Below are 72089 nucleotides of genomic sequence, written 5' to 3' on the forward strand. Positions count from 1 at the left end.
CATATGTGTCGGCCCTGTGATGACCTGGTGACTTGTCCAGGGTGTACCCCACCTCTCGCCCATAGTCAGCTGGGATAGGCTCCAGCTTGCCCGCGACCCTGTGCAGGATAAGCGGTTATGAATAATGGATAGAAACCAAACTAACCAATTATCAGATGAATCGTGATGTTATGAAAGTTTTCAAGCACAAAAGTGGAAAACAGTGCAATGGTTGGAAGCTGTTGATTCATTTTCTACAACAGCTGCTCCTCCATTGTTCCAGCTGTTACCCAAATTGCAGGTTAATATCCACGCATGTGTTCTAATACATTACCATTTCTATAGTAATAGCTCAGTTAGAGAGACATATTGGGTGGATATGAAATTATAGTAATTCAGTAAGCAGATAAAAAAGCTGGAGACATTTGACATTGGTGAAATGACAAGCATCTCATCTCATCTCATCATCTCTAGCCGCTTTATCCTGTTCTACAGGGTCGCAGGCAAGCTGGAGCCTATCCCAGCTGACTACGGGCAAAAGGCGGGGTACACCCTGGACAAGTCGCCAGGTCATCACAGGGCTGACACAGATAACCATTCACACTCACGGTCAATTTAGAGTCACCAGTTAACCTAACCTGCATGTCTTTGGACTGTGGGGGAAACCGGAGCACCCGGAGGAAACCCACGCGGACACCATGCAAACTCCGCACAGAAAGGCCCTCGCCGGCCACAGGGCTCGAACCCGGACCGTCTTGCTGTGAGGCTACTGCGCTAACCACTACACCACCGTGCCGCCCATGACAAGCACTATTATTATTATTATTATTATACTAATAAATTCACAGTCTCAGTGTAATTGACTGGTCTATTCATACTGCTGCATGTCCATCGGGTCCCCATGACTTCAGATCGACAACACCTTTTGCAAGATATTTGTGGTTTCAAGCAATGCAGATTTCTGAAAGACCCATACGCTGTACTTGATCTTCAATTGGTCCAAGAAATACGGAAGTTTGTGAGGGATTGACCCCAGTGCTCCTATTACTATTGGAATTACTGTTGTTTTCTTGTTCCACATCCTTTCAATTTCATTTTAATGCTATTCTTTTCTCCTGCCTGGTCTATTTCCTCCTCCTGCCATCTTTCTCTTTCCGCTGTACTATCTTTTGTCTTCTATACACATTGCATCGCTGTGATTTGGAGTCAGTAACTGGATGACGACTGGGTGTTGCCTGCTCCTCACAATAGCCCCTGCCGAGTAAGACACTAGTGCCTGGGGCACCAGTCCCCATTTGCCGTTACTTATATCATTATTATGTTGGATACTCATAGAAGTAGTTGTTGTAACCCTAACTTGGGTGGCTAAGGGGTTGCTAGCACTTGCCAAAGGTACTACCCCAGACTCTCTGGTGGACGGGAGCGTCCTCATTCCCGTGATAGGCTGAGACTCCAAGCTTGTCCTACTCTAGTGCCCATATAATAATAATAATAATCTCATCTCATTATCTCTAGCCGCTTTATCCTGTTCTACAGGGTCGCAGGCAAGCTGGAGCCTATCCCAGCTGACTACGGGCGAAAGGTGGGGTACACCCTGGACAAGTCGCCAGGTCATCACAGGGCAATAATAATAATAATAATAATAATAATAATAATAATTATTATTATTATTATTATTAACTTCAAGTGAGAGGAAAAAAGCAAGGTTGGTGAAGGAACAACTATTTAAAGCACCGAAAACATTAATGATAACACAAACTAACTTGTTTCATGGATGTTCCACAACATTAATGTAGCTGTTAATAGACTAAAAACTGTGTTGCTTTATTATTCCCCACCCAAACAAAGTTTGGCAGGGGATATAGAAACGGGTTCCTTCCATTCATCCGTCTGTCTGTCTGTCTGTCTGGTCACGTTTTCGTTTCCGGGCCATATCTTTAAAACTATTGAAGATATCTTCATGAAACTTTGTATACATATCAAGCAACATGTGAACTAGTGCCTTTTGCTATTTTGGATTTTTGAAAAAGTATTTTTAATATTTTTACATTAAAAAAAATAGATTTTGACTTAGTTTCTAAGAGCAATGTTCGTTTCTGGAGCATATATCCAAAATTATTCATGATACGGATTTGAAACTTGGTATACATGTTAACAAGGTGATGTAGATGTACCTTTTCATACTAAGAAATTTGAGAAATTTAAATGTTTCATGTTTCCATGGAAACAATTTCAGACTTAGTCTCTCAGATTAGTCTTAGGGGTAGGCTTTGTTTCCGGAGCAGAACTTTAAAACTATGAGTGGTATGGTTTTGAAAGTTGATATGTGTGCTGATTAAGTAATGTATATGTGCCTTTTGATACTCAGAAATATGAGAAATTTTAATTTTTATCTGACCTGGACCAAAGGTCTGGTGGGTTTATGCCATGGGCTGCTGAGGTCAGTGTAAAGAGATAGGGTTGGTTTCCTGCAGCAGAACTTGAAAAATGTGAGAAATAATATATTGAAACTTGGTATATAGTTGGTATATAGGGTGGGGGGATATAGATGACTCTGTCTTCTTGTATTGTTTATGTTGTGTTTCACCAGTCTAATTTGCTTGCGAGTTTGCAAGCTATTTATTGTGTTATAGAAGGCTTCAGTGTAGTGTTGTTCATAAAAGTCACTTTTTAGCTCTTTTCTTTTTTCATGATTATTCTAACAGTACTCCTTGATGGGCATTGAGATTTTAGGACTTAGATGTAATATAAAAAAAAAAGAAAAAAAGAAAAAAAAGCCTGAATGCTATGAATCCATCCTTACTGAGGGCGGCTTCATCATCCAAGATGCTATGGTACACCACCACACATGTCTGTTGAGCATCAGGCTCTGTATCTCAGCAACACTGTCAAGTTCTGTGTCCCTGCAAAGCATGTCAAGGAATGTAGGTTGGGGACGCCTACATCCTTGCTCTCCATGCTTTGGGTCCCAGAACAGCAGCTTGTCATGCCGTCTTATGTGGCCTACGAGCTTCATCCTCCTCTTTTGGATTTTGGTGGTAGCTCTGGGTAGGTTTCCATAGACTATTTTGTTGTTGTCAAACCAGCTGATGTTGAGCACCATTCGTAGCATGTTTGTATAACCACCATTAATGCGCTTAGCAAGGGCTTTAGGTATGATCCATGTTTCCGACCCATTCCGTCTCATGAATCCATCTTGAAAGATTTATACAATATTGCTAATAGTCAAACTTCCTATGAATGACATGAACTTCCTATGAACTTCCAGAACCTCATTTTCCACACACTTTTCAAAGAAGACACTAGGACAGTCATCTTTTATGTAATTAAAGAGCCTCTTTATATGGAATAATGATGTTTATTAGCTATGCACGGTGCAAACATTTGGTCCGTTGTTGCAGTATATATGAATAAATGATAAACAAGCCTTTCCCTAATGAGGCATAAATCCCATAAATGATGTTGATTTTGCTCTGAGGGTGTTCATGCGTCTATTTTTGGATGTTTCGTAGCGGCTTGTTTTGCATCCTCTTGCTTTTGGCGTCATGCTGGCTTGCTTTTCCTCTGGAGGTGGTGGCCGTCTGTTCAAGGGTCAAGTGAGGGCCCCAAACATATACACACACACATGGAAAATAATCCCTTGTGACATTCCGTCACACACTCCAACAGGTGATGTGCCAGACCTGAAAGCAATGGCAGAATAGACAGCGATTGATGGGCAACACACACACACGCATGCATGCACACACAAAGCCTCTCAAAAGTGCCTGTCTTTCCAGCTGACTGGTTAGTAATTCAGCTGCCAAATGAAGTACTGCTTGACAACATTTCCCTTCTGACAAAAGTGTGTTTTCCATTTTTCATTACCTGTTCCAAAAGGTCATAGGGCATTTTCCATTTTACAAAGTGCCAGCCCTGCATTCCCTTAGTAACAACACACATGTACACACATCTACAGATGCTCTCGAGCATGCTAGATCCCTGGCGTCAGAGCCTGCAATTGTCTCAAGTTCCTCTAATCACCCTCTTTTAAGATCCGGTTCTCTATTTAGAAAACATGTCAGTTCCATAAGTTACTCCCCCCCTCCCCTGCTCAGTGCCCTCTTGAAGGAGCAGGAAGCTGATTAAGCCTTGACAAACACAACCTAGCAGAATCCGAGGTGATCCTATAGATGAAGCTGCAAACCAGCCTCGCTTTATTACCATGCATCTGGAATGAATGGACATCTAAACTGCTTACAGCAACCCGGGGCTGTGTTGGTTTTCAGAGTGAAGGATGTGCATCTGTTCCTGAGCTTGCTGGGAGGAAAGGGAGAGAGCTGACAGGATAAAGTTTCAGCATGACAGACATTCCAGGTTGCTTTCATTCTAGAGGAAGACACTTCTCATCAAAAAGACTTCCGTCTCTGTTCCTTGACCCTGAAGGAGCAGGCCAGGGACCAGCTACCTTGGGTTTTCACAGGAAGAGTGTGGGTCAAGCAAGATAACCCTCATTGTTCATCATCTTACTAAAAAAGGAGAAGATGATTCACCTGATGTTTCACTTTCCTTCAGATGACTTTGTCATCATTCTGTTTATCACTTTCTTCATTTACTAAGCACAGACAGCACAGAAATGAAATTCAGAACTATATTTGGTATCCAGTGGAACTGACTATGTATTATGGTATGGTATGATATTTTATGATGTGATATACCAGAGATATTATAAGAGAAGAGACACCCCACATGGTATGGTATAGTATAATATAGCATAGCATACCATAGTATCATCTCATCTCCTCTAGCCGCTTTATCCTGTTCTACAGGGTCACAGGCAAGCTGGAGCCTATCCCAGCTGACTATGGGCAAAAGGTGGGGTACACCCTGGACAAGTCACCACAGGGCTGACACACAGACAAGCATTCACACTCACGGTCAATTTAGAGTCACCAGTTAACCTAACCTGCATGTCTTTGGGGGAAACCAGAGCACCCAGACAACATGCAAACTCCACACAGAAAGGCCCTTGCCAGCCACAGGGCTCGAACCCGGACCTTCTTGCTGTGAGGCGACAGCGCTAACCACTACACCACCGTGCCGCCCATAGTATAGTATAATATAGTTAAATACTTTATAGGCAAGTCTTGTCACTCGGCAGCTATCTTAGTAATGCACTCAGGCAGTTATTTCAGGCTAACAAGACCAAATGCCTCTCTAAATGAATGGGGAGAGAACCATAACTACACATTAAATGGTCACCAGGACATAAAAACTGCATATATAGAATTACTAGTTGAATCTGATAAAAAACACTTTAAAAGTTTGATGACTTTGCTCCAAAATAAAGTTCAATAAGCTTTTTTCCCCCAACAGGTTATACTTCTACTACGTATGCACAAGGTTGCTATGAGGTCGCTATACTTCTATTATGCATACACTAGTGAGTTGTTGGGTGGCACGGTGGTGTGGTGGTTAGCACTGTTGCCTCACAGCAAGAAGGTCCTGGGGAGAGGAGAGTCCGGTCGATAGTTGAACCTCGGATTCAGGAGGAACAATGCGGTTTTCGTCCTGGTCGTGGAACACTGGACCAGCTCTTTACTCTTGCAAGGGTACTGGAGGGTGCATGGGAGTTTGCCCAACCAGTCTACATGTGTTTTGTGGACCTGGAGAAGGCTTATGACCATGTTTCTCATGGTGCCCTGTGGGGGGTGCTTCGGGAGTATGGGGTTCAGGGCCCACTATTGCAGGCCATTCAGACCCTGTATGACCGGAGCAGGAGATTGGTTCACATTGCCAGCAGTAAGTCAGACTCATTCCAGATGCATGTGGGACACCGCCAGGGCTGCCCTTTGTCACCGGTTGTGTTCATAACTTTTATGGACAAAATTTCTAGGCACAGCCAAGGGGCAGAGGGTGTCCGGTTTGGTGGCATCAAGATCACGTCTCTGCTTTTTGCGGATGATGTTGTCCTGTTGGTTTCATCGATCTATGACTTACAGCATGCGCTGGGATGGTTTGCAGCCAAGTGCGAAGCGGCTGGGATGAGGATCAGCACCTCCAAATCTGTGGCCATGGCGTTCAGCTGGAAATGGGTGGAGTGCCTATTTCGGGTCAGGGTGGAGTTGCTACCTAAAGTGGAGGAGTTTTGTTCATGAGTGAGGGGAAGGGGGAGCGGGAGTTGGACAGACAGATTGGAGCACCGTCAGCAGTGATGCGGACGCTAAACCAGTCTGTTGTGGTAAAGAGAGAGCTGAGCCAAAAGGCAAAGCTCTCAATTTACTGGTCCATCTATATTCCCACTCTCACCTATGGTCATGAGCTGTGGGTAGTGATTGAAAAAATGAGATTGCAGATACAAACGATAGAAATGAGTTTTCTCCGCAGGGTGGCTGGGCTCTCCCTTAGAGACAGGGTGAGAAGTTTGGTCATTTGGGAGAGACTCAGAGCAGAACCGCTGCCCCTCCACATTGAAAGGAGTCAGTTGAGGTGGTTTGGGCACCTTGTTAGGATGCCCCCTGGATGCCTACCAAGGGAGGTTCTCTGGGCATGCCCCACTGGGAGGAGACCCTGGGGCAGACCCAGGACATGCTGGAGAGGTTACATCTCTCGGCTGGCCTGGGAACACCTCGATATTCTCCCAGAAGAGCTGGTGGAGGTGGCTGGGGAGAGGGAAGTCTGGGTTGTTCTGTTTAGGCTGCTACCTCCATGACCAGGATCCGGATAAGCAGTAGAAAATGGATGTATGTATGGATGGATGACTGAAGCGAGCAATACTATAGCAGAAACAATAAAAAAAAAAACTAGATACAGATCAAAGACAAATTATTTGGCTGAAGACAGCTCATCAAGAAAGGAAAGGAGTTTTCAGTCTTTCATAGATTTAAAAAAAATCATTTACATAGTGATGTGAAGTAACTACAAAGCTTGTTAAAATATGTAAAGAATTTCCATGACTTATTCATAACTAAGCATTAAAAGATAACTTTTGTTGCCATTCAGTCATATTAAATGTTTCAGAATCCTTCACAGATTTTACTCGAATATCCCCTGGTATAGTCTGGATTACACAAACATTCTGAAGAAATAGGACATTCTGGACAAAAGTCTAAAATTAGCTGTGTAAGCAAAGTGCTTCTGAGGCTGTAGGAGGTGAAACCTGTTGAATATTGATATTCAATATTTCCAGTTACCATTAATACAGCAGTGAAAGTAAATGCCAAACACAAAAGTACTATTAATAAAAGAATAAAGTTTTATTCCATTCGCTGAAACCTTGCCAATAGGCCAGTGGCTCAGAAGTGGAGTGACGCATATTCTTGGCATCTATGATCTACTACAGTTATTACATTCATTACATTACAGGCATTTAGCAGACACTCTTATCCTGAGTGACGTACAACATACCCAGAGCAGCAGTTAGGGGTTAGGTGCTTTGCTTGAGGGCACTTCAGCCTTTCCTTCTGGTCCAGGGAATTGAACCAACAACTTTTTGGTCCCAAAGCTGCTTCTCTAGCCATTAGGCAGTGGCCAAAGCGAAGAGCTGCATTTCTTTTCTTTTTGCGTACAAGTTGTTGTGTTACTATCATCATAAAATTAATTGCACTTTTACTGTATTTCCTTCCAGGAAATCCAAGCCATACCTTGTAACCATTAGTTGAGAAATACACATGTAATTGTATCGCAGTAGTAAGTTTTCTCATTAGTGTGAGGTAAGGTTTACATACATTTATTTTACTGTCGTATTTTATTGTAGACATTCCCCAAGTCATATGCATGTTTCTAATTCATTCCTATGTGTCATTCATTCTGACGATACACACATGCACAAAATTTCCCCTTTTCACTTTCTATTCCAACACTGTGGTCTGTGTGGGGTCTATGATCAGCCTGAAGCAGACCGCCATCTTTGGCTTTGGCCCTTTCTCCACAGAGACATGCTCCATTTACAACCTCCACTTAATTACACTCTACACTGCTGAGCTACGTTTCACTTCACCACTGCAACCGCCATCAATAAAGAGGACACGCGGTGCACCGGTAGTCAGACATATTCGTTTTTCTCTTTCACAAATCAACGCAGACTCCACAGTCAGAGAAGGGCACATTTTAGGACCTGAATATTGGCATTTGGATTGGCACATTTGGATTGGGGCTCTCGTTCTGTTTCTGTGGTTCTGAGATGCTGTGGCATTTCTGAGCAATTAAGCAAAACCATGCGCAGGTACTGTAAAAGACCAGCGCTGGAGGAGGCCAGGTCGTTCTGCATAACGTGATGCATTAAGGAGCATGTACAAATTAAGTGAGCTGAGTGAGGGATAAAATAACAAAGATCTGCAGAAAACGCCAGGGGAGATCAGGGTTTGATAAACGATCATGTGAAAAATGTGCTGATGTGAATAAGTGAATGTTGACCGTTCGCTTTGGAAAACTCGATTGATGTCAGCAGCTGGTCCCCAGGGGCTGAAGCAGGGATGCAAAATTTATCAGGAAAGATTTGAGTGCATCAAAAAAGACCTTCGCTTGCACTGTGATGTGAGCTGGAAAACAGTGAAAGTGGGAGCATATGTGGTTTAAAAAAAAATCCTTTAAATTAGCAAGACTCATTTCTGGCACAGTATCATGTTTCCTTATTCGACAGTGAAGCCAGTTGCGTCCAATCAAGACTTTACATAAATCAGCCAGTTTATGATCCAGTGTGGTGAGGAAAAAGTAAAGCATTGTTCAAGCCGTAATTATAACAGATGACCTTTGCTGCTGCATGTGTGTCTGCATGCACATGTACACTAGGCATACCCTAAGACTAACACGCTAATTATTGCATACCAGCAGTTCGAACCAGAGGGTTTCCTTTTGTCAACAATTCCTGCGATTCATTAGTGCACGCCGTCTGACCGCGAGCCCTGAGGGAGGATTTAAGGGAAGGTAATGGGAGAGTGGAGGAGGCATGGAATCAGTAGTTTGCCTTGTTCACTCAAAGAAGGAAAAAATGATTGATGAGTATAGTGCAGAGATGACATGTCTCAGCCCCAGCTGAATCCTGTTAACTAGATGTTGGCTGGGTGCTGGATGAGGACTCAAATCTGTTGCGACTCACATGCTGTGCCGCTGAGAGAAGGACGGGGGATGAAAGAAAGGAGGAGATAATGGAGAGTGACAGGATCTGGGGCTTCCATAAGCATCTCTTTGCATAGGTTTAAACGAGTATGAAGTTGGATTTTTTCCCTCATCAGTCTTGCAGCATCGATGCCACATGGTATATGAGTTGGACTGTGTGTTTGTGTGTTTCATAGTATACATTCTAATTAGAGACAGAGTTGTGCGTGCAGTTTGACAATTATTGTTCTGTCACCATTAGATATGTGGAGTGATCTGGGAAAAACCCATCGGATGTTGCTTTGTCTGAAGTCCTGGGGGGAAAAATCAACCAGAACTGACTTTTTATGCCAAAAGATAAATATAAGTAATTCACCAAAACAAAATGGGGATGTTTAATTTGTTTGTTTGTTGAAAGGTTTTTATCCCCTCCATTTTCTCCCCAATTTGGTCATATGCCACCACTGTCTCCCATCATACGAGAACAACCAACCAAGGCCAACAAAGTGAAGCCAGACAACCACATCTTTTAGAACTGCTACTCATGGTGTCATGGGGCAGTATAACACACTTGTTGGAAATGCTATCCACCCTCTTCCACATAAATGAGCTCAGATCATGACACCCACCATTGGCTAATATCGCTGTGATTGACAGGACAGAGAGAGAGAGAGAGAGAGAGAGAGAGTGAGAGTGCCACCCAGAGTGTATAACCGGTTTTATTCTATCCACATTCACTGGATATGAGCAATCGCGTGCTCTGATTGGCTACTCTACTACTAGGCTATCAGCTCATATACTGTGAGTAGAGAAAAACAAAATGGTGGAGCGTGTTGCTGAACCAACTGAGGATGAAATAAAAACTTTACTCGAAAACAAAAACCCAAAATACAAAAAAAAGCAACAAAATATGAAATAAAAGTATTTGATGGTAAGAACGTATCTTTTTTTATTTTTCAAGAATTATTATTATAGCTTTTTTCACAAATTCATAATGTCATTTCACCAGTTTGTTTACATTCTAGAAGAAGAAGAAGCCTTTATTTGTCACATGCACACTCAAGCACAGTGAAATTCCTCCTCTGGATTTAACCCATCTGAAGCAGTGAACACACACATGCACACACACACAAGTGAGCAATGAGCACACACACATACTCAGAGCAGTGGGCAGCTATGCTGCAGTGCTCAGGGAGCAGTTGGGGGTTAGGTGCCTTGCTCAAGGGCACTTCAGCCCAAGGCTGCCCCATGTTAACCTAAACGGAAATGATTTTGTCAGACGTTTTGCATAAAGTTTTTATTAATCGAATTTGCAAAAAAAAAATGTTTCTCAAAATCCAGTGAATGTGGATAGAATAAAAGTTATTCCACTCAATCTCATCGTACATGGCTTATAGCCGACTTGGTGCTACACGCCTCATTGGCTGTCAGCTCATGTATGACTCGACTCGACTTTTCTACTTCTTTGCAAGTAAATTCTATTTTATATAAATTCTGTTAGGTGGCACGGTGGTGTAGTGGTTAGCACTGTTGCCTCATAGCAAGAAGGTTCTGGGTTTGAGCCCAGCGGCCAATGGGGGCCTTTCTGTGTGGAGTTTGCATGTTCTCCCCGTGTCCGCGTGGGTTTCCTCCGGGCGCTCCGGTTTCCCCCACAGTCCAAAGACATGCAGGTTAGGTTAACTGGTGACTCTAAATTGACCGTAGGTGTGAATGTGAGTGTGAATGGTTGTCTGTGTCTATGTGTCAGCCCTGTGATGACCTGGCGACTTGTCCAGGGTGTACCCCGCCTTTCGCCCGTAGTCAGCTGGGATAGGCTCCAGCTCGCCTGCAACCCTGTAGAACAGGATAAAGCAGCTACAGATGATGGATGGATAAATTCTGTTTTTTATGTTACCAGATATTTGTAAAAATCAGTTCACTGCACATTGTATTGTGTATGATTGAGAGAGAGAGAGAGAGAGAGAGCGAGCAATAAAATCTGAATCTGATTTGAATTTGATAGGTTGAACTTTTTTTTGCCATTTGTGAGTCTGAAATGTTGTTTATTTAGGCTTCTTTCTAACTTTGCCTTGTCTGTCTGTCTTAAAGATCATGTTGGGTAACAAACACAGCCTTAAAACAATCAGTCTTCCTGAAGACGTTTGAAACTGTGCTTTCTTCACGCAGTTAATTGGATAACTATGTGCCATAGCGAAACGGCCATAATAAAGCCTCATCAATTCAGTTTGTAATCAGACACAGCTGTCGAAATGTTTGAGGCTCCTGCACTGCCACATCTTCATCAAAACATGCACACTCTGTATAGACGACGGTGGATCAAGAGTGTTTAAGAGACCTAATAAAAATATGAATAACAGGAAATTGATAACAATCCTTCAACATCAGTTGAGTGAAAAGATGACAGTGTGGCTTGTGTTTAAATGGCAGTGAATTTTAGCTCAGGTGGTGAGACAGAGGCTGATGTGGATGATGCTGATTATCAAAGTAATCAATCCTTTCTCACAAATAATTACTTTCCAATGTTCCCAATCTTAAAGTTATAAATCATTAAAGTGCTAGTCTTACAAAAATGACATCACGCCTGGAAATTATACCTTATAAAACTAGACATGTTAAATAGTTTACTGTCTGAATTGTATTTTAATACGAGACCGGGAACATGCTCTATTTAGCCGGTAAAGTTTGGCTCTCTGAGTCCGCCATTACACAAATGTGTTCCTGGTAAGTTATTGTTAATTCAAAGGAAATAACGTCATATGAGCAACACTTGAAAGTTCGTGGCATTTTTGGCTTCATCTGCTTTGCAAAATATAGCACGTTTTTAATTAATTAATGTTTTTTTATTCCAAAACAAAATTAAAACCAAAGCATGCCTCCTAAGAGGTGTGTCATTTAAGGCTGTTCAAGTGTAGCCAATAAAAAAGCAGAATTTCGATCCATTATATACAGCCCAAAGTCGGCAGGACACTTACGGAATGAATGGGTTCGATTTGTACGGACAAAGAGAGGTAACTTCAAGCTGACACGATGGTTTGGTGTCTGCTCCATACATTTTGAAAAAGATAAATTTGTGAGGCAAATTCACATAGGATTTGAGTGACGTCTGGTACGCGGAGCAGTTCTAACTTGTGTTTAGCCTGTTGCTTGAATTGATTAGTTGTCCTTAGTCAGATCAATAACGTTCTAAAGTAGTTTCTCATCTCATCATCTCTAGCTGCTTTATCCTGTTCTACAGGGTTGCAGGCAAGCTGGAGCCTATCCCAGCTGACTACGGGCGAAAGGCGGGGTACACCCTGGACAAGTCACCAGGTCATCACAGGGCTGACACATAGACACAGACAACCATTCACACTCACATTCACACCTACGCTCAATTTAGAGTCGCCAGTTAACCTAACCTGCATGTCTTTGGACTGTGGGGGAAACCGGAGCACCCGGAGGAAACCCACACGGACACGGGGAGAACATGCAAACTCCGCACAGAAAGGCCCTCGCCGGCCACAGGGCTCGAACCCAGGACCTTCTTGCTGTGAGGCGACAGCGCTAACCGCTACCCCACCGTGCTGCCTAAAGTAGTTTCTATGTGGCCAAATATAATACTTAGTTAGATGACAGACAGTTACTGATCTAAAAGCAAACCAAAACATGCTTACTCTGAGTCACTTCTTCGTCCTTGTTGTTGTAAAGTTGTGTAGAGAGCTTTACAAAAGAAGGCAGTTGCGCATATGACATCACACATGCAGCACCGCTGACCTATAAATCACTGCAATCTAATGGCGGATAAGCTTTGTGTTTTTTGGAACAGAATTCAGACAAAAAAATCTTGTTCAAACCATTTTTTTTAAATTTATCTGTGAACTTTATAACCTATTTGAACATATCACACACACAAAGCCTGGGATTCTGTGTCATTTTTGTAAGACTAGCACTTTAATATTTGATAGTAATGTGTTTTCTGGGTGGCATGGTGGTGTAGTGGTTAGCACTGTCGCCTCACAGCAAGAAGGTCTGGGTTTGAGCCCCGTGGCTGACGTGTGTGGAGTTTGCATGTTCTCTGCGTGGGGGTGCTCCGGTTTCCCCCACAGTCCAAAGACATGCAGATTAGTTTAACTCAGTGCTTCTCAATTATTTTCTGTTACCCCCCCCCAGGAAGAAGAAAACATTTCGCGCCCCTCCACTCTCCACCGCGACTATAAATAGTATAATTTGTCTATAAAATTGTTATAAGACTTATAACAATGGTGTTAGGTGTACTTATAATAATATAAGTACACCTCTGCATAACATTGTATCCTTATTAACATTAAAGAAAACAAAAAAAGAAATATGGATCAACTTACAACAAAGAATAACTTTATTAACATTGTTTTTTAGTCTGTAACAGAAAAGATTTAAAGTCCATCAAAGTGCTTGCAATTTGCAAAATTTAAAAACAGTACTCGCTGGTTTATTGAAATAGCATTCACAAAGCAGGATGATTGTTGGCAATATTCAGCACGTTTTCGCTGAAAAAACTCAAGCGGCTTATCAGCGTGATTGGGGTGTAATGCAGTGGCGGCTGGTAGTCTTTCAAACAGGGGAGGCTGGTCGGTTATGATATTTCCAGATTTTAAAAGAAAAAACATCAATTTTGCCCATACTCTTGCCTCTGATCTGGCTGATTGTTGGCAGGGTCACAAACTGTGAAATAACAGGTTCTTTTGGCCCATTAGCCTACTGTCCAATATACATGATGGTGGTGTTGGGGGGGGTATATTTTAACATTTTATATTTTAAAATTGTGGCATGTTGTTTAAAAATTGATCATTATTGAAAGCAGCTCTTTGTCAGGAACCTCAGCAGTAGAGCTGGGTGCCACACATTTCATTCAATGACACTTTCCCTATATTTTACTTATTTTGACTGAGAAATGTTTTATTGACAATTTTGATAACCCTTCACTTTTAATCCAGGTCTGTAGTGTGAAATGTTCTCGGCTGTGTTTTTGTTTAAAAATGTTTTCCAAATTGTAGCTGTGTTTAATTCATATCCAGAAAAATATATATTCCAATATAATATACTCAGCATAAACATTTTAAATAGATTCTATATTTTTGGTCCATCCATGACATATTACTAAAGTAGCCTATTTACTGTTGTTGATGTGGGTCACTTGCTGTTAGCCAATTCACTTTCTCGTACCAGGAGAGCTGAAAGGAACGAGTATTATTCCCTACCTTTTTCACCAAGTCAATTTGAGGTGTTGGTCTACCCTGCTCTTTAATTTTAATTTTTTCCTCGAAAGGAAGACTGGCAATTGGCTTCGCCAAAATTAAATCAGCAATGCTTGGCATCCGTGCGCAGCTTTCTTGCTAGCTGACTAGCCCCCTCAAGTTCAAGTTCAGTCACTCAAATAAACGACATTTCTGGAACTAAGATAGCAAACTTAACACTATATTTACACTTTATTTACAATGAAAATATATACAAACTAAAAAAGCTGGTAGAAACCGTATGTAATGAATGAAATCGAAATGTAAGCTGATCTCTTACAATACACCACAGCACTTGCGAATCCACATGGGACTGAACTGAAATTCACCGCTGCCTGTCTATATTTGAAACGAGCTGTCAATCAAAAAAAATATCCGGCCGCTTTCACCAATCACCAGTCTCCTTGCGGAAACTGCCATGTCCCTCCCACTGTGAGGCTCGGAGTCCGTAGGCGGGCATTTTCGCAGTATTTGTCCAATAATCGTCTTGCATTTGGATATTGAAAAGTGCATAACTCCCAAATGCCATTGAAGTCCACTGAGGCTGGGAGTCCATGGGACTCCGTGGGCGGGCGTTTTCGCAGTATTTGTCCAATAATCGTCTTGCATTTTGAGATTGAAAAGCGCATAGCTCCCAAATGCCATTGAAGTCCACTGAGGCTGGGTTGCATCGTGCTGTTACGAGGGGGAAAAACCCACACACACATTAAAGTTATAAGGGAATGATTTCGCACTGTACAGTGGTGCTTGAAAGTTTGTGAACCCTTTAGAATTTTCTATATTTCTGTATAAATAAGACCTAAAACATCATCAGATTTTCACACAAATCCTAAAAGTAGATAAAGAGAACCCAGTTAAACAAATGAGACAAAAATATTACACTTGGTCATTTATTTATTGAGGAAAATAATCCAATATTACATATCTGTGAGTGGCAAAAGTATGTGAACCTTTGCTTTCAGTATCTGGTGTGACCCCCTTGTAGCAATAACTGCAACTAAACGTTTGTGGTAACTGTTGATCAGTCCTGCACACCGGCTTGGAGGACTTTTAGCCCGTTCCTCCGTACAGAACAGCTTCAACTCTGGGATGTTGGTGGGTTTCCTCACATGAACTGCTCGCTTCAGGTCCTTCCACAACATTCCGATTGGATTAAGGTCAGGACTTTGACTTGGCCATTCCAAAACATTAACTTTATTCTTCTTTAACCATTCTTTGGTAGAACGACTTGTGTGCTTAGGGTCGTTGTCTTGCTGCATGACCCACCTTCTCTTGAGATTCAGTTCATGGACAGATGTCCTGACATTTTCCTTTAGAATTTGCTGGTATAATTCAGAATTCATTGTTCCATCAATCATGGCAAGCCGTCCTGGACCAGATGCAGCAAACCAGGCCCAAACCATGATACTACCACCACCATGTTTCACAGATGGGATAAGGTTCTTATGCTGGAATGCAGCATTTTCCTTTCTCCAAACATAATGCTTCTCATTTAAACCAAAACGTTCTATTTTGGTCTCATCCATCCACGAAACATTTTTCCAATAGCCTTCTGGCTTGTCCACGTGATCTTTAGCAAACTGCAGATGAGCAGCAATGTTCTTTTTGGAGAGCAGTGGCTTTCTCCTTGCAACCCTGCCATGCACACCATTGTTGTTCAGTGTTCTCCTGATGGTGGACTCATGAACATTAACATTAGCCAATGTGAGAGAGGCCTTCAGTTGCTTAGAAGTCACCCTGGTGTCCTTTGTGACCTCACTGACTATTACACGCCTTGCTCTTGGAGTGATCTTTGTTGGTCGACCACTCCTGGGGAGGGTAATAATGGTCTTGAAATTTCCTCCATTTGTACACAGTCTGTCTGACTGTGGATTGGTGGAGTCCAAACTCTTTAGAGATAGTTTTGTAACCTTTTTCAGCCTGATGAGCATCAACAACGCTTTTTCTGAGGTCCTCAGAAATCTCCTTTGTTCGTGCCATGATACACTTCCACAAACATGTGTTGTGAAGATCAGACTTTGATAGATCCCTGTTCTTTAAATAAAACAGAGTGCCCACTCACACCTGATTGTCATCCCATTGATTGAAAACACCTGACTCTAATTTCACCTTCAAATTAACTGCTAATCCTAGAGGTTCACATACTTTTGCCACTCACAGATATGTAATATTGGATCATTTTCCTCAATAAATAAATGACCAAGTATAATATTTTTGTCTCATTTGTTTAACTGGGTTCTCTTTATCTACTTTTAGGACTTGTGTGAAAATCTGATGATGTTTTAGGTCATATTTATGCAGAAATATAGAAAATTCTAAAGGGTTCACAAACTTTCAAGCACCACTGTAGTTGGGTTGAGCACATATATTTCTATGATTCTGGATCTGAAATAGCAATGTTATAAGGTCGGCTATAACATAAGCCTAGCGCAATTCATCCTACACGATGTTTGTCATTTTTAGAGGAGGCTGAGCCTCCCTCGTTGTCTTAGAGCAATCGCCCGTGGTGTAATGTCTTTAAGTGACGCCTTAATTTATTTGGCTTCATACTGTCCACTGCCAACATTTTTAGACACAGTAAACACACCGGTCTTTCCTCGTTTCCCACCGTAGTCACAGTGAAGCCAAGCGCTACATATGCTTTGTCATATTTCCTCGTCTTAGCTTTCAGGAGACTGTCGTTTGTCTCATTATCTCCATCTCTCTCCGCCTTTCTTTTCATCCCTGTTAAATATTTTTCCGTGGTGTCTCTTGACGGTTTGTTCACTGCACTTCATATCTCCTGCTCTGTGCTGTGTGTACGCAAAAAAACCCTACCCCATAGCGCTAATACTCCCCGCGCACACCCTGACAGTGAGAGCGCCTCTGCCACCTACTGTAGTGGATGTGCAATTACACTTTATTCTAGTACGGCAAAAGCATGTTCCCCGGGGTCACATGCGCCCCCCCCCGACACCGTACCATGCCTCCCCCAGGGGGCGCGCCCCACTATTTGAGAAGGACTGGATTAATTGGTGACTCTAAATTGACCGTAGTTGTGAATGTGAGTGTGAATGGTTGTCTGTGTCTATGTGTCAGCCCTGTGATGACCTGGCGACTTGTCCAGGGTGTACCCCGCCTTTCACCCGTAGCCAGCTGGGATAGGCTCCAGCTTGCCTGCGACCCTGTAGAAGGATAAAGCGGCTAGAGATAATGAGATGAGATCTTTAAAAGTGGTTGAGATACAGTATTTGAAAAAGAGAAAGATACAGCATTTCTGTTCAAATATGAAGTTTTCAGAATTATATATTGTAGAAAATGTCAGAATCTGAGCATGTGAAAGCATCTATGAGCATTAGCATCTATAATAAAGCAAGGATAAACACACAAATGAGTCATCTAATGTTCTACTTTGATTTTCTGTCTTGAATACATTTTTTAAGTGTGTGTGTATGTGTGTGTGCTTGCACTTGTGTGTAACCTTAACTTTATGTCTCTCTTAAGTATAAGCATGCATGAGTGCTTTTACTGACTATAAAATGAAAGGACGGCAGTACAATAAAATGTATTTGTGTGTTTTAGACTAGAAATTCAGTCTGAATGTGTCTCTCACACTTTATGAGTTTACGCCTAATCTCTCCTCTGTTGTTAATCCTGGGACGAACTAATGCAAATTTGTCTGGGCTCCCATGAGGACCATGATTAAATCAAGCTTCTCAAAGCCCAAGTCTCTCTCTCTCTCTGAGGGCTAATCGAGGAGAAGAAGCCTCACATTGAGTAGTGGGAAGTAGCGCTGTCGCTTGCCTGTCTGTCATCAGCGATTAACAGTCAGATCAAAGCCCTGACGCAATCACAGTCCCATTGGGGAGTGATATTATCAGGCCCTGAGAGAGTTCCAGTCATGAGTGTATGTGTACCTCATACATCCCCTCACCAACCCCCTAATGGCACAGATTTGCTTATCCAACCTCTCCAGGCTCTCTCATTCCCTGAACACACACCTTTTCTTTTCACTAATTAGGACACAATGCTGTGAATTTGGAAAAACAGTGAGCTTCAAATGTCACCTGTGGAGGTAGTTAAATAGGTTCTGCTTCCTGTTGGCAAGCGACTCTGTGATATGCTAATGCTAATTAATGGGATCTTGTCATGGTGAAATGGGTCGTTCACAATCAAGCAGGTCTGACTGTCTGGATTTCACTTAATGTCTCTCAGGCGTGGAGATTGTCACTTAACATTGTTAACCTTTATTTGGACACACAGGAAGGAAACAATGGCTGCGGCAATTGTGTTTGATCAATGCTTGTCTGTTTCAAAGCCCTCGTCCTTTTGCCTCTCAAAATGTCAAAAAGAAAGAACATGGTCACCCAACCTTTTCATCTTTTAACAGCATGGCCAGTGTTTCTTGGAATAAAAATATTAGATTCTCAACTGGAGATTCTATTATAAATAAAAATACAGTATGGCACTGATTAAACATTTAAAAATTATAAACAAACATTAACATACATATAAATAAAAATCTGAGCAGCAAATATCATTAGCACTTCACAGCTCTGGTTCAATCCTGAACTTGGGTTATTGGTCTGTGTGGGGTTTCTTCCATGTTCTCTGGGTTTTTCAGTTTCCATCTACATCCCAACAACTTGGTGGCACAGTGGTGTAGTGGTCAGCACTGTTGCCTCACAGCAAGAAGGTTCTGGGTTCGAGCCCAGTGGCCAACGGGGGCTTTCTGTGTGGAGTTTATGTATTCTGCATGGGTGTGCTCTGGTTTCCCCCAAAGACATGCAGGTTAGGCTAATTGGTGACTCTAAATTGACTGTGAGTGTGAATGGTTGTTTGTCTTTATGTGTCAGCCCTGCAATGATCTGACAACTTGTCCAGGGTGTACCCCACCTCTCGCCCATAGTCAGCTGGGATTGGCTCCAGCTTGCCTGAGACCCTGCACAGGATAAGCAGCTACAGATAATGGATGGATGGGATGGATGGATCCCATGGACTGGCTATGCTTAATTGCCTCACTGTGTGCTGATGATGCCCTGTGATGGACTGGCCTCCCATCCAGGGTGTATTTCTACCTCATCTCCAGTGTTTCTGGAATAAGCTCCATCAAGACCCTGACCACGAAGATAAATTAATCAGTGGAACAAACCAATAATGAGTAAATAAAATGCAAACAAACTTATGCAACATGGAAATAAAGTATATGGAGATCACGAAGTATAGTGTCTTATTATTTCTTTTCAAAACCAGTAGTTAATTAATGTATCTGTGGAATGAGACAAAATTAAGGACAAATAAAATCACATCTTGGATTCTTTTTCTTTTCATTTGGATTACCGTTTACATAATAATCAGATCAGAATAGAAGAATAAAAAAAAGAAAATAATTTTCTATGTTTAGCCAGCATGGTTCTGATTATCACAGCTTCTTTTTTCAACCTCTAGGATTGAAATGTTCCTTTCTTGAAACTGGTCCGCACATACAGTCCTTAGGAACTATTCCCAAAAGATCATTTATTAAATCCCTCTTATGGAATATTGGATATTCACTGTATTTGATACTGCTTTTGGAGACACAGTGGCTCATCAATATATTTGGAGGTAGGGTATGATTTTGGTTGTGGTCAGTGAATGAGAAAGGTGTGTGTGTGTGTAGCTGTGAGACCTGTGTCCTGGTAGGTTTTCCATGCAGCTGAAGACAGTGATCACTGTAATCCTCACCATGGCAGGGGACAAGGCAGCTCACCCAGGATGTGACATGGCTGTCACCAGAGTCCACGCTTGACAGAACTCTGGCCTGACAAATCACACTGCTGTGAGGCAACCATCCCTCTTGCTCCACACTCCTCTTCAATACATACACTTTCACAATCACTTTCCTCCTCCCTCAGTCACAGGATAGACTGTACAGCAGCTCCTCTCTCCTCCATTTAATCCCAAGCTTGAGTGACAAGCTTGTGATGGTTGAATTCCTGCCTATCTTCTTGCCAGGCTTGCAAGGTCATGGAGTGTGTACCAATGTGTATCGATTAGGTGTTGGTGGGTTATTGCATGTATGTCTTGGGAGGACTGTGTCCTCTAGTGCCAGAGGACACAAGACTGACATTCAGCCAGTTGTCTTGTTTACAACACGCTCGCCTCTTAGTGAGTCACTTTGCATGGTGATAGAAGACATCTCATGTCCTTTTCTTCTAATGAAGCTCATCATATATGCTGAGGAGTCAAAGTTCCTGGAGGAGACACTAGACATGACAGTGGCCTTGATATGTCATGTGCTGTTACTTCTCATAATGTCTTTTGCTTCATCACATATGAAGCAGACATTAGTGTATTTTCTTACGTTTTTTTTTCTTTTCTGGGCTTAACAGTTGGGCACTTTTACTTCACTCGTTCAAGCTGTAGTGTAGCTCATTATGGCCGGTGAGTGGGCTGAACTTGTTCCACCTTGGGCATTCTTCCCCTTCAAATCAGCCTCATTATCCCTCACTAGTTTCAGCAAAGGGTCAAAGAGTCATGGTCATCCCTCCACGATTGCCAAGGCAACCAGGTCTCCAACAGAAATTCATGGGCAGCTTTTGGAGCACAAAATTTACTCATTTTCTCCCTCAGCCAAGATGGACAAGAGAAAGAGACTTGAGAGATCAAGGACCTGGCCTGTCACTGGTGATTGATAGATGCATTTTAGTCAGACAAGGGTGTCTGAACCATGGGCTGTGCAGAGTTTTAAAGGTGCTTACTCCCACTGGTCATGGCCCTGTTATGTCTTTTTTTCAGGGTCAGAATAGGAATAGACTGGAGTGAAAAAAACAACTTGAACGATGATGTTCGAGTGCACTCTCTCACTTTAGACACTGCTCATCAATCAAAGCCAGACCCCAGGCTCAAGTCTATGATAGGACACCTTGATGGCTGACACCTTCTTTCATAGAACAGTAGACAAAGTTAGTTTACTGGTGAATGATTGATAACAACTAGACAAAAGAGTGAATGTTCTTCAATGCTATTGTAAGACCAGAGCAAGTGGGTGGAGCACAGAAGCACGGCAGGCCAGAACTGAGTTCTCAGAAACTTTTATTTTCTGTGGTATATGTGGCTTTTCAGCTCATTCACTCTCTCACACATGCACACACATCCATTCTGGTCAGGGGAGAGCTCCCTTTCTCTGCTCTCTCGCTCCTTTTATAGGGTGCGGTCACTGGGGAAGACACAAACACAGGTTAATTCACATCAGGTGCAGTGATTCTGCCACTTACCTTCCCTGACTCCGCCCACCATTCACAGACCGACGCTTGGCCATGCCCCCGCTGCCACAGCTATTTAAAGAAAACACTTCAGAGGGAGAATGGAGTCTTCTCAGTATTGCTGTTCTTCATTGTTGACACTGCATACTCTGATAATAATCTCATATTGATTTAATGTCTCTTGTTATAACATTCAAGTTATGGCGTGTTGTTTATATTTGCTGCATTGTCTGTAATATTTTATTAGGCCATGGGGTAAGCCACGGTCTAATGGTTAGCGAAGCAGCTTTGGGACCAAAAGGCCACTGGTTGGATCCCCTGGACCAGCAAGAATGGTTGAAATGCCCTTGAGTGAGGTACCTAACTCCCAACTGCTCCCCAGGCTACTCTGGGTATGTTGTATGTCACTCTGGATAAGAGCATCTGCTCAATGCTATTGATGTAATGTAATGTTTGAAGTAAATGTATCAAATATCATTTTATCATGAAAAAAATAGACAGAAATATTTCAACTTAGGGGCAGCACAGTGGTGTAGTGGTTAGCACTGTCACCTCACAGCAAGAAGTTTCTGGATTCAAAGCTGTTGGCTGACCGGGGCCTTTCTGTGTGGAGTTTACATGTTCTCCTCATGCCTGTGTGGGTTTAATCTGGGTCAGGGTCACGAGGCAAGTTGGAGCCAATCCTAGCTGACTTCAGGCAAGAGGCTGGGTACACCCTGGGCAGGCCGCCAGTCTATCTAATCTAACACCAAGAACAACCATTCACACCTATGGGAAATTTAGTTGAGCCGGTTGACCTAATTCACATGTCTTTGGACTGTGGAGGAAACCCAAGCACAGATAAGTGGTATAGATAATGGATGGATAAATGGACATTTCCAATTAAATGAGTCATGGCTAATTTACCAGAATCTCTTTGTTTTCCTTAAACTCATATATTGTGAAGACATGTTTGACAATAGCAGAGAACTGTATTTCTACTTTCTTTCAAAAAGTCTCTTGAAGTCATGAATGATAGTGGTGTTAATGCAATGCCATGACCTGTATCTATAGCTGTTTCCTACTCCAAATATTTGTATCAATATCTCCATTTACATTTAAACCAGAAGTGGGAGTGGCCTAAACCTGAATGGATATTTATAATTATTCTATCCACATTCACTGGATATGAGCAATCGTGCACTCTGACTGGCTACTCTATTACTAGCTATCAGCTTTTATACTGTGAGTAGAGAAAAACAAAATGGCGGAGCATGTTGTTGAACCAACTAAGGGTGAAATAAAAACTCTACTTGAAAACAAAACCACAAAAATTATCAAGTATTTAAAAGAAACAGAAATAGCTAAAGAGTACACCCCCCCACACATCTCCTGTTCCACACTCCAGCCCAGTCAGTGGTGATAAAGCACATTTAAGTTGGTTTGCCAACTGCCAAAAAAAAACCCTAAAGAAGAACACCACCCCCCAAAAAAAATGGAATAAAAGTATTTCATGGTAACAACGTATCTCTTTTTATTGTTCAAGAATTATTATTCTAGCATTTTTCACAAATTGCTACTGTCGTTTCACTGGTTTGTTTACATTCTAAGCGGAAATGATTTTGTTGGACGTTTTGTATAAAGTTTTTATTTATCAAATTTGCAAAAAATAAAAATGCTCTGCTTCTCAAAATCCAGTGAATGTGGATAGAATAAAACAGTTATTCCACTCAACCTCATCGTACATGGCTTTTAGCCAACTTGGTGCTACGCACCTCGTCAGCTATCAGCTTATGTACGACTTGATTTCGTAGAATAACCGTGAATGATAATTTTACTGCAACAATGCCATAATATTTGACGTGTAAATGCACAACTTGATTCTGCCTTGGTAAGTTTCATATCTTCTTCTTTCAGCTGCTCCTGTTAGGGATCACCACAGCAGATCATCATGATTTGCGTATTTGATTTGGCTGAGTTTTTTTTTTTTTTAAAACACCGGATGCCCTTCCTGACTCAACTCTCTCTAACCTATCTGGGCTTGGGATCGGCGCTAAGTATGCACTGGCTTGTGCAACTTCAGTGGCTGGGTATTTTTACCTGATCTGCATGTCTTTGAACTGTGAGGGAAACCAGAGCACCCGGAGGAAACCCATGCAGACACGGGGAGAACATGCAAACTCCACACAGAAAGGCCCCCATTGGCCATGAGGTTCGAACCTGGTAAGTTGTAAGGGTCTATATACCAAAACAAAATTTATGTACCAGGAGAAAATATTTGTCTAAGAAGTTTATGTTGCACTTTAAATGGTTGCCCCTTTACAACCCTTTTGTTGTGCCGCATTTTATTGCTCTATGTTGTGGTTGTTCACTGGTCCTCCTGTACAGCAACATTTAATTAGCAGTTGGGGCATTAACCATGACAGTATACTGTATGCTACCGGTTATAATTTTGTGACTTCAAACAGTAATTAATTTTTTTTTTCACAGACAGAGACAAATGGTTTTCACATTGTGTCAGGGGAAAAGTTATAATACTACACACTGTTTCCCCAGAAATATCATTGAGTAAGAAATCTGAATTACCAGCTGAAACAGCCTATAAAAATAAACATCTTGGTAAATATTACAGCATCATTAGGAATCAAGTTAGGAGTCCAGAAATACATTTTAAATAAAGTTTAATAGTCATATTTAAATTTTTAATTCATGTAACATCAAGTAGAAATCCACTGAGCAGTTTATTGGGAAGAGTTTCACTTTTCACTCATTGAATGCAAAGGGAAGCAGATATACAGGGTGTTTCAAAAATGTGATAAGATGTAAATATAACAGAAACTATATAATCTAGGCAAATGAAACTGAACAGGCTTAATGTTGAGCAATATAAGGTTTATTCCTCAATTTGAATGAGAAATTCAAAGGTATGTGGATTCCATGAACTATTTCACAAATTTTCAATATATGCGCCGCCTGAGACACACACACACACACACACACACACAGCCTTCCTCTTTGAACTTTATGTGCCGTGTCCAAATCTGTATTGCAGTTGGTGCTTTTTTAGAGAATTCTCTCATAAATGCACGCTGCACAGTCTTGTTCGACTGTGTTCAAGCGTACTCTAACACACAAAACACCTTTTCTTTTCCAGTGAATGGCATTTCTATACCTAAAAAAGATAAAAACAAAAAACATTCATCATAAAATTTTGACCTGTTTCCACACATGATGTTAAAATTTGAGGTCAATTGAACAAGAATTGGCAAAGTTATTAGATTGTGAAATGATATCAAATTTTTTTGAAATACACTAGTTTTCATGGACACTTCTAGCAGCTAATGAGCATGCTCGCTAAATAACCTGTGATTTCACAGGTTTCTATTAGTTGTTTAGACTAATTATATAATAATTTTCCTAGTTAGAATTAGGAAAAAAAAATGCAAAAAGTGCCGATGCATGTTTTTTACCAGACAACAATGATATGCAGTATCACACCCTAAGTTCGTTAATAATGTGCATATGCTTGCGTGTGCATGGTGCCTTAAAATGGACTAGAGTCCCATCCAGGTTGTATTTGCACCTCATGGCCTTTATTCCTGGGATATGCTCCAGATCTGCAATGACCTGACCAGCACAGAGCTCGTACTGAAGATGAATGAAGCCTTTGTTGCAATCTTCTGCTAATGCCTTAGAGATCTAACAATACTGAACCAATTATCTTCACAGCAAGCTTGGATCACTACACTAATAACTAGCAGAAGCTTATTTTTGTCTCCTGTTTCTACTCTTAATACTCTTGCACAAAAAAAAAAATTGCAGACAGCTTCTGAAGACATGGTCTTACCAAAGCCTCTTCCATAAGTAGGCTGAACATTACTGATGTTTGACCTTATGTATCTGAAGACTTCATGGTTTTTTTTTTCTTAATGATCTTTAGGCCAGACAAATATAGCAGGATTCTTTTGTAGTTATCCATAAATGCTGCACAATCACCCTCTGGGCTTGGTATTAAGGAGGTCTAAGCTGATATTTCCTCTTGTGCATGTGTGCATGAGATTGCATGCATGGGAAGCCACAGGGGCCTGTCGGAGTCAGTAACTCTTCCAGTCAGAAAATGGGGCAAGTGGTTATTCATTGTCCAGACAAAGACTGCGAGCGTCTCCAAATGCCCAAGGAGGCATCAGGAATCGGAAGACAGTGCCAGGGCAGTGTTGCTTGCTTGAGCATAGGGGACAGTTAGTGTGTCATTTAGGATGATCAGCCTGGTGGAGAAGAACTGCCAGGTCAATTTATGCCATAAGGAGAACATATTGGAACATTCTTATAATGCAGGTGAAGTGAGAAGATGATGGTAGAAAAATGAAGAAATTAATTGTACAGGCCCAATCCCATCTTTATGTCCCTATATACCAGTATGATACTTGTTTACCTCTAAACATGGCCAAAATATGGTACATGACCATGTAGTTGAACATGAAGAAACCACTTCAACAGATCCTTTTGGACAACACTTTTGAAGATGGTCACAGTGTTTAAAAAGTGCTCTCTGTTTAATGTGTAGTCTGAAGCTGAGACGATGTTTTTCTAGAAAGAGAATGGTGGTGTTACTAGATGAAAACATCTTTACTGTCAACACTATTATGGCACCAGTATTGTTAAATAAATATAAATAGCAGACCAATTACTTTATGAGAACATCTGCTTTAGACTCATCTCATCTCATTATCTCTAGCCGCTTTATCCTGTTCTACAGGGTCGCAGGCAAGCTGGAGCCTATTCCAGCTGACTACAAGCGAGAGGCGGGGTACACCCTGGACAAGTCGCCAGGTCATCACAGGGCTGACACATAGACACAGACAACCATTCACACTCACATTCACACCTACGGTCAATTTAGAGTCACCAGTTAACCTAACCTGCATGTCTTTGGACTGTGGGGGAAACCGGAGCACCCGGAGGAAACCCGCACGGACACGGGGAGAACATGCAAACTCCGCACAGAAAGGCCCTCGCCGGCCACGGGGTTCGAACCCGGACCTTCTTTCTGTGAGGCGACAGCGCTAACCACTACACCACCATGCCACCCCCTGCTTTAGACTCTATGTATCTTATTGGTACTGGAAAAATCAAATATTGTGGACATGTACAAACAAAAACAGTCCCCCACACATCTCTAGTTGAGACAAATTTTAAACTCAAGTGATGTAGCTGAGGTTGAAGAACTGTCAGAGCAAGAATTCACAGACCATGCTGTCAGTGCTGGCATTTCTACCTGCCTGGAGTTTTCTAGTAATGTCAAAGGTTTTTAGGGGCATGTTGATAAGGTTTATATTCAATAAAAAAAAAAGTCAAAACCAAGTACATGGCTTACAGCCTAGCTGATAGCTTTGTACAAATGCTGAATGGTTGTGAATTGGAACAAGTCGACATTCTTTATCTTGGCTCTTGGGTGAACACAAGTGAAAAGGATATTAAAGGAGAACTGAAGTCATTTTTAAACTTGCTTTATTAATTAATGTATTATTCAATTACATTTTTGGTTTTAGTAACCTTATATCATGACTCATATTGGCAACTAATTGCAATTAAATATTATACTTATCGGCCTATTCGGTTTTTAGCCATGTTGAATTTAGTTCGTTTGGTCCACGGCAGGGCGGCACGGTGGTGTAGTGGTTAGCACTGTCGCCTCACAGCAAGAAGGTCCGGGTTCGAGCCCCGTGGCCGGCGAGGGCCTTTCTGTGCGGAGTTTGCATGTTCTCCCCGTGTCCGCGTGGGTTTCCTCCGGGTGCTCTGGTTTCCCCCACAGTCCAAAGACATGCAGGTTAGGTTAACTGGTGACTCTAAGTTGACCGTAGGTGTGAATGTGAGTGTGAATGGTTGTCTGTGTCTATGTGTCAGCCCTGCGATGACCTGGCGACTTGTCGAGGGTGTACTCCGCCTCTCGCCCGTAGTCAGCTGGGATAGGCTCCAGCTTGCCTACGACCCTGTAGAACAGGATAAAGCGGCTAGAGATAATGAGATGAGATGAGATGGTCCACGGCAGGCGTCGCTTATCTGCACGATCTTCACGAGACTTGTGCGAGACTTTGAAACGTGAAGTGTCAGCCAGGTGTCAGTGCCGCCATTCTGAAAGCTGTTTTCCAAACAAAATATTGCACAAAAACGAGTTTAAATTACGATTACTGCCTACTTTTTTCAAACTTTCCTGATCGCTATCAAAACAAACAAAACTTCTGACTTGATTACGTCAGCATTCGAAAGAGAGTGCGTGCGTCTTTTGACAACGTTGGCAGATGTTGGTCACTTTGATTTCCACTGTACGTTTTACTTTCATAACTACGATGTCTCGCACAGGTCTCAACGAATCTCGTTTATGGCCATTGCTTTGACATATGGACTGATATATTACAGAGCATATTTCAAACACTCATAACTTGCTATAGCAGTGACAAAATAGCTATCAAAAATGCATTCCTATATTTAATAAAATGAGAAATAGAATTTTGATTAAAAAATTGCCTTTAGTTCTCCTTTAACACGTGTTGCAAAAGCATGGTCAGCTATGTCAGAGATGGAAACAATATGGAAATCAAACCTGAGCAGAAAGCTAAAGATCAATTTCTTTCAAGCAACAGTGCTGTTATCTGGCTGCACTACTTGGACCCTCACAAAAGCATTGGAAAGAAAATTAGATGGGACCTACACAAGGCTTCTAAGAGCAGCACTTAATATCAAATGGCAGTCCCACACAACAAACCAGGTGTTATATGGCAATCTTCCTAGTGTTATCACCATTATAAGGAAAAGAAGACTGTTATTGTAGCAAGGATGCGGTGGTTAGCCAAATGTTGCTATGGGAACTAACACATGGAAAGTGACCAAGAGGGCGTCCTGCAAGAAAGTTTGTTGACCAACTGGTGGAAGACTCTGAAATAATGAAGAATGACCTGCCAAAAGCAATGCAGGAGAAGAGACTCTGGAGACAAATAGTTCATGATGTTTGTCTGAGGACGCTCTGATGATGATGTTGATGAAAATAAATAAATAAATAAATAAATAAACCCTCCTTCCAGTTTGAACCACATCAACTTCCAATTGAAATCTCAATCCAGATCCAGACATTTGGAGCAGAACTTTGGAAAAAGTCAGCATGGATTCTCTTCTGCACCCAGATGACGCCTTATATTTATGATATTTATGTCTTGGTGAATTTTTTTATTCAAAATATTTACATTTAATAATAAAAGCTAGCAATATCATAAACTGATGTTTTGATGTCACTGACATCATCATCAGAGTAAAATAAAGCATTTAAAGCGATTAAGAGTCAGTTCAAGTTTTTATAAAGTCCCAAGAGAATGCATCAAGTTAAAACCTTGGCTCATATGGAATTGGATGTTTAATTTTGGCTTTTTTGCTTGGATGAGCAACATCTCATAAATCAAACAGTCCAGCTTCCCAGTGCATTTTTGCAGAATGATAAATTGATTGCTCAAATCAGGAACATCACAAAGTCACATGATTGGTCCATAAATAAAGAGAAAAGCAAAGACAAGACAGAGCACTTCCAGATTAAGACACAATATAGTTAATAATAATAATAATAATAATAATAATAATAAATTTCTTGAGTGCATTCCATGTAAATCTCAATGCTCTTACAAAATAGAAATATATATATATATATATATATATATATATATATATATATATATATATATATATATATATACACACACACACACACTGTATATATACACACACTACCATTTAAAAGTTTGGGGTCACTTTGAAATGTCCTTATTTTTGAAAGAAAACACTGTTCTTTTCAATGAAGATCATTTTAAACTAATCAGAAATACAACCCCGATTCCAAAAAAGTTGGGACAAAGTACAAATTGTAAATAAAAACGGAATGCAATAATTTACAAATCTCAAAAACTGATATTGTATTCACAATAGAACATAGACAACATATCAAATGTCAAAAGTGAGACATTTTGAAATTTCATGCCAAATATTGGCTCATTTGAAATTTCATGACAGCAACACATCTCAAAAAAGTTGGGACAGGGGCAATAAGAGGCTGGAAAAGTTAAAGGTACAAAAAAGGAACAACTGGAGGACCAAATTGCAACTCATTAGGTCAATTGGCAATAGGTCATTAACATGACTGGGTATAAAAAGAGCATCTTGGAGTGGCAGAAGTAAAGATGGGAAGAGGATCACCAATCCCCCTAATTCTGCGCCGACAAATAGTGGAGCAATATCAGAAAGGAGTTTGACAGTGTAAAATTGCAAAGAGTTTGAGCATATCATCATCTACAGTGCATAATATCATCAAAAGTTTCAGAGAATCTGGAAGAATCTCTGTGCGTAAGGGTCAAGGCCGGAAAACCATACTGGGTGCCCATGATCTTCGGGCCCTTAGACGGCACTGCATCACATACTGTACAGGCATGCTTCTGTATTGGAAATCACAAAATGGGCTCAGGAATATTTCCAGAGAACATTATCTGTGAACACAATTCACCGTGCCATGCCATCCGCCGTTGCCAGCTAAAACTCTATAGTTCAAAGAAGAAGCCGTATCTAAACATGATCCAGAAGCGCAGACGTCTTCTCTGGGCCAAGGCTCATTTAAAATGGACTGTGGCAAACTGGAAAACTGTTCTGTGGTCAGACGAATCAAAATTTGAAGTTCTTTATGGAAATCAGGGACGCCGTGTCACTCGGACTAAAGAGGAGAAGGACGACCCAAGTTGTTATCAGCGCTCAGTTCAGAAGCCTGCATCTCTGATGGTATGGGGTTGCATTAGTGCGTGTGGCATGGGCAGCTTACACATCTGGAAAGACACCATCAATGCTGAAAGGTATATCCAGGTTCTAGAGCAACATATGCTCCCATCCAGACGACGTCTCTTCCAGGGAAGATCTTGCATTTTCCAACATGACAATGCCAAACCACATACTGCATCAATTACAGCATCATGGCTGCGTAGAAGAAGGGTCCGGGTACTGAACTGCCCAGCCTGCAGTCCAGATCTTTCACCCATAGAAAACATTTGGCGCATCATAAAACGGAAGATACGACAAAAAAGACCTAAGACAGTTGAGCAACTAGAATCCTACATTAGACAAGAATGACTAAACATTCCTATCCCTAAACCTGAGCAACTTGTCTCCTCAGTCCCCAGACGTTTACAGACTGTTGTAAAGAGAAAAGGGGATGTCTCACAGTGGTAAACATGGCCTTGTCCCAACTTTTTGGAGATGTGTTGTTGTCATGAAATTTAAAATCACCTATTTTTTCTCTTTAAATGATACATTTTCTCAGTTTAAACATTTGATATGTCATCTATGTTCTATTCTGAATAAAATATGGAATTTTGAAACTTCCACATCATTGCATTGTTTTTATTTACAATTTGTACTTTGTCCCAACTTTTTTGGAATCGGGGTTGTACACTCTATACATTGCTAATGTGGTAAATGACTATTCTAGCTGCAAATGTGTGGTTTTTGGTGCAATATCTCCATAGGTGTATAGAGGCCCATTTCCAGCAACTCTCACTCCAGTGTTCTAATGGTACAATGTGTTTGCTCATTGCCTCAGAAGGCTAATGGATGATTAGAAAACCCTTGTACAATCATGTTAGCACAGCTGAAAACAGTTGAGCTCTTTAGAGAAGCTATAAAACTGACCTTCCTTTGAGCAGATTGAGTTTCTGGAGCATCACATTTGTGGGGTCGATTAAATGCTCAAAATGGCCAGAAAAATGTCTTGACTATATTTTCTATTCATTTTACAACTTATGGTGGTAAATAAAAGTGTGACTTTTCATGGAAAACACAAAATTGTCTGGGTGACCCCAAACTTTTGAACGGTAGTGTGTGTGTGTGTATATAGTTAAATAATAATTATTGTATATATTGATCTAATTTGTGTCCATTGTCCCCATTTCATTATTTTGTCCACAGGCATTACCCACTCAGGTCCAGATTATATTTAACTCCCAGACATTCCAATCGGGGGGTGGCACGGTGGTGTAGTGCTTAGCGCTGTCGCCTCACAGCAAGAAGGTCCGGGTTCGAGCCCCGTGTCTGCGTGGGTTTCCTCCGGGTGCTCCGGTTTCCCCCAAAGACATGCAGGTTAGGTTAACTGGTGACTCTAAATTGACTGAGAGTGTGAATGATTGTCTGTGTCTATGTGTCAGCCCTGTGATGACCTGGCGACTTGTCCAGGGTGTACCCCGCCTTTCGCCTATAGTCAGCTGGGATAGGCTCCAGCTTGCCTGCGACCCTGTAGAACAGGATAAAGTGGCTAGAGATAATGAGATGAGATGACATTCCAATTGTTTCTTCCACCCCCAAAAAAAATTAAATAAAAAAAAAGAGTCCTTCCATCAATACAATGTCCTATTTTTCCAAATTCATAACCTCAGAGATCAGAGATTTCCATGTGGAAATTGAAGGAGGGTCATCTCCAACCCACTTCACCATGATGGCCATCTTGATGACTTTTGTAGCATTGCTGGCCTTATAAAAATCAACCTCTCATCACCTCAAGCTAAAATTAAGCATTCTGAATAGATCTACTTTGTTTTGGCTTTTTCTTTGGTAAATACTCAAACCAGACAGGTTTCTGTGTGAACATATGTGTCATAAGGACTCCTTCATTTCCAAACGACAGCACTTCCCAAAAACAAAAACAAACAAACAAAAAAACCCACTAAAATTTCAATTACTCCTCCTTCCTCCACCCTTGACCAATCAGTCAGCTTGTTTATTGGCACTTTATGAAGTCGTATAAATCACGTTGGACTCCATCGACCAGCATCTCACTCATGATCAGTAGCTCAGAACAACTAATGGCTTTGCTGCTTGTTATGATCAATACCAAGTTTATAATTAGACGAAGCGAGATAGTTTTGTTGTTTGTTTGTTTTTTTAATTTGAGTTGATTTTTTAGGGTCTTTGAAAAGTTGCTGTTTCTGGCTGTGTTTCTTGGTATTTGCACTTGTCCTGCATGGTGAGAAGGGAAAGTACTAGACCCTGGCATCAAACTAGTGCAGAGACTGAAAGCGAGAACGAGCCATAGCCAGCCTACAGAAAATAAATACGGATGGTGGAGGGAGAGATGAGCCACTGATCATCTGTTTTGCCATCTGCTCTTGCGAGTGTGTGGATGTAGCCGTGGCAATGGTTGCTTAGTCCTCTGAGGCTTGTTGTTTTTTGGGCGTAGACTCACCATGCATACACAGACAAACTCACAAGCAAAGGTTACATGGTCTGATCGAATGACTGGCACAGATGCACTAAAATATGCTAAAGAAGTATGAGTACATACAGATATCCATGTGATATGCCAGTCTCCCAAATGCACATACAACATTTTAATGCACATATTCTCATGCACCAGTTAACAGGTAGGCATTTATTACTAGTTTTTTTTTACAAGCCTTAGACCTGTGCGTGTGTGGTCATGTTTCTATACAGTATGTTGCTGGGAATGAAGTGAACCCACAGAGATAGGAATATCTCACACGTTTGATCTTTTGTGGACATTTGGCTGGTTACTATGAGCAAAACTACATCTTTCCCAAAACCAAACTGTCCTCACAAGCATAGTATGACAAATATGTGTGTGTGGTTGACTCTACCGTGCATATTTTTCTGAGCAGCTGGCTCACTGCTGACATCAGGAGCAGTTGGGATAGTCCATTGCCAGGCTGCAAAGGGATGGATGATTGCTCAGTTGGCAGTGTCCTGCAATGTGACGGTCTGCTACACTCGCTCTGCAATCATAACTCCAAATTCAGTGTTCTCGATAGGGTAGAAGACACACACAGAGAACGAAAAGAATGACTCTAAATGCTCCCAGTCCTCTCTTTGGGGGTGATTTTGCTCTGTTGGCCGGTAATAGTGTGAGTGGGCATTTATGAGAAAAAAAAAATCTGCCTACTGAATAATACATATTCCTTATGGGAGAGGAGAGGACTGAAACACAGTCAGAGCTCTCAAAATCAATCTCACCGCACGGATGGAAGCTGTGGAGCAAAAACAAAATGGCAAACATCTCCGTGGTTGGATGCCTTCATATGCTCATAAATGTCTTTTTATACCAGGACATTTGTAGCATGTGAGTGTGTGTCAGAGAGAAAAAGAGGCCAGGGGTGCGCATGTGCAAGTGAGCCATTTTTGCCATAATAAAGCCGTGCGTGTTGGTCCGATGAAGTGTAATGCTTCATATAGGGAGTCATAAAGCACTTTTAATTTAATTAGCTGTACCATTCGAGGATCGATAGCTTGTCAGTTGCGATTTACTGACTGGCAAGGGATCTGTGATCAAACAGAGGCAGAATGCTTTTATTCACTATGGCAGGAGGGGATAGGATCTGTCTTTACTGTTTACATTCTCAGTTTATGACTTTGTTAAATGTCAGCCATGACTCTTGTTGATGAGTAACTCCTGTTTGCCTAGCACACTCTGACTGCAGCCTCCTCTCCCCCCCCACCCCCAAACCCGTGGGGTAATGGTGCATTCTGTCTCCTCAGTTAGCCTCTGGCTGACATGCTGGAAACTCAAAAGAGCACATACATCAGAAAAAGAGTGAGAGGAGGAGGAGGAGAGGATGACCCAAAAGGCTCTGTCCATCATGTTCTGAATGAGGAGAACCTCAGGGGTGACGCAGGACACACACAAGCCCCCTCACTACACTAAGCTCTTTCTTCTCGTTCAAATGCAGCCTTTATTTTAAATGATGAAGCCAAGTAAGGGAGAGAAAGAAAAGAAGGCCAGAAGCAGAAATGCAGCCAGTGTAAAGGGGGATTTGTCCCTGATCTTCGTCCAGCAGCTCCAGTGTGTGTCTGGCTGTGTTCTCTTTGATACCAAATGCCTCAATGATACACAAACCCATTTTTCTTGGGTGCTTTTGGATTACCCCATGTGCTGGAGAGAGACCCACTATTGCATGGAAAAGTGACCGATTTGCCATTTCTCTCCTGCAGAAACGCCATGGTCTTCAGTCTATTTGAAGCTCTACCAAGTGCTGACAGCCGTTATCATTTGAAAAAGTTCTGGCACCAGACTACTAAGGTGGAGGGGCTGTGAAAAGCATCCTGGCCATGTGCTGAATCTCCTCGACGGGGTACCATTAGGGCCCGTACAGTTGATCTGAGCTGCTAAAAATTTGTTTCGCAACACAATATCTCACATTCTGTGGATTTGTCCTAAAACCCATAGAACAATGCATTGTTACCACCTAGGAACAAGCTCTCTTGGCAGGAGACACCCACTCAGTTCTCATACACACCTGAAAGGTTAAACTCCAAATGAGTCCATTTCCCATGCTGAGAGAGAGTGTAACAGCAATGACCCACATGCTTTGCAACATGTGCTCCAACAACAATGCATGCACTCCTCAACACACACACACACACACACACACACACACACACACACACACACACACACACACACACGAGTGTTTGGTGCTTTAGATGGAGTACTGCTTGCCATAAATCCAGAGGACATAACAGGCTGTGATTAAGGGCAGAGCCACTGCTCTTCTGAGGATCATAAATAGCCTCTGGGCTGGCCACATACTAGCGATATGACAGTGTACCTTGCAAAGGAAATCTGGTCTAGTTACAACACTGACATTATGTTATTTTGATGCAGTAGGGATAGAACTAAACATGAAAAATTTATTCAGAATGAACAGATAATGTATTCTAAAATGACACACAAATATGTATAGGGGACACACTTTCTTCATTTTCAAATTGCCAAAAAGGTTCATTTGCTTGAGACTAGAGGGGTGTATTGGGATCCCAGGAGATGCAGCAAAATGTCATGACAGGTTTTTATGTTCATGTGAGTGTCATATATGAAAACCACATTCAGTTATTCATCATTAGTAACGGCCTGGTCAGGGTTGTGGTGGTTTAAATTTATCCATCCATTACCACTTATCCTGTGCAGGGCTGCAGGCAAGTTGGAACCTATCCCAGCTGATTATGGGCAAGAGGTGGGGTACACTCTGGACAAGTCACCAGGTCATCACAGGACTGACACATAGAGACAAACAACAATTCACACTCACGGTCATTTTAGAGCCACCAATTAGCCTAACCTGCATGTCTTTGGACTGTGGGGGAAACCGGAGCAAACCCATGCAGACACAGGGAGAACATGCAAACACCACACAGAAAGGCCCCCGTCGGCCACTGGGCTTGAACCCAGAACCTTCTTGCGACAGTGCTAACCACTACACCACTGGTTTAAATTTAGGCTAGTTTATTTTATACTTTGGGAAACAGAATCAACTAAGTTCTTTAGAAGATACAAACAGCAAATAACTGATTTCTTGTTGAGACTAGTTATGAAATCAAGTGATGTTGGTGAAAACTTCCAGTATTTTCCACTGTTTCTTGTGGTAAAGTTACAACCCCGATTCCAAAAAAGTTGGGACAAAGTACAAATTGTAAATAAAAACGGAATGCAATAATTTACAAATCTCAAAAACTGATATTGTATTCACAATAGAACATAGACAACATATCAAATGTCGAAAGTGAGACATTTTGAAATTTCATGCCAAATATTGGCTCATTTGAAATTTCATGACAGCAACACATCTCAAAAAAGTTGGGACAGGGGCAATTAGAGGCTGGAAAAGTTAAAGGTACAAAAAAGGAACAGCTGGAGGACCAAATTGCAACTCATTAGGTCAACTGGCAATAGGTCATTAACATGACTGGGTATAAAAAGAGCATCTTGGAGTGGCAGCGGCTCTCAGAAGTAAAGATGGGAAGAGGATCACCAATCCCCCTAATTCTGCGCCGACAAATAGTGGAGCAATATCAGAAAGGAGTTCGACAGTGTAAAATTGCAAAGAGTTTGAACATATCATCATCTACAGTGCATAATATCATCAAAAGATTCAGAGAATCTGGAAGAATCTCTGTGCGTAAGGGTCAAGGCCGGAAAACCATACTGGGTGCCCGTGATCTTCGGGCCCTTAGACGGCACTGCATCACATACTGTACAGGCATGCTTCTGTATTGGAAATCACAAAATGGGCTCAGGAATATTTCCAGAGAACATTATCTGTGAACACAATTCACCGTGCCATCTGCCGTTGCCAGCTAAAACTCTATAGTTCAAAGAAGAAGCCATATCTAAACATGATCCAGAAGCGCAGACGTCTTCTCTGGGCCAAGGCTCATTTAAAATGGACTGTGGCAAAGTGGAAAACTGTTCTGTGGTCAGACGAATCAAAATTTGAAGTTCTTTATGGAAATCAGGGACGCCGTGTCATTTGGACTAAAGAGGAGAAGGACGACCCAAGTTGTTATCAGCGCTCAGTTCAGAAGCCTGCATCTCTGATGGTATGGGGTTGCATTAGTGCGTGTGGCATAGGCAGCTTACACATCTGGAAAGACACCATCAATGCTGAAAGGTATATCCAGGTTCTAGAGCAACATATGCTCCCATCCAGACGTCTCTTTCAGGGAAGATCTTGCATTTTCCAACATGACAATGCCAAACCACACACTGCATCAATTACAGCATCATGGCTGCGTAGAAGAAGGGTCCGGGTACTGAACTGGCCAGCCTGCAGTCCAGATCTTTCACCCATAGAAAACATTTGGTGCATCATAAAACGGAAGATACGACAAAAAAGACCTAAGACAGTTGAGCAACTAGAATCCTACTGTAGAGCTCTTAGGTGTGGGTGGAGCACAGAGGACGGCAGGACAAAGCTTCAGGTAAGAAACAGGCTTTTATTGCCAGACTTTTCAGTATAGCACTCGTTATATTCGGGTAAATACACGCACACACGCTGTGTTCTTGTCCCGGGAAGAGCGCTCCTCTGCCTCCTTAAATAGGGCGCGGTACTGGGAAGACACACAAACACAGGTTAATTACCGTCAGGTGTAGTGATTCTGCCACTCACCTTCCCTGGCTCCGCCCTCCTGTCACAGACCGGCGCTTGACCACGCCCCCGCTGCCACACCTACATTAGACAAGAATGGGTTAACATTCCTCTCCCTAAACTTGAGCAACTTGTCTCCTCAGTCCCCAGACATTTACAGACTATTGTAAAGAGAAAAGGGGATGTCTCACAGTGGTAAACATGGCCTTGTCCCAACTTTTTTGAGCTGTGTTGTTGTCATGAAATTTAAAATCACCTAATTTCTCTCTTTAAATGATACATTTTCTCAGTTTAAACATTTGATATGTCATCTATGTTCTATTCTGAATAAAATATGGAATTTTGAAACTTCCACATCCATTGCATTCAGTTTTTATTTACAATTTGTACTTTGTCCCAACTTTTTTGGAATTGGGGTTGTAATTAAACACACACACACCAACATCCTTTTTTCACCACGTTCACTCATTCATCAAAGTCCTTCCTGTGCCAGCACCTGGTATTCCCAGGCAGTCTCCCACCCAAGTACTAACCAGGCCCTTAAGGCAGCTCCATTTCTATAGCCCTCAGCCTCTTGCCTATTACATACAATGGAGGGCTGGTCCCCTGGTAACCATGAGAGTTTGACTCCCTACTCATATCTCTATTGCAGTGTGTTTCATCAGATGGCAGTAGGTACCATTTTTATGATGGCCTTTGGTATGACCCAACCACGAGTAGAACTCATGATCAGGCAAGAGGCAGACATGCTAACCATTAGGCCAACTTGCAGTATTGTGGAATACTCACTTATTCATACAGAGGACCAATTTATCTTAGCCAACCCATCAACTGGAACTTTTACAATATTTCACAAAATTAAATGCAACTATATATGGATAAATTGGTCCTAGGTGTGCAAAGTGTAATTCTTTAATAAATAAAAAAATATGCAATTGTTGGCAAATTGCTTTGGTTTAAAAGGTATAAAACAACTTAGGCCATGCTGGTTTTTCAATTATTTTGATTATTATTATTTTTTATTAATTTGGAAAATAATCAAGTTTGGGGCTGTAAGAGTAACTCTGCTTTGTGTCCAGTTGATTGGTCTTCAGTGCAACCCTTCGAATACAGATTGTTTTTCTACTGGAACTTCCATTATCATGTCTTCCAAGTCTGGAGCCTGTCTCAAACAAGTTGATTATTTCAAGTCCCTAGGTTCTTGGATCATGGACTCTGGGAAAGACTTCCTGATTAGGACAGCCCAAGCTCAGAAAGCCTGTAATAAAATGGACAGCATTTGGCACGCCAACCTGCCAAACTAATTGAAATTAAACCTTTTCAAGTCCTGGAGACCTGGACCCTCAGTGCAAGCCTCCATAAATGACTTGATGGCTGCTACACCAACTTGCTCTGCAGGGTTGAGGGTTTGTCTTGGAGGTCCCACCACACCTTGGACCAAATCAAATCTATGGTACCCAGCCGAGGCTAAGCATCCACATAAGCCAATGATGTGCACAGGTTGCCGGCCAAGGAGGAGCTCATTTCCAAGCTCCTCCTCTGGAAATTAGCTGGGTCAGGGTCACCTTACCTATCCCCAGGCCATTGTGAGGGGACACTGAGACCACCCTCACTGAACTGGGCACTGCCATAGGAGACCCCAACTGCTGGCTGGCAGGAGGTTATGTGTAGTCTCCCAGCCAAGGCCACACAATGATGATGCTTTGTGTCAGGCCACATTACATTACATTGCTGGCATTTAGCAGATGCTCTTATCCAGAGTGACATACAATGTACCCCGGCCAGACTGAAGAGCAGTTGGGGGTTAGGTGCCTTGCTCAAGGGTACTTCAGCCATTTTTGCTGGTCCAGGGAATCACACCAGCAACCTTTTGGCCCCAAAGCTGCCATTAGGCCATGGCTTCCCCCAACACCACATAATTTATAATTTTCCTATAACAGCATACCCTGTTGTGTTTTATTCTTTAGATATTGATTCTAAGGTCATATGTTCTAATACATCATGTAAGCAAACGTGTAACAACACCCATAACTATATATTTAAAATTCCATGTATGTGCTCAGAAAGTCAAATATCTACACACATGAGGTACATTTTCAAGCTAAAAGTCCCCCCTCCCCTTCTTAGTAAAACACACACACATGATTACTTGGATCCATTTCGAAGAAGGTGACAGGGTCAGATTATCAGCAAGTATGATGATGAGATGATGAGCTCTAATCCCTGCTTGCACAGAACCATGACTGAGATCAATTAAAGCAGTGGCAGATAGAGATCAAAACCGCAGTGTGAGAATCAGATTAAGGGAGGAGGATGGGGAATCAGATGCCTGCTATCTCTCCCCACTGCTATCTCTCATGCTCTCCCCCTATCTCCCGCTTTATCACAAGCTCTCCCTCTCCCCCTTTTATCTCTCTGTCGCTCTCTGTCTCTGGGTGCTGCAGTGCTCTGCAGAGTCCCAGTGGGAAAGCTGGCAATTGGTGGATCGATTCTCGTCGCCACCTTACAGCTACAGAAAGACAATAAAGAACAATAACAGTCATCATCATCACGCCACTGGGAGTGTATCTCCAGCCATCAGCACAACCGTTATTGCCCTGAGAGATGCCCCTCCTCAGGATGTACTGATTATGCTGGCATGTTGTGCTGCTGTAGTGATGACAAGAATGCCAGGGTGATGATTTCAAAGCAGGCTGTTAACTCACTTCTCTGGTCACTTCCTGCAAAAATAACAAGGCACTTTAAGGGAAATCGGTTGCCCATTACAAAATCACACTCTGTGTAGTGATGGATTTTGGACTAAGCTATATTGTTCTTGCTGATTCTCATTGTTTTTGTGCAGTCAGGAGTTAGATTTAATATGGATGTGGGTCAGTTTCATACGACTGTGAAAGTAGAGTGAGAAAACAGAAAGAGAGTCTTGGACTGATAGCAGGTTCATGAGAATCAATTTAAATTGTGCCTTTCCTGTCTTAAGAAGTTTCCTTATGTGGATAGTGTGTTTATTTTCCCACAGCTTGCTGATGATTCATAACTACTGAAATCTTTTCATAGGAATTGCAGCCATGAGCATCATCCTGTAATGTCTAACAAGGTTTCAGAGGGATCATGGGTCTTGGAGACTCCTCCACGTACAACATGTCAAGCTCCTTTACATTCTCATATAAGGCAAGTTGACTACCCTTTTCAGTTCAGATCACAGGCTTTCAACAAGGTTTAAATCAAGAGACAGAGGTCCTGTTTACACTTAGTTTTAAAATGCATCTTAGGCAACCGGATCTCAAATGGACAGCCAAGACACATCGCTGTTTACATCTGTTTCTATCAAGCATCTTCAAGGTGTCCAGCTGACCACTTGTGTTCAAATTTCATTACTGCCTGCACCATTTTTTCTGTTATGTCCTTGTCAGGGATACATTAGGATGCATTGGTGTTTACACGACAAAAGATATGTAGTCAAATGCATCCCAGACCACCTCAGCAAGTGGTTTGAGGGAATATGTCTTGAATGCATCTTGGTGGCCATTTAGACTTGTATTTAGCACTGTCCACTTTTGATCTGATAGCCAAAGATGCATTTTAAAACCACGCTTAAACAGGTCTTAGGTGATTTTTTTTTGTCTGACCACTGTTTGTTTAGCAAACAACTAAATAAAAAGGCACATACACAATCTTTCCAATGCTGACCTCTGCTTTTGGAGATGGACAACCAGTCCTGCTACACCATTCCAAACACAAAAGTTCAACAAGCTACCGGTGGCCTCCAGAGCACTGGATAGAATCATTCTTATAGCCCGGTCACACCGCCCGAACTTTGCTGGAGCGTTCCTGGAGCGGTGAAAAAAATTCAACACCGCTCGTAACCGTTCACCACCGTTTAACAAAAGTTGGCCCCCGTTAAAGGAACGCCGTATACGCTTGGCCACCGCTGATGTTTCTCGAGGGGCCCTCCTACCGCTCCAAAAGTTTTGAGCTGCACAAAATATTGCGAGCGGTGAGGAGGGGGCAATTTTCCGCCCTGGCAAAGTTCACCCCCGCTCCACCAACGCCCAGTCAAAGTTTGGCACCGCTAGACGCAAGTTCATGGACGCTTGGGTCCGCTAGGCCAACGCAGAAATCTTGAACGCTGGACCACCGCTGCTTTGCCAGCGTTGCCCGGGCGGCGATTAAATGTTGCACAAACTTCGGTGGAGCGGTTGTAAGTGTTTTACGAGTGGACATGGGGTTGCTGGAATGGTGTCGGGGGTTGAAGCAGCTATCCATGGTGGCGATGAACTTTGGTTTGGCGTTGGTATAGAGGTGTCGGAGTGGGACCAGAATTTGGCTATAAATACGGGGAGAAATGGACCAAGAGCTCATTTGGAATCGAGCTGCCGTTGAGTTCAGACCTCATCTATATCGAATTTGCTCAAAGTTACAGTAAAACTGTATCACCATGGATGCTGAGAGACTTGCTATGATTGGTGCACTAGTCCAGCAACAGAATCAGAACCTCCTCAGATTGCAACAAGCTGTTGACAGAAGAAGAAGAGAGAGAAGAAGGAGAGACAGAGTTGTATGGGTCAGACAGTGGATACTGAGAAGGCCTGAACATGGACTGTATGACAAGCTGATGGTGGAGCTTCTATCAAAAATCTATCAGAACTTGTATCAAAACGATCCGTTCAGCTCCGTAGTCACAAGCGGTATGCCGCTAAACCAACTTTATACCCCCGCCGAGCCAAAGCCCGCATGCGCAGAACGCCGCTATACCAACGCTCGCTATCGCTAAACCAACGCTAAAGCAACGCCGGCTTCAGCGGTGCACCGCTAAGCCAACGCCTGTGTTTTCGATTTTTTTCCCATTTTGTGCACGGTGATGAGCGTTGTCGAAATTCGGCCCCCCCTCCCTACCGTTCAAGGAACGCTCCAGCAAAGTTCGGGCGGTGTGACCGGGGCCTTAACCACACACAGGTGTAACCACTTACTCATTACCCGCTAGTTCTCTGCAAGTCATCACATTCATGGTAGCTAGTGGAATCCAAGATGCCAGTAATCTGCACAAGAACCCCTGCTAGCACCAGCCATAAAACAGCATGATCCACCATTAGTGATCAGTGACCACCATCTTATGTGGACGTTTTGGGACTTCTCCTTGTCTACAGTCACCATTTTCCCCCAAACATGCTGATGGTGTTCATGAACAAATATTTAAATGTCCTCTGTTGTGGTCTTATTCCAGTCATACTTTGTGAAGTTCAGAAGTTGCATTTTGTAGGAAGGTATGAAAAAGGGATTTTTTTTAATTCACCCCCCCTTCAAATCAAAGTGGCATCTCATATATTTTTTTAATGTCAACACCCAGCATCAATTAATTATAATTCTGAAATGTGTGTCCACCAGTGAGTGTGTCACAGGGACATCCTTTTTAAGAAATAATGGCCTTTGTGCAAATAACAAAGGTGGTTTATTATTTACAATGGGGTTTCATTACAAAATATCATTATATTAAAAAACAAGTGTTGCCAGGCAAAACAAACCTCACCTGGCAGCACTTATTTTATACCTATATGTTGATAATGGTAATATTTCTCAATCATCAGCTATCAGGTTATAGTCCTATGAAAATCCATAACCTTGAGTTTGACATTTCAAAGTCATTCAAGATCAAAGATAATGGTGCCAAATGAAAGCCCACATGGCACTTCCTATAAGTTAATAAGGGAAAATATCTGTCTAACATCCAATGTTTTCAAGTTACAGCCCTCTGAAAATCCGTGACCTTGACCTTTCAAGGTCAAACATCATGCTGCCAAATGAAAGGCCATATGGGAGTTCCTATATGCTAATAATAGTAAACATCTGTCTATTGGGGTGGCACGGTGGTGTAGTGGTTAGCGCTGTTGCCTCACAGCAAGAAGGTCTGGGTTTGAGCCCCGTGGCCGGCAAAGGCCTTTTTGTGCAGAGTTTGCATGTTCTCCACGTGGGTTTCCTCCAGGTGCTCCGGTTTCCCCCACAGTCCAAAGACATGCAGGTTAGGTTAACTGGTGACTCTAAATTGACCGTAGGTGTGAATGTGAGTGTGAATGGTTGTCTGTGTCTGTGTGTCAGCCCTGCGATGACCTGGCGACCAGGGTGTACCCTGCCTTCTGCCCGTAGTCAGCTGGGATAAGCTCCAGCTTGCCTGCAACCCTGTAGAACGGGATAAAGCGGCTAGAGATAATGAGATGAGATGTGATCTGTCTATTGGCAACCGTTTTTGAGTTATAATGGTTGTTATTTTGACTGAAAGGTTGACCTTTCCGGTGCCCACCTACCCTGAAAATCTGAAGTCAATCAGTGCAACCGTCTAGACGCTAGATTGTTAACAGACACACACAAACAAACAAACCTCACTGATTACAATACCTCGCCCTGCTGACTCCGTCATGGGCGAGGTAAAAACCTGCAAAGGAAAAAAGAGCAAGGATATAGATGCACTTTCTTTCTATGGTGTTCTAGACTGTGCCACAACAGCAGGTTTTTATAGCAGCATGTGAGTCATGAAAGCAAGCAACATCACATCCTGATTAGTTTCTGATTGGTAAGTTTGTTAAAGATGGTCCAGCTCAGTCACGTTGAGGTTCTGCACTGTGATGGACACTAACACATTTTAAATGCAGCTTTATTATGTTTGTTTTTTCCCTTTTTTAAAAGCATAATTTAATATACTGACGTATAGCAGCATGCTATACACCGATCAGCCATAATATTATGACCATTAACCGATGAAGAGAAGAACATTGATTATCTCATTACAAAGGCACCTGTCAAAGGGTGGGATATATTAGTAAGCAAGAGAACAATCAATTCTTGTAGTTGATGTGTTGGAAGCAGGAAAAATGGGCAAGCATAAGGATCTGAGAGACTTTGACAAGGGCAAAATTGTGATGGCGAGATGACTGGGTCTGAGCATCTCCAAAATGGCGCATCTTGTGGGGTGTTCACAGTATGCAGTGGTTAGTACCTACCAAAAGTGGTCCAAAGAAGGACAACCGGTGATCCAGTGACAGGGTCATAGGCGGCCAAGGGTCATTGATTCGCATGGGGCTTGAAGGTGAGCCCATATGGTCCAATCCCAAAGAAGAGCTCCTGTAGCACAAACTACTGAAAAAAAGTTAATTTCTGTTTTAGCCAGCATTTAGTAACAAAATGGCTCAGGCTGGCCCTCAATGAAACATTATATCCTCCACAACAAATCTAATCGGCCATGTGGGAGAATTTGGGATACTCTAAAAAAGCAAGTGCTAAACTCATGGCATCTCTGTACATTTTCATGATCAATGCTGTGTACGCGCAGTGAATATCAACAGTGCAGCCTTGCCTAAACCAGAAACAATTTTTACACAATAAAGGATGAAATCTTAGCATTTTCTATTTTTTGTATTTGTTTTACTGTAGAAATTTGCACTTGATTTCCACTTTAGTATTAATGGGAACTAAGTTGTTTCTAAGATCTCATCTCATCTCATTATCTCTAGCCGCTTTATCCTGTTCTACAGGGTCGCAGGCAAGCTGGAGCCTATCCCAGCTGACTACGGGCGAAAGGCGGGGTACACCCTGGACAAGTCGCCAGGTCATCACAGGGCTGACACATAGACACAGACAACCATTCACACTCACATTCACACCTACGGTCAATTTAGAGTCACCAGTTAACCTAACCTGCATGTCTTTGGACTGTGGGGGAAACCGGAGCACCCGGAGGAAACCCACGCGGACACGGGGAGAACATGCAAACTCCGCACAGAAAGGCCCTCGCCGGCCACGGGGCTCGAACCCGGACCTTCTTGCTGTGAGGCGACAGCGCTAACCACTACACCACCGTGCCGCCCTGAATGTGATATTAGAGTAATAAAATACTTTGAGACATTCTGTTATAGGACAATAATGATCTTCATGGTTGAAGTTACAGCAACTCTGTTTCACATTGAGTCATATCACACAACACTGTCACTGACATTTTCCTATAGCAGCACACCCTGTTGTGTTTAATTCCTTACATACTACATCCTAGCCTATCTTAGAACCTCATCCCAACTTAGGACCTGTCAAATGCAATATTTCATTTTCTAGTAATGTTCTGTTAGCTGGGATGAGAGTTCGTGTCACTACTATATCCTGATACTATTGTTTACCACAGTAAAATGCTTGGCAATTGTGATGATAAAAGAATGTAATACAGTATTGGCATATGTCTAGTGCGTGTGTGTGTGTGTGTGTGTGTATATATGAGTCGGAGAACTTTGCTGATTCTGCAGACCAGCAAGCATGAATAGCTCAATCTGGCATCGTCTGTTTCTCCACATTCCCAACATAACTGTGATGTGACTCCCTTGAGCAAAGTGTTTCTCAGGCTTCTTATGTTTTCTTGTACCACCTACATGAAAATACACGACCTGCAAAAATATAAGCAAGAAGTTCAAATATAAAGGATATCAAAACACTATTCAGAAATTCCCATTCTGCTGTTCAATCATCTTACTGCTCGTCATTCTACTCTCCTCGGAGACACACACACATCCAAGCCAGTGCAACACCTTTCAACTTGAGGGGAGGAATGAATAAGCAAGTGTATGTGTGTGTGTCTGTTTCAGTGTGTCTGTCTATGTTTAAGATTTGGTGCTCTATGTACATCATCTTTGCTGTCTTTGTTTTTTTTCTATCAATCTTGGTAAACATGGGTGGCATTTAGGTTAAATTTGATCAGCGAACTGTAATTTTCATCAAATAATGCTAGCCTTTCTTTTCATTTATCAAATCAACATATTACACAGGATAAAATACTAGTTTTAGCTACACAGTATAATACCTTTGTGAAATTACGTAGTTAAGCCTGTCAGTCACCTAAATACAGCACTGCATTAGCATTAATGTTGTTTGTGCAGCAGTAGTGATCTGGTAATGCTAGAATTAGCTAAATTTAGCTGGTATTTTACCATGTGTAGTCACAATCAGTGGCCATGTTGGTTAGCAATTAAGCTAACTACATCAGAGCAAGGTTGGAGTCGAGTCACAAAACCTCGAGTCCAGTCTCGAGTCCCTAGTGTTCAAGTCCAAGTCATTAAAGAAAATCCTGAGTCGAGTCCACTATTGAGCCAAGTCAAGTCCAAGAACAAGACTCCACCCGCACCATTTGATGGTGGCTGTTGCTGCCTTTATGTGAAACCGTCTCTGCTACTGTGTTGGACTAACGTTATTGCTTGACTGCCCCATTTTAGTTAATAGGCTACAGATAAAAAGCTTGTTCATCGCTCAGCAAGCCCCATCCACTATCAACAGGGCAAATAACATGAGAGAGGGTTAACACTCGCTAGTTCATTGGTCAGAAAGCCCCGCTATCAACAGAGCAATGAACATAGCGTGTGTCACTTACTTCTCTGGATGGAGTCTTGTCAAATGACAACTGAAGTTCGAGGCTGTCCCCGTCGTCTCCTCGATTGTTCTTCTACATATGGAACACATAACAGTGCTTTTTTTCCCCACTGCACAAGAAGTCTGTATAAGCATAGTGGACAATCCTAGGGGCATTCTCTCCAGGCATTTTAGCACCATTAACGTTAGTTTGTACCTGAACATGACGTACAGTAGTGCTTGAAAGTTTGTGAACCCTTTAGAATTTTCTATATTTCTGCATAAATATGACCTAAAACTTCATCAGATTTTCACACAAGTCCTAAAAGTAGATAAAGGAACCCGGTTAAACAAATGAGACACAAATATTATACTTGGTCATTTATTTATTGAGAAAAATGATCCAATATAACATATCTGTGAGTGGCAAAAGTATGAGAACCTCTAGGATTAGCAGTTAATTTGAAGGTGAAATTAGTCAGGTATTTTCAATCAATGGGATGACAATCAGGTGTGAGTGGGCACCCTGTTTTATTTAAAGAACAGGGATCTATCAAAGTCTGATCTTCACAACATATGTTTGTGGAAGTGTATCATGGCACGAACAAAGGAGATTTCTGAGGACCTCAGAAAAAGCGTTGTTGATGCTCATCAGGCTGGAAAAGGTTACAAAACCATCTCTAAAGAGTTTGGACTCCACCAATCCACAGTCAGACAGGTTGTGTACAAATGGAGGAAATTCAAGACCATTGTTACCCTCCCTAGGAGTGGTTGACCAACAAAGATCACTCCAAGAGCAAGGCGTGTAATAGTCGGAGAGGTCACAAAGGACCCCAGGGTAACTTCTAAGCAACTGAAGGCCTCTCTCATATTGGCTAATGTTAATGTTCATGAGTCCACCATCAGGAGAACACTGAACAACAATGGTGTGCATGGCAGGGTTGCAAGGAGAAAGCCACTGCTCTCCAAAAAGAACATTGCTGCTCATCTGCAGTTTGCTAAAGATCACATGAACAAGCCAGAAGGCTATTGGAAAAATGTTTAGTGGATGAATGAGACCAAAATAGAACTCTTTGGTTTAAATGAGAAGCATCATGTTTGGAGAAAGGAAAAGACTGTGTTCCAGCATAAGAACCTTATCCCATCTGTGAAACATGGTGGTGGTAGAATCATGGTTTGGGCCTGTTTTGCTGCATCTAGGCCAGGACGGCTTGCCATCATTGAGGGAACAATGAATTCTGAATTATACCAGCAAATTCTAAAGGAAAATGTCAGGACATCTGTCCATGAACTGAATCTCAAGAGAAGGTGGGTCATGCAGCAAGACAACGACCCTAAGCACGCAAGTCATTCTACCAAAGAATGGTTAAAGAAGAATAAAAGTTAATGTTTTGGAATGGCCAAGTCAAAGTCCTAACCTTAATCCAATCCAAGTGTTGTGGAACACTGAAGCGAGCAGTTCATGTGAGGAAACCCACCAAGATCCCAGAGTTGAAGCTGTTCTGTACGGCGGAATGGGCTAAAATTTCTGCAAGCCGATGTGCAGGACTGATCAACAGTTACCGGAAACGTTTAGTTGCAGTTATTGCTGCACAAAGGGGGTCACACCAGATACTGAAAGCAAAGGTTCACATACTTTTGCCACTCACGGATATGTAATATTGGATCATTTTCCTCAATAAATAAATGACCAAGTATAATATTTTTGTCTCATTTGTTTAACTGGGTTCTCTTTATCTACTTTTAGGACCTGTATGAACATCTGATGATGTTTTAGGTCATATTTACGCAGAAATATAGAAAATTCTAAAGGATTCACAAACTTTCAAGCACCACCGTATGAACAGGCGAATGTGCATTCTCTTGTATGAAATTAGGATAAAAATTAATGTGTATATACACTACCTTTCAAAAGTTTGGGGTCACCCAGACAATTTTGTGTTTTCCATGAAAAGTCACACTTTTATTTACCACCATAAGTTGTAAAATGAATAGAAAATATAGTCAAGACATTTTTCTGGCCATTTTGAGCATTTAATCGACCCCACAAATGTGATGCTCCAGAAACTCAATCTGCTCAAAGGAAGGTCAGTTTTATAGCTTCTTTAAAGAGCTAAACTGTTTTCAGCTGTGCTAACATGATTGTACAAGGGTTTTCTAATCATCCATTAGCCTTCTGAGGCAATGAGCAAACACATTGTACCATTAGAACACTGGAGTGATAGTTGCTGGAAATGGGCCTCTATACACCTATGGAAATATTGCACCAAAAACCAGACATTTGCAGCTAGAATAGTCATTTACCACATTAGCAATGTATAGAGTGTATTTCTGATTAGTTTAAAGTGATCTTCATTGAAAAGAACAGTGCCTTTCTTTCAAAAATAAGGAAATTTCAAAGTGACCCCAAACTTTTGAATGGTAGTATATAAATATCTTATGACAAATTATTATGGCATGTTACAAAAAATAAAGACAAAATCCGAGTCCTCATCTCCAATTTACAAGTCCGAGTCATCAGTGCTCAAGTCCAAGTCAAGTCACGAGTCCTTAAAATTAGGACACGAGTCAGACTCGAGTACTACAAGCCTGCATCAGGGCAGCTGGCCCACTCACTCACATCAGGGCCTGCACATCAGGTCGGCTTGGCCGCTGACTCCATTATGCAAATAATCGCTTCCTTGGAACTATGGAAGTGATGATAATGGCACAGTTAAATTACACCATATAACCACTTTCGTTCATTCCTTAAACTTTTTAGAAGAGGACAACAAAAGCCAAGTAAATCTAGGACACAGTTACAATTAACTTAATACTACCTGAACCTTACACTCAACTGAGACATTTTTCTTCTGAAATATTACATTATTTTGAGCTAATATGTGGAATTTATAAGAAGCTCAGTTATCATATCCAGTAGGGTACTTTTAATTTCATCAGGTGATTTAGAAGTTCCTAATGGTTGGTCCAATTACTTTGCTTTGCTTTATTTGAAGTCATTCATTTCTTTACAGTGAAACAGCTTCCAAGTTGGCAAAAGTATCAGATTGCATTTAAATTTTAAACGTGGAGCCCAAAAGCAAATCGAGAGGAAAGAGAATGAATTGCACAAGGCAAAGCTCTCACGATTAGATTAATGGTCATCAAACATATCTGTCAGTCACTAATCTGACTGCCTTATTACTTGGTTTTGGCTGCCATGCTAGGATTTTCAAATAGTCCTGTGATTTTAAACATTTGATCTGAGGTAGGAGAGCTCAAATGGGTACAGTTTGTACAGTGGGTACAAATGCCATTGTTTACATCCCTGTGAATGACTGACTTGTTGCTTAATAGCTCTGCTTGGTTAATTTAATTGGAGTTATAATATTGTGTAAATTATGTAAATCTGACCGACAATTAGCCAGCAGGTTTACTGGCAAGCAAGCGAAGGTAAGGTCAATAATTGTGGTCATATTATGAAGTTATATAATTAACTGATCAAATTTACTTCACACCTGGCGACTTGTCCAGGGTGTACCCTGCCTTTCGCCTGTAGTCAGCTGGGATAAGCTCCAGCTTGCCTGCGACCCTGTAGAACAGGATAAAGTGGCTAGAGATAATGAGATGAGATGAGATTTACCTCACACTCCACTCTTTGGATTCCTGAATGGTGCACGTTTGAATCTCTAAGATGCTTCAGCCTTCTGACCAGATGTCAGAAGAGCAAAATTGCCCATGCTGTCTGGATGGGAGGGATAGCATTCTTTCTCTCCATGTCAATCAGAGCAGCACTGACCAGTTGAGGATGTCTTTGAGCTCATCTTAACAGTTAGTGCTTTCCTCGGAGTGTGCTCAGGTGCCCTGTCATGGGATGTTTCACAATCATGGTCATCTTTTTGAGTACCACCAAGTGACTCCTGCAACTAGGTCCAGTGTGTGTGTATGCATATATATATATATATATATATATATATATATATATATATATATATATATATATATACACACACACACACACACACAGTATATATATATATATATATATATATATATATATATATATATATATATATATACAGTATATATATATACAGTGGTGCTTGAAAGTTTGTGAACCCTTTAGAAATTTCTATATTTCTGCATAAATATGACCGAAAACATCATCAGATTTTCACACAAGTCCTAAAAGTAGATAAAGAGAACCCAGTCAAACAAATGAGGCAAAAATATTATACTTGGTCATTTATTTATTGAGGAAAATGATCCAATATTACATATCTGTGAGTGGCAAAAGTATGTGAACCTTTGCTTTCAGTATCTGGTGTGACCCCCTTGTGCAGCAATAACTGCGACTAAACGTTTGCGGTAACTGCTGATCAGTCCTGCACACCGGCTTGGAGGAATTTTAGCCCATTCCTCCGTACAGAACAGCTTCAACTCTGGGATGTTGGTGGGTTTCCTCACATGAACTGCTCGCTTCAGGTCCTTCCACAATATTTTGATTGGATTAAGGTCAGGACTTTGACTTGGCCATTCCAAAACATTAACTTTATTCTTCTTTAACCATTCTTTGGTAGAATGACTTGTGTGCTTAGGGTCGTTGTCTTGCTGCATGACCCACCTTCTCTTGAGATGGACAGATGTCCTGACATTTTCCTTTAGAATTCGCTGCTATAATTCAGAATTCATTGTTCCAGCAATGATGGCAAGCTGTCCTGGCCCAGATGCAGCAAAACAGGCCCAAACCATGATACTACCGCCACCATGTTTCACAGATGGGATAAGATTCTTATGCTGGAATGCAGTGTTTTTCCTTTCTCCAAACATAACGCTTCTCATTTAAACCAAAAAGTTCTATTTTGGTCTCATCTGTCCACAAAACATTTTCAATAGCCTTCTGGCTTGTCCACGTGATCTTTAGCAAACTACAGACGAGCAGCAGTGTTCTTTTTGGAGAGCAGTGACTTTCTCCTTGCAACCCTGCCATGCATACCATTGTTGTTCAGTGTTCTCCTGATGGTGGACTCATGAACATTAACATTAGCCAATGTGAGAGAGGCCTTCAGTTGCTTAGAAGTTACCCTGGGGTCCTTTGTGACCTCGCCGACTATTACACGCCTTGCTCTTGGAGTGATCTTTCTTGGTCGACCACTCCTGGGGAGGGTAACAATGGTCTTGAATTTCCTCCATTTGTTCACAATGTGTCTGACTGTGGATGGGTGGAGTCCAAACTCTTTAGAGATGGTTTTGTAACCTTTTCCAGCCTGATGAGCATCAACAACGCTTTTTCTGAGGTCCTCAGAAAACTCCTTTGTTCGTGGCATGATACACTTCCACAAACATGTGTTGTGAAGATCAGATGTTGATAGATCTCTGTTCTTTAAATAAAACAGGGTGCTCACTCACACCTGATTGTCATCCCACTGATTGAAAACACCTGACTCTAATTTCACCTTCAAATTAACTGCTAATCCTAGGGGTTCACATACTTTTGCCACTCACAGATATGTAATATTGGATCATTTTCCTCAATAAGTAAATGACCAAGTATAATATTTTTGTCTCATTTGTTTAAGTGGGTTCTCTTTATCTACTTTTAGGACTTGTGTGGAAATCTGATGATGTTTTAGGTCATATTTATGCAGAAATATAGAAAATTCTAAAGAGTTCACAAACTTTTCAAGCACCACTGTATATATATATATATATATATATATATATATATATATATATATATATGCATATATGCTGGAGTCTCCTCTACCTTATTTTACAGGGACACATCCACACCAGCCCTACCTACAGCACTAATGTCTCTTATAAATATGTTTATAAGAGTCATTCATTTAATTTTACTTTAATTATTACACTTAGATTTTATTGGTTAAATTCAGAATTAAATTTTTTAGTACTTTTACTTTGGGATATATACAGTACTTTCATTCACAATAGAAGGATTATATAAGTGGAAGTTACTTTTTTTGCAAACTAGGTACCTCTGACAGTATCCTTTGTCAAAAATGTCTTCTCTGGGAAAACACTCACCATATGATGAAGCTATAATCTATTTTTTAAGAAAATCTTTGTGTCTTTTGAACCAGAATACTCTGTTGTTGCACAATAAGAAACAGGACTTGAAACAGATGCAGGACACATTTGCAGCAGAGCTTCACAAGTGGTTGAAACGTGAGTCTGTCAAAAAAAGTGTCCTATCCGGGAAACCACAAGGATTGTGGTCACCACTTCAGTAGTTATTACAGTTACCACCATGTACACATATTGCTGCACAGTACTTGAACATCCATCCATTATCTGTAGCCACTTATCCTGTGCAGGGTCGCAGGCAAGCTGGAGCCTATCCCAGCTGACTATGGGCGAGAGGCGGGGTACACCCTGGACAAGTCACCAGGTCATCACAGGGCTGACACATAGACACAAACAACCATTCACACTCACATTCACACCTACGGTCAATTTAGAGCCAACAATTACCCGCATGTCTTTGGACTGTGGGGGAAACCGGAGCACCCGGAGGAAACCTGTGCGTACACGGGGAGAACATGTAAACTCCACACAGAAAGGCCCTCGTCAGCCACTGGGCTCAAACCCAGGACCTTCTTGCTGTGAGGCAACAGTGCTAACCACTACACCACTGTGCCACCCAGTACTTGAACATTTGTACTTAAAATCACATCCATTTCTACAGTTTTTCTCTTTGTATCCCTTACTCTTTTGGACTATAAGAATTCCCTGATTGTGAAACAGCCCTGATGTACAATGAGCAGTAGTTTGAAAGGATACAGCAGCTTCAAATGTTTTGGAGGATGCCTTCACCCTCCCTGATTGGTAGTTATTGTGTGATACGGGGCAGCTAGCTAGTGAGCAATTGATAAATGACAAAATTGGAATAAAAACAGTTAAAAAAACAACAACCCACGCCTCTGCTCTTCTTGTTGGTTGACAAAGTAATGACATTCCTTAAACAGCACCACCATAATCCTAAGGGTGTGTCTTTGAGTTACTCACAGGAAATGAACCATCAACCATTTCCTGTGCATGTGTGGATGCTTACATTTTTGGCATTTCATTCTGCACCCTTTCCAAAACTCCGATCTTGTGTTTCATTACTCTCTCAAGGCTGCTTATGTTCCACCCCCAGCTCCTGTCATGGGTGGATTACATGCTCTCTCTCTCTGTGGTCTAACAGTATCGGATGTGTTGAGCTTTTTTCTTTAATCCATTTTGCCCAAAGACATTATTTATACCCGTATATTCCTTCTGCTGAAGGATCACAGCACAGGAATTTTAGCATCAAGGACTCATTGTTAGCTTAAAACAAAAGATGTGACAAATACAACCAAATTCCCTCTGTCTTTTTTCACAGCTTCTTTTGTTACATGTTTTGATTTTATTTTTAAACCATGAATGACAAACAACAAAGGAAATCTTTGGAACTTTTTCCTTGTTTTTGGCCAACTGGGCCAGCATTGCTTGGCTGTGACCTAGTTTGAAGTGAGGGAAGTGGGAGTTTAACCAAGCACTGAGAACTGAGGGCAGATTCCCCAACGATGCCTGGTGGCATGGACTTGATTTGCCACTGTGCCAGCAGCTACAGGCTCTCGATATATCTGTACTGTTCCTTGTGTTCCACCATACTTACTGACCATGTTCTTATTCTGCTACCGACAAAAAAAGAGCCATTTCCAAAAGCTCTTTTCAAATTGAGTTCACACCCACTGCTTTTCTTTAATGAGTTCTGAAAAATGAATGCAACTTTGGCAAATTATATTTTTAAACACAAACACAGAACAGCATGCACAAACCATAAATGTCACAGCCAAGTCTGTAGGTGTAGTAATTCTGACACTAAATCAGCAAACATTTACACCATTTGGCAGACACACTTACCCAGAGTTAATACATTTCTCATTTATACAACTGAGCAGTTGAGAGTTAAGGGCCTTGCTCAAGGGCTCAGCAGTGGCCGTTTGGCAGTGCTGGGATTTGAACTCACAACCTTTCTATCTGTATTCCAGCAGCCTAACCACTGGATTAAGTGCTTGATTTCATGGTGTGACTGTTGTGCAACTATTTCTTTCTTTGCTCTTTTATTTCCCTATATTTTATTGTATTTGTGTATTGGTTTAGAAGGGGAGATGTTGGAAAAGCCTGCAGCAGGGGTCCCAATGTGTTCACTCCCCACAGCCTCCCTCTCATCAAGATAGGCCAGCATGCATCATGTAACTCAATGGCTGAAATCTAGATCTTCTCCAGTCTTGGTTCCCTTGGCAGAGTTGGTGTTGCTGGTCTTAGTGTTGCCAATCTGATGTTGGTCCCCGATGTACAATGATGTCCTTGTTCTTATCAGATGCTATTCGAGTGTGTTTTCCATCCTGGTTTAAACAATCTGGATAGACGATCTCTGGATTATTCCACTAATCCAAAAGAAGGAGTTTCTCTAGGGCAGGACTGATGTAGAGATGATGGTATGGAATAAGGGGAATAAGAGGCAGAACTGAAGCAATCAGCAAAGATTGAAGATTCATTCATCTTCAGTAAGTGATTTTTCCTGGTCAGTCCAGATTCAGAACCTATCCCAGGAACACTGGGTAACAAGTTGGAATATACTCTGAATGGGAAGTAAGTCTATTTCAGGGCACCATGCACACGCTCATTCACACCTAGAGGCAATTTAGAGTTAACACCTACTAACATTTTAGGAGGTAAGAGGAAACTGGAAAAACCCAGAGAAAACCCATGGAGACACAGAGAGAACATGTAAAACCCAAATACCTTGGTTCATTCAGTAAGGCTCACAGCAGGCCAGTTGAGTTAAGTGTCTTGCTCAAGGGTCCAACTTATCCTCATTGTCTGAGTGTTGTTGACGATCTCTCTCAAGTATGCTTCATTATTAGCTGACACCTGATCTGACTTCCAAATTGTTGTTCTTCACCCATCCAGTGTGTTCTGGATTGGGTCTCTTTCCTAGGGTTTCCTTGGCTAAGGCTACATCCACACGACAACGGCAATGAGATTAAAAAATATATATATTGCGTCCACATGGGCAACGGATCAGTAAAATATCAGGTACATATGGCAACGCAACGCTTGCTGAAAACGATGCAATACACATGCCACACCTCTAGGTGCGCTGTAAGACGGTCCCATCAGAGACACCAGAATAATAGAAGAAGTAAGGACGCATGCGCATAAACTATTATGTGCGAGACTTCATATTAGCCAGAGTCAGAAAAATCTGTTCGTAAAATTACATTATAATGACCAAATACAATGAAAAGTATTTTTACAGTCTCACCTGTGAAAGGTAATCCCATGTGATTTCGTTTGGACGGCAAACCTGTTGGTACAGTTAAACGCAGCACATGAATGAGGCATCTTTATTCTCCGCTTTGCCCCATCCAATATGGCGGCGAGGATGACGTATGATTCTACGCGGAATGCGGCGTCTTTAATGATCCGGAATAAATTGAATGCTACACATTGATGGATTAATTTGTTCTTCTATGCCCTTTTTGAGGAATGTATTGTAGGACTTAAACCAACATCTGAAGAGGTGAGATCGCTCCTTTTTTTTTTTCCCTATTTTTGCTGGCGGGATTGACTCTGCCCTAAGGGCTATTCTCTCTCTCTCTCTCTCTCTCTCTCTCTCACTTTGCACCATTACACAATAAATATTCACAGTGAAAATATTTTGTAAGCACGTTTCATGAACCAAGTTATAGGATTTGTTGGCAACTCGCATCGAGTTCGTTACACTTCTACCCGGCGTGAAGCACATGTGGTTGTGACATCATAAACAAATCCGTTCTACTCATCCAGACGACTTCGCAACGGCGCCGTTGCCAGATCTTTCCACTCTGGAACCCGTTCTCAAAAGATTTCGTTTTGGGGCACCCAAAACGCCGGTGCCATGTGGATGCCAGGCCGAAACGATAAACAATTTTATCAGATTCACCTGAATCCGTTGCCGTGTGGACAGGGCCTAAGTAAGTACAGCCAACTAGCCACTCCTCTGCGGTACTGCTTTTGGTCATGGACAATTTAGATTAGCAAATTAGCTTGACTGCATGTCTTTGGGGGAAACCAGAGCACCCAGAGGAAACCTATGCAGACATGGGGAGAACATGCAAACTCCACACAGAAAGGCCCCTTGTTGGCCGTGAGGTTCAAACCTGGAACCTTCTTGCTGTGAAGCAACAGTGCTAACCACTGCACCACCATGTTGCCCCCTTCCTAATTGTAAAGATCTAAATTCACCCAGACAGCACATAAAAGATGATTCAAAAAGTAATATACGGTACAACTTGTTTACTAATCAGGAAGACGATGGCGCATGTCCTTCCATGCAATCACACACTGTTGTATTCACTTCCTTCTGCATATTTTTGGGCAATAATTAACATGGGAAGCAGAGCCACAGTTTTATTCCCATGATTAATTAAGATTCAAAAAACAATGGTAAGTCTGGCAATATTGTTTGTGCTTGGCAGTTGTAGTCGAGTTCTGTACTGCAACATGGATGTTCATGCATTTCAAGCCAACCCATTGTAGTTTGTTTCATTTAAACATGAAAGTAAGTGTTGTATTTCAGTGTTTTTCTACTTTTGTGAAACAGAACTTATTTGAAATGTCACATTTGCACCATGGACTAAAAGACATCCCATAATGCCAAGGTGGTTGTAGATGGTACTTTTTTACTGGCTGAGCTACTAATCTTTTTAATATGGTTTTGCTGGGTTTTTATAGTTTCAGGGTGTTTTATTCATCCAGATCAAAGCTTTGTGAAGTCTAGAAGCTCATGGAAAGCTGCAAAAAAGAGAACATGTCAAACAGATTGGCTAATCACAGTGTTGATACTGTGGTTGTGTGTAGAGACTTGAAAAGCCATATGACAACAACGCTATCGCTTGCTTCATCTCGTTTTTCTTTTTCACTATGCTGTATTGTATCTCTTCTAGTTCCTCATATATTCCGTGTCTGTTTTAGTGAAAATGCTCTTGGATGCCTTGATAGTTTCAGGACTTGGGTTTTTTTGACCCTCCTCTTGCTCTCTGCTGCGTTAAAAAAAAATCAGTTCAGTATGACCATACAAGCAGAGGGTTGAGGGTGGTATTAATTATTGTTTTTTTTTTTCTTACACTTAATTAATATGAAATTGAAAAAAAAAATTCCAACCTTGTCACCCTCAGTTGGTAGAATTCATACACATTTTGAGGTCAGGTTCCACTCTGAATCATGCAAATTGGCTGCACATTTGATTTGCAAAAGAAATGTAGATATCTTGTCTTTTTTTCACTTAAACCATTGTGCAGTGCTGTAGGATGTCAGAATGTAAGATTTTTTCCCAAACTTATTAATTTGAATTGCATTTACTTTTTAAAAATTGCATCCTTCTAACACAGAACACATCTATGTTTGTAGATAAGGAGAAAAGACTGGACAGAGGATCTGACTTTGTATTGCTCTTTTATGCAAAGTCTGACTTTACATTGCATCATTTATGCTAAGCCATCTTGATAATTAGCAATAGTGCGAACAGAAAATATGTATGGCAGCCTGGGAAAACAATTCACATGGTGAAATTTCTCATTTGCATTTTTCTCAACTGAAGTAAAGTTATAGTATTGCACAACATGATGGCAGAGGAGCATCATGGACATTTTGACAGCTGCTTTCAGCTTACAAACTGAACCAATTAGACTATTTGCTACAACACATAGCGAGACAACAACTTGATCAAAGTGTGACATTCATGCCTCATGAGCTAGGAAGGTTAAGGTTAGCATTAGCATTTTTCCATTTTTTTAAGCTCAGGAAATTAAAATAGACTATCCTCTGTGGGCAGGAGGGATGGCATTACTATTTCCCTTGTCAATCAGAGAGACACTAATCAACTGTGGGCATCTCATAGCTCATGTGTGCAGGAAAGAGCAGTTAGCACGTTCCTCCAAGTGTTCAGTACCAGTGTTACCTAGCATGGGCAGGAAGTATATGCTTGCCTTTACCCCTTCCTGCTTGGTAGCTTTTGTGAGATAAGGAAAACATGGCTGGTGGGTGGGAATTAACAAATGACCAAATCTCATCTCATCTCATTATCTCTAGCCGCTTTATCCTTCTACAGGGTCGCAGGCAAGCTGGAGCCTATCCCAGCTGACTACAGGCGAAAGGCGGGGTACACCCTGGACAAGTCGCCAGGTCATCACAGGGCTGACACATAGACACAGACAACCATTCACACTCACATTCACACCTACGGTCAATTTAGAGTCCAAATGACCAAATGTGGAGAAATATAGGGTTAAAAACAGACTGTAAAAATAGCTGGACCAAACCTCTGTGATGTCACTCATACAGGGGCAGACCCAGGAAAATGGGAGGGTGTGTGTGTGTCAACCCAGTAAGCTTGGGGGTCCGGGGGCCCCCAGAGGCCCCTGCAAGTTCTACAGTTTTTAAATGCCTGGAGATGCATTTTAAGCTGTCAGAGACATGTTGTAAATGAAATCTCTTAAAGAAATTACCATATCAAAAATATGTTTTAAAAGTAGGAACTTTCAAACCCATTTCATTAGTCACTGAAAATGATATTGTCAGAGTTGCAGGTATATGCGTCGAACGTAATTACAACTGATATATGGTCATATTTATGAAAGTTGCATTGTCATAATGCATTATGACATGACACGACACACTACTGTAGTATACTGACCACAAAACACCTTATATCAATAAATTACTACTATTTTAGCAACTGCAATCTGAGCTCCTGCTCAGGACATTCAATGTACATATAAGACAGTGAATATACCCAGTGACTGGGTATATTCACTGTCATATTTTTTTAGTCACTCAAGCTGTCAAATTGTCAGTCTGAGCCTAATTTACTGAAGTGGAGACCCCGATAAACTTCATAGGCAATGATTACATCAAAAATATTGAAAGGTAAGTACAATCTAATAAAGCAAATTAAAGTACCTTACAGGTGTAGTAGTGTGTAAAAGTTGTGTTTGCATGGAAATGCACTTAAACAAAAATAGACAAGGCTGCATAAATTATTTACATATAGATTAGATTAGATAAAACTTTATTGATCCCTTTGGGAGGGTTCCCTCAGGGAAATTAAGATTCCAGCAGCATCATTACAGATAAACAGAGAAAAGAAATAGAGAAAACTTCTAGATAAATTAAAATAAATTAAGTATTTACATATACAAATATAAAAAGAATAAGATATGGGGAAGAGAGGAGGAGGGGGAAAAGAGAAGGGGGGTGGCAGGAGAGCTATTGCACTTTATATTGCACATTGTCCAGTATTGCTTATTGTTAGGCTAGGCTACTGCTCCTTCCCGTCCTCTGTCCTCCTGTTACTCCTCCTCCCCCCCGGAGAGGAGTTGTACAGTCTGATGGCATGAGGGACAAAGGAGTTTGAGTCTGTTCGTCCTGCACTTGGGAAGGAGCATTCTGTCACTGAACAGGCTCCTCTGGTTGCTGATGGTGTGCAGTGGGTGACTGGCATCATCCATGATGTTCAATAGTTTGTCCATAGAGCTCTTCTCTGCCACCATCACCAGAGAGTCCAGCTTCATGCCGACCACAGAGTCGGCCCGCCTGATCAGTTTGTCCAGCCTGGATGTGTCCTTCTTGGATGTGCTGCCCCCCCAGCACACCACGGTGTAAAACAGGACACTGGCGACAACAGACTGATAGAACATCCACAGGAGTTTCCTTCAGATGTTAAAGGACCGCAACCTCCTAAGAAAGTATAGCCTGCTCTGTCCCTTCCTGTATAAGGTGATATATCTATCACCTGCAGTGAATATATCTATCACCTGCAGCTCGAGTTCTGAAAAAAAACAAAAGACAAAAAAACCCGCCAGCTAGCAGCTAACAAGATGACACAAACCCAGCTGTCACTCAGATTGGCCCCTCCCCTAATTATGCATAAATGTATGACTCAATTTAAATGGTTGAATTATATAAAAATCCCCCTCATACAGATGTCATGAAGTGGGAAACTAGAGACCAGAACCGTTTTTTTGTACCAGGCTGTAAACATGTTTGGTTTTGCTGTTACATTGGACATTTTAACATGGGGGTCTGTGGGAATTGACTCACTTTTGGAGCCTGCCTCAAGTGGCTATTTGAGGAACTGCAGATTTAAGCACTTCTACATTGGCTTCACTTTTCAGGAATGGAGGTTGCTGCTTGGGTTAAAATGACAATGATTGGGTTGGATTTGATCAGATGCACTGGTATGAATTGTAAACTTAGTTCTCACCTTAATCTTAACCTTTGTGTCTTTTCATACACTATGACTCAAACAACTTGTTCAAAATTTAAAAGTGTGAGATCATGTTTAATTTCTCACATTTGCTTAAGGTCATCATTAATGAGGAAAACTTTAGAATATCCAACCTAGGCTCTTGAGGGATTAGGGCCAGCATATCTCCAGAGTCTGTTCTGCCCCTATACGTCAGCCAGATCCCTACACTCCACTACTACTGGTCACCTGGCCCTCCTCCTCTCCGCTCCTGCCCAGCCCACTCAAGACTCCTGTCTGCCCTGGCTCCCCATTGGTGGAATGACCTTCCCATTGAGGTCAGAACTGTTGACTCCCTGACCACCTTCAAGCGCAGACTCTTTTCAGGCTGCACCTCTCCTGTGCTTTCCTGTCCACTGTGTATATAACTGCGTTTCGGTCTTGACCAACCCAGGCTGTGTACTGTCTAGCCTGGGGTTAGCCATTTGAGTTCTCTATATGGTTGGTTTGTTTCCTTGGCTGTTTGAGTCTTGATACTTCAACAGAATATTACACTAGGCATTGCTGTCCCTTGTTCAGTTGGAACTTCTTGTCCAGAAGTTCAGCACTTCATGTACCTGACTTTTGCACTCGTATGTCACTCTGAATAAGAGCGTCTGCTAAATGCCATGTAATGATTCAAAATAACAGTTTCTTCCAGCAGCTGGAATGTTATTCTGGACAATATTTTTTGCAGCCATGTTGCACATGCATTTTTTCTGTATAGTAAAATGTTAAAGGCCCATTGCAGAATTGAAGTGTTTTAATATATTCTGTTGGATCCAGACAACTCCTAGTGATGATGTCTACCGAGGGAATAGTCTGCTATAGATGCGTTATCATGTATATAAACAACAGAGATACCTCTTTTTCCACTCTGCCTTGTGTTTTCCTTGCTCTCATCCTCTCCATAGGGATTTCTGCCACTTTCACATCTTCTCTATTCCCTTTGCTGGCTGAGCGGCTAAGCATTTTAGCTAATGGCATAATGGCTTTTGCCTCTTATTGCTTGTCTTGTTCTGAAGCCATAATGAACGCCAAAGCTGGCACACTAGCACACTAGCTGTGGCAGAAAGAACTGCTCAGTAGAGCATCATTGCCCAATGTGCTGCGATGTCATGAAGGTTGTCACACTGCCAGATGGGAGGATTGTTGTGTGTCATGGAGTGAGCTGGACTGTACCTGGTACTGCCAACACCAGCACATTGTGGTACGAAGCACCAGTGCAGCAGATCGCACTCACAGCTGTATATTACATACAGTGGGTCAAACATGTACAAAATGCACATGTTGTAGTTTTAATAGTTCATGAATATTTAACAGCTTGGGTCAAGCAAGAAAGAAAGACTGTAAAAATCAATGAATTGGATTTTTAAATGGCCATCAAGGGGGGGGGGGGGGGGGGGGGGAAGAAAAATGAGTGCTGATGTATAAAAATAGGCTGATGGTTCATTAGTCTGAATATGTGCCAGGGAGAAGAAACAGCAAATTTTTACCATGTTGCCATTTTTTTTGTGTGCTTTTATATATATTGTGTACATGTACCTGAGTTTATGTCAGTGTATTCTCTCTCTCTCTCTCACACACACACACACACACACACACACACACACACACAGTCATGCCCATAAATTAAGTTCTCCAATCAGAGAGCATGAAATACAAATAAGGAGAGGGGAAAGAAGCTATCCCTCTGTAAAGCCATGCATGCCTGCATACTTCTATCCCATAGCATCTTCACACAAGCAACTAAAAGCAAAACATTCAAAAAAGAGGAGTGTTACAGAAACCATCTGTACCAGGCCTTGGCTGTTTGCATAGTGATTCCTCACTGTTTTCTGGGCCATGCAGAGCACGACAGCTTTAGCTAGAGGCTGATATCTCTATTTTGCATGTGGCTTTTAGACCGATGGAGCCCTGGGCATGGTGCACAAATTCCATCAACTTCTCAATCTTCAAGCCCCCTGAAATAGATGGGTGGCTAGATAGATAGAGAGGGGGTGTGGAGTATGGTTGATGTTAAGAGACAGACATTTTGGGGAGGTAAATACATAAGGTCACAAGAGATGCATATCTTAAGAGAGAACATAAAATGAAAAATACAGTTAGACCTGATTATGCAAACATTTGATAAAGGATCATAAGGTCCTGGATATTTTCTGCATTTCCTCCACTGGCTTCCTGTAGCTGCCTGCATTAGATTTAAAACCCAAATGCTTGTCTGAGAAGCCAATAATGGACCAGTCCCTCACCTACCTAATGGTACATTGCACTCTCTGAGCCAAACTCAACATGATTTGCCATCATTCAAGGCACATAGATGAACATAAAGACTTTATTCTGTACTGGCCCCAGGTGGTGGATGCAAACAGCTGAATCTTTTAATGTTTTCAACTTCCTTTCAATGTGCACTTACACTGCGCTCACATTGGCAGCAATTTTTTCTGCCCTACGTTTTTCACTTTACATTCATGAATGATCATTTTTGCATGTAGTATACTGACGGTTGCCATGGGTTCACTGGTAGTACCAGGCAAAGAACTAGAGACCAGAGGTTTAAGCTGTGATATGTGGAATGTGGGGTGGATGCGTCGCATGGTGAGTGGTAGTGCCAGTCTGACAGAACATGGGCTGATTACCTTTTTGACAAGGAAGGGTCCTAGGTACCTGAGAGCCAGCTTGTGGGAGATGGTTCTGAGTAGCAGATGGTGTGTGGAGAGCATAACTCGTTGCCCCACCTGGTAAGTGGGCACCTTAGAGCGGCATTTGTCGGCCTGCCTCTTGGATGCTAGGGCGGAGCGAATGAGTTTTCTCCGAGCCAATGCCCACATCCTCCTGCAGCGGCATATGAAGATCTGGGCTGAGGGTACGGTGACCTCCTCCCCTTGGTTGGGGAAGAGTGGTGGTTGGTAACCTAGGGAGCACTGGAAGGGTGAGAGACCTGTGGCAGATGAAGGAAGAGAGTGTTATGAGCATATTCGACCCAAGGTACGTACTTACTCCAAGAACCGGCATCCTTGGACGCCATACACTTGAGTGCCACCTCCAAATCTTGATTTGCCCGTTCCGCCTGGCTGTTGGTTTGGGGATGGAAACCTGAGGACAGACTACAGGAGGTCCCAATGAGTTTGCAGAAGGCCCTCCAGAACTGCGCAGTGAACTGAGGACCCCGGTCAGAGACAATGTCAGTGGTGAGTCCTTGTATGCAGAAAATATGGAGGATGAGTAATTCGGCGGTTTCTTTAGCAGTGGGAAGCTTGGGCAGATGGATGAAATGGACTGTCTTGAAGAAACAGTTGATAACTGTGAGGATGCATGTGTTGCCACCTGAGTTGTGGAGTCCTGTGACAAAGTCCAGGGCAATGTGAGACCAGGGTCGATGAGGAGTCGGGAGGGGTCTTAGCAAGCCAGCAGGGGGTCAATTGGCTGTCTTGTTCCGGGCACATGTGTCGCAGGCTGCCACGAACTCCTGGACGTCTTCCTTGATGGATGGCCACCAGAAGCACTGTTGGACGAGCGCCAAGGTTTGAGCAGCTCCCGGGTGACAAGCCAACTTGGAGCAATGACCCCACTGCAGCACCTAGGTTTGCACAGAACAGGGAACAAACAGATGGTTAGGTGGTATGTTGCTTGAGTTACCTTCTCCGGGGTCCTGCTCCAGGGCCTTCTGCATTAATGTCTCCACCTCAGGTAGGGTGGCCCCCACCAGACAGTGTGGAGGGAGGATGGTTTTGGGCATACTAGACTCCTCCTGGTGGGCAGAGAATATCCTGGACAGGGCATCGGGTTTGCCATTCTTGGAGTCTGGGTGGTAGGAGAGTGTGAATCGGAAGCGGGAGAAGAAGGGAGACCATCAGGCTTGTCATGAATTGAGACGTTTGGCGGACTTGAGGTATTCTAAATTATTGTGGTCAGTCCAGACAAGGAAGGGGAGATCCAACCCCTTGAGCCAGTGTCTCCACTCCTCCAAGGCGAGCTTGACGGCCAACAGCTCTCTGTCGCCGATGTCATAGTTTCATTCGGCAGGGGACAGCTGGCGAGAGAAGAAGGAGCAGGGGTGGACCTTATCATCACTGGCCCTCTGGGAGAGGATGTCTCCGACCCCCAATTCGGAAGCATCGACCTCCACAATGAACTGTTTGGCCTGATCGGGTATGGTGAGAATGGGTGCTGTGGTGAACCTGCACTTGAGCATGGAGAAGTCTTTTTCTGCTTCCTCCCCCCACTTGAACGGGGTCCTGATCAAGGTCAATGCCGTGAGAGGTCCGGCCACCGTGCTGAAGTCACGGATGAGGCGCCTGTAGAAATTGGCAAACCCCAGGAAACGCTAGAGTTTTCATTGCGAGGATGGGGTGGGCCAATTGGCAACTGCCTCGAGCTGGAGAGGGTCCATCTGGATCCTTGCTGGGGAGATGATAAATCCCAGAAACAAGACAGAGCTCTGGTGAAATTCACTCTTTTCCACCTTGACAAACAACTTGTTCTCTAGCAGGCACTGGAGGACCTGCCAGACGTGACCCCGATGTTCCTCCAGGGAGTGGGAGAAGATCAGGATGTCATCCAGGTACATGAAAATGAAGATGTTTAGGATGTCCCTTAAGATGACGTTAATGAGTGCCTGGAAGACTGCGGACGTGTTGGTCAGGCCGAAAGGAACCACGAGGTACTTGTAGTGACCAGTGGTGGTGTTAAAGGCCATCTTTCAGTCATTCCCCTCCCTGATCCTGACGAGATGGTATGCATTGCGTAGATCTAGCTTGGTAAATACCTTGGCTCCCTGGAGTAGCTCAAAGGCCATGGTCAAGAGCAGTAGTGGATAGCAGTTCTTGACCATGATGGTGTTGAGACCTCGATAGTCAATGCAGGGGCAGAGTGACTTGTCCTTTTCCATGAAGAAGAATCCCACCCCTGCTGGGGAGGAGGAAGGGCAGATGATCTCAGCTGCCAAAGATTCAGAGATGTACTTCTCCATGGTTTGCCTTTTGACAAGAGAGAGAGAGAGAGAGTAGAGTCGTCCTTTGGGTGGCGCTGTCCCAGGTAGGAGGTCGATTCCACAGTCATAGGGTCTGTGAAGAGGGAGGGACACTGCTCGGGTCTTGCTGAAAATGAGTTTGAGATCCAGATATTCCAAAGGCATGTGAGAGAGGTCGGGGAACTTGCTGGCTGAAGGCTGTGGTGGTTTGGCGGGAGGCAGAGCGGAGTTCAGACAGGAAGCTAGGCAGGACTGGCTCCAGCCTAGGATGGTGTTGTCAGCCCAGTTAAGGTGGGGGTTGTGCTGCATTAACCATGGTAATCCTAGGACGATAGGTACGTGGGGGTTGTTCATGACGTGACGCTGGATGGTTTCTGAGTGGTTACCAGAAATCCTTAGCATGAGCGGGGCGGTAAGGTGGGTGATGCTGGTCAAGCTGGTGCCATTGAGTGTCAGGACAGTGAGAGGGATGTCGAGAGCAAGTCACGGGATTCCCAGATGCTTGGCGGTAGCAGAGCAGATCAGGTTCCTGTTTGCCCCTGAGTTGACCAGGGCCTGGAGGTGGTGATGCTGGTTGTCATTGATAATGATGACAGGAAGTAATGGATGATTAGCAGGGGACTGGTTCCAAGCATTGCCCACCAGGGCTCCTTGATTCACTGGTGGGCTCGTCCTTTTAGTGGGCAGGCTCGGCAGATGTGTCCCAGCTGATCGCAGTAGAAGCAGGCCTCCGTGCTCTGCCGGCGATGTTGTTCCTCTGCTGACACCCGAACCTGGTCTACCTGCATGGGTTCAACGGATGCGGTGGGAGGTGAAGCTGGGGCAGTTCTTCTCTCTCCTCCGTTGCTGGATCCGAGCATCAATGCGGTTGTCAAGGTCCATGAGGCTGGAGAGGTCTGATGGCAGTTCCCGCGATACCAATTCGTCCTTGATGGTGTCAGACAAAGCCATGCAGGAACGTGTCGATCTGGATGCTCTCATTCCAACCACATGAAGCCACCAACATCTGGAACTCGATGGTGTAATCCGAGGTATACCGGGACCCCTGCCGCAGCTCCATGAGCTCTCTGGCCACCTCCCGGCCGGACAGCAGTCGAAAGTTCACCTCATCTCCTCAGAGAAATCCTTGAAACTGGAACAAAAGGGTGCATTGGCATCCCAGACTGCTGTTCCCCACTCTCTGGCCTTGCCGGTGAGGAGTGTTATTGTATATGCTACCCGGGAACATTCTGTGGGGAAGGCCAGAGGTTGCAGCTCTAGCATCAACAAACATTGAAACAAAAACGATCTGCAAGTACCTGGTTCTCCATTGTAGGGCTGAGGCGCTGGAAGTCTCGGTTCATGGAGAAAGGCAGTGGCAGGAGCTGAAGTAGGAGACAGCTGGGCAGGGCTTAACAGTGCTGCATCTGCATGGTGAGAAGGTTGAGTGAGTTGGACAGGGTGGTGAGGTTCTGGGTAATTTGTTGTAGGGCTTGTTGGTGGGTCCCGAGGAGAGTCCCTTGCTGCTAGATGGCCGTTCTCAGATGGGCGAGTTCCCCTGGATCCATGTTGGCCAGAACGTACTGTTAGGATTGATGGAGGTGTGGTGAAGTTAGGATCCAAGAGCAGAACACAGACAGTAATCCAATAAATAATATGATTTAATTCAGGGAAGAAAGGGCGTGGCAAAAAGGTAAACAAACAGGACAAAAAACAAATGGCAAAAATAGTCCAGACAAAATGAGACAAACAACTTGACAAAAACATGAGACAGGCAAAGACAAAAATGCTAGTGCAAAAAAACATGAACCAGAAATAACCCTTTGTGCAAAAAAAACATGAACCAGAAGAATGCTAGAGAGAAAAAACATGAGAAGCAAGATAGGCACAGAAACGGCTAGAGAAGCAAATGAGACGTTCTGGCAAAGTCAGAGTCTGAGAATGGCTTTTAAATAAGCAGCAGTAAAAACCAGGAGGAGTTCAGGAGAGAAGGAATTCCTGTCCCGGATCCGGATCGGCGCTGGTGTGAGAGATCTGTAATCTCCGGAGTGGATGTCCACGGCGGAGCATGACAGTTTTATTTATCTTAAACCACAGAAATTTTACTTAATTCATGAACAATACAACTTATGTTTTTATAAGGTACATTTAATAGTGTGGAACATCCATGAAACAAGTTAGTTTCTGTTATTTAAGAAGAAGAAGCCTTTATTTGTTACATGCACACTCAAGCACAGTGAAATTGGTCCTCTGCATTTAACCCATCTGAAGCAGTGAACACATGCACACACACACACACACACACACACACACAAAAGTGAGCAATAAGCACACACACACATAACCAGAGCAGTGGGCAGCTATGCTACAGCACCCAGGGAGCAGTTGGGGGTTATGTGCCATGCTCAAGGGCACTTCAGCCCAACCTCAGGCCATAGCTACTCCATGTTAACCTAACCGCATGTCTTTGGACTGTGGGGGAAACCGGAGCACCCGGAGGAAACTCACTCAAACCCAGAACCTTCTTGCTTGAGGTGACAGTGCTAACCACTACACCACCATGTCGCCTGTTATTGCTTGTGTTATAGCAGCGATAACCATTTGTTTGGTCATCAACCGCTCTTTTTATAATGGTGTTTTAGGGCCATTGTAGGTTTAATTTATATATATATATATATATATATATATATATATATATATATATATATATATATATATATATATATATATGTATATATATATATATTAAAGGAGCTAAAGTGGGGGGTAATATTCTGAAACAAACTAACAAAAACCCCTCAGAGATTAAAGCTGTACATTTATGAGGAAGAAAAAAAACACTTGAATATTCTCAGAGATAAGGTTATAAATCAGTAACAGCAACAACAACAACAAAAAAAAACACACTTGGATATTCTCAGAGATTATAAAGTCATAAATATGTGATGACCAAAAAAAAAAAAACCCAAACAACAACAAAAAAATAAATAAATCAGAAATTCCAAGATTATAAAGTCACAAATTTAGAGAAACTTGGAAAAAATAGTGGTTGTTTTTGTCAAGGAAACAGATCATTTCAAATTGAATGGTTGGATCAATGTCATTACAGATGCTACAGCTGAGTTGAGAGTTATAGGAAATGCAATCTTTCCTCCTCAATCATGCAATATAAAAAAAAATAAAGCACCAAGAAATTTTCTCCTACATTTCCCAGAATGCACTGCAGCCAGGAAGCAGGGATGTATGAGAGAATTTTTTCTTTCTTTTGAAGAAAAAAAACAACAACAAAACCATGTCATGTTACAGAGATACTTGAAAGCGCAAAGTTCTCTGTCCTGAAGACTTTCCCATGGTGGAAAACCTACTGACTGTTACAAAGTGCTGACACTGGAGACTCCTTCCATTAATGTAAAACAAGCAAGCAAGCAAACAAACAAACAGCAATGGCAAACTTAATTAGCAGCATGCTTTGTTAGTCCACTTATTATTAGCCTAATATTTTATGGATTGTCCATCATCCAAGAGCCGCTACTTTCGAAACAATAACCTGTGACCAATCATTACATTAATATAACACATTCTAACCAATCAGGTTCGAGAATTCAACAACACTGTGGCTCTAATGCTACACAAACAACATAGCTAGCTACAGAATGCGTACAAAAACACCCATTATATCACAAATCTGAGGACATGCTGGTGTATAAATGATATATCTGTGCAGGGCATCACCATGTACTAATGTCAGAATGAGCAGAAAACAATATTTTGTTGTTCGTGATTTCTGCTTTTTCTTCTTAAGAGTTTAATGTACTCAAATAGAATGATGAGAAGACCAAAGTTAACCACGTACTCACAGCTGGTGTGAATGCAGGGTGACATGAACATTAATCGTGCACTTAACACAACAACAACAACTTATGTATCGACAGTAAGTCATATTTTGCTAGCCTGAGCTCTTTGCTATCTTTGACTTTGAATCTGTGCACTAGCAACAATGCATTTTCCAAGTAGATATCTGCTGAATGCCATAAATAAATGTAAATTTAAATGTAAATGTCAAACACATATAAAGAGAAAGAAACATGCAATGAGCTGGAAACTGAGGAAAATATTGTTGGGTAATAATATTTGCATAGCCAAATACAATGCAAGTGTTCTGAAATGTGAAGTGAGAGAAAAAAGAAGAAGAACATTTTGCTGCAACAAATACAGCCATGGAATATTTTTAATATCATCTGTAAGCACATTCATATAAGGCTGTTGTATGAAGGACCATTCCACAATATTAAAACTAACCAAAGGAAAGAAAGCACCTGGGCACAAAAACATGGTTAACAGTTTATTTGAAGACAATCTACATAGCTCATGGATAAGAATTGAATAATAGATTTAAAAAATAATATATAAGTAGTACATATGGTGGGTTCATGTCCATATTCACACAGTGACATTTTAGAAAGTAAATAAATGTACACATTTTTGACAAAAGTTCTCTCAATGCCATATTATTTTTTAATTATTAATGAACAATTCTGAGAAAATAAACAATTCCAAGTCGTATGTCTGTTTTAATTTCTTTCTAAATGTCTATGACATGGATGACCATAAACACTGGATAAAGATCAGGATCGTTATAGGGTCGAAATATATTATCCCCTTGTCAAAAATAAAGGTACCAAAGTGTATGTTCCCTTGTTGCTAGGGTGGTGCCAATAAGGCAACGTTTGGTATCCTTTACCAGAGAAATTGCATAGGGTGGAGCTTTAATTAGCTTTAAAAATACATCAGTAGTCCTCAAGGTCCAGGTTTATCCCAAAATTATTTTAAAGGTATAAAAGGTATGTACAGTAAAAGTACAAAATATATAATCTGGATGGTACCACCCCAGCAACAAGGAAAAATACAGTCTGGTACCTTTTATTTCTCAGAATGTATAACAGTGCTGTTGAAGAACTTCATTTTCATTTATTTACTTTTTAGTTATAGTGCTGGGGCGGCACGGTGGTGTAGTGGTTAGCGCTGTCGCCTCACAGCAAGAAGGTCCGGGTTCGAGCCCTGTGGCTGGCGAGGGCCTTTCTGTGTAGAGTTTGCATGTTCTCCCCGTGTCCGCGTGGGTTTCCTCCGGGTGCTCCGGTTTCCCCCACAGTCCAAAGACATGCAGGTTAGGTTAACTGGTGACTCTAAATTGACCGTAGGTGTGAGTGTGATTGGTTGTCTGTGTCTATGTGTCAGCCCTGTGATGACCTGGCGACTTGTCCAGGGTGTACCCTGCCTGTAGTCAGCTGGGATAGGCTCCAGCTTGCCTGCGACTCTGTAGAACAGGATAAAGCGGCTAGAGATAATGAGATGAGATGAGTTACAGTGCTCAGCGTAAATGAGTACACCCCCTTTGAAAAGTAACATTTTAAACAATATCTCAATGAACACAATTAATTTCCAAAATGTTGACAAGGCAAAGTTTAATATAACATCTGTTTAACTTATAACGTGAAAGTAAGGTTAATAATATAACTTAGATTACACATTTTTTCAGTTTTACTCAAATTAGGCTGGTGCAAAAATGAGTACTCCCCACAACAAAAACTACTACATCTAGTACTTTGTATGGCCTCCATGATTTTTAATGGCAGCACCAAGTCTTCTAGGCATGGAATGAACAATTTGGCGACATTTTACAACATCAATCTTTTTCCATTCTTCAACAATGACCTCTTTTAGTGACTGGATGCTGGAAGAAGAGTGATGCTCAACTTGTCTCTTCAGAATTCCCCATAGGTGTTCGACTGGGTTCAGATCAGGAGACATACTTGGCCACTGAATCACTTTCACCCTGTTCTTCTTCAGAAATCCAACAGTGGCCTTAGATATGTGTTTAGTCATGTTGGAAAAGTGACGATGACCAAGGGCAGGGAGTGATGGTAGCATCTTCTCTTTCAGTATAGAGCAATACATCTGTGAATTCATGATGCAATCAATGAAATGCAGCTCCCCGACACCAGCAGCACT

Source organism: Neoarius graeffei, chromosome 17 (assembly GCF_027579695.1).
Source record: "Neoarius graeffei isolate fNeoGra1 chromosome 17, fNeoGra1.pri, whole genome shotgun sequence".
NCBI classification, from domain to species: Eukaryota; Metazoa; Chordata; class Actinopteri; order Siluriformes; family Ariidae; genus Neoarius; species Neoarius graeffei.